The sequence below is a fragment of the Phaseolus vulgaris genome, chromosome 8 (assembly GCF_051622355.1).
Source record: "Phaseolus vulgaris cultivar YP4 chromosome 8, ASM5162235v1, whole genome shotgun sequence".
Classification (NCBI taxonomy): domain Eukaryota; kingdom Viridiplantae; phylum Streptophyta; class Magnoliopsida; order Fabales; family Fabaceae; genus Phaseolus; species Phaseolus vulgaris.
Window position 1 is genome coordinate 19,883,244 of NC_143505.1, and position 72,089 is coordinate 19,955,332.

A 72,089-nucleotide genomic window follows, 5' to 3' on the forward strand; every position below is an offset into this window, starting at 1 on the left:
GGAGCAACCCTACGCGCTTGGGGTGGAGGGTTTTGCAACGAAGAAGGAGGGTTCGCAGTGGATTTTGTGTGAGCCATCGCAGGAACTGCAAAGGAAAATGAAAGGGATGAAACAAAGCCAACAGAATGAATCGATTGAGAACGAAGAAGACAGAGCGAACGAACAAGAGTTCGCTCGGATGAACGTGACGAAGAACGAAGCCCTAAGCTACGAGAGAAGGAGAAAAGGAAAAAACAGCCCACAACGTATGCTTCAGACAGATAATGGATGATGCGAATCGGTTAAAATGCATCAAATATCAACAGAAGAAGTAAAAGGGGTACCTTTTTGTGATCGGATGAGCGTTGAAGAGAGTTGGAGATTGAGAGAGTTGAGAAGTGCAAGGGGTTTAAGGGTTTTTCGAACATTTTCGGAAGGGCAAACGACGGCTAAAGATGACCGTTGATGAAGCCACGTGTCGAGCGATTAGAAAAAGGGGTTTGGTGGAGCGTCAGGAAAGCAGAGGGTACGGACGTTCGGAATTCCGTGCCAACGCCACCTAGATCGACGGTGATGTGACCTCTTAGTGTTTTCGCTGGACAAGTCTTCGCTTAAGACTGGGGGGCTTATGTACCAACCCGGTAGTCGGGAGTGATGACGTGGCAGCAAGCAAAAATATAGGCGTGTTGAACGGAACACCTGGCTGACAGAAGGGAAGGACATCGGGAAGTCTGTGTAGTCGCCAATCGTTAAGTTGGCGTGCTCCGATCTCTAGCATATCTAAACCGGCGGTCACCAGGCTTGTGTCGTAGTCGTCGTATGCGAGCTTAGACGACCAAGTGGTCAGAGATCGTCGAGAGGGGGACATCGCCGAAAGATCAGGAAAGCTTGTTCAAAGCTTTTAAAGGGCACGAGTACGAAGGATGAAGTTATCAGATGATCATTCCCTAGCCAGAGGTTGAGGCCAGGGAACAGTTTACCAGAACATGCACGATGAGCAAGTAATGCAGATCGTGATAGCAGCAGGCGAGACCACAGAGAAGGTGTGCATGGTGACACCCCGTGCTCGCCATTAGAAGAGATCGCGCTCCAAGGCAGCTATGCACCGAGTTGCTCCTCACCTGAGTAACTTAGTCGAACAGCCTGAAGAGTAGAAGTGGCGCTCAAGTAGAAGACGTTCCAGATGGTGACACGTCTACAGCTGGATGCGAGCCACGTATCCAGAGGTGTAACCGTCAGGAGAGAGAAAATGCACAGGTATATGAGGAACCCTTAACAGATTCTGAGGTACGCGCGTTTAGAACACTTCTTTACGCATTGAGAACACTTGAGTACGCTGAGAGAGATTTTGCACGGTTCCTTGAGTTTTAGGTTTTCTCTCTTAGAGTTTTGGTGATTCTGTCACTGACTTGAGTGTCGAAGCGTGATCGGCCGCAGTGGCGCCACTCTGTCTTTTTCAGGTTCTTGAGGAGAATCGAGGTGTGAAGGACGGAAGCTAGCGTGGTGCAAAGCTGATCCAGAGGGAGATACCTTTGACGTGGCAAGATTCTCGCGTTTTGGTCAACGGCAGGATCAGTAAGTGTTAAGGGTACCCATGTGTTACCCTTTGTATAAATTGCTTCTTTATCAACACACAGTAATATACATCAGTTTATATCAGAACCTTTTATTTCCTCTCTCTCATCATAGTAACATGGTATCATGAGCTAGAGAGTTTTTTTTTTTCGTTTTTCTTTCATGGCTTCCGCTCCTTCTTCTTCTTCTTCTTCTTCTTCTTCTACATCATCATCTTCGTCCACCGAGGTTCTCTCCACCAAGAGTTCCTCCTCTGTCTCTCTACATCACCTTACTACTCCTATTCCGCTCAAATTGGATGACGAAAATTTCATGTTGTGGAAACAACAGGTTCTGGCCATTGTTGATGGGTTGCTGCTTTCCTCGTTTCTTGACGGAACTAACGTTCCTCTGTGTTGTTTATCTGCTGTCAACGGCACCCTCAACCCCAATCTTGCATTCATCTCTTACAAGCAACAAGATAATTTGTTGGTTGCATGGCTTTTGGCGTCCATGACCACTCCGATTTTAACCCAAATGGTGGGTCTTACCTCTGCAGCACAGATCTGGCAGACGCTAAACACGTATTTTTCTTCTCATACTCGAGCCCAGATCAAAAAATTGAAACTCCTTTTAAAGAATCCAAAGAAATATCGTTCTATCTCCGCATATGTTTTGGATATCAAACGCACGGTGGATGCGCTGGCTGCACTTGGTGCCCCAATATCTGTTGAAGATCACATCGAAACCATTCTTGATGGTCTTCCTCTTGATTTTGATCCCTTTGTTGCTTCCATTCTGTCTAGAACTGATCCTTACAAAGTTGCAGAGATTGAAGCTCTATTTCTGGTACAAGACGAACGTCTTGAACGCCATCATCAACTCGATCCTCTCAGTTTTCCTGCAATTGTCGCTCTGACAACTTGGACGTCTTCGAATCCCACCAATGACAAAGTCAATCTCAAGTTCCATAGCAATCGTGGTGCTCGTGGGTTTTCTCGCTCCCAAAATTTCGCACGTGGTTCTCGCATCTCCCGTTCTCAAGCTCGTGGTTCTTGGACCTCTTCCAAACTAATGTGTCAAGTTTGTGGCAAATATGGTCATGTTGTTCTCCAATGATGGCAATGGTATGACCACAAACCCAATCCACCTCCTCGTGCTAATTTTTCTCAATTTTCGATCTCAGACACTGAACCCAGTGATGCATCTCTTCTGGGCATTCATTCCACTATTGAGGATGCACTTTGTACCTAGACAGTGGTGCTACATATCATGTAACGAAAGATCCCACTGTCTACTCAACCAAGCAACCTTACTAAGGCATTGAAACTGTTAAAATGGGTAATGGCTCAGGTTTGTTTATTGCTAATACTAGATCTGCAATTTTTCGTTCTTCTTTCACGGATAAACCCTTATTGTTGCGCAATCTATTACATGTTCCGCTGATAACCAAGAACTTACTTAGTGTTTCTCAGTTTGCTCGTGACAATCATGTGTATTTTCAATTCCATGCTAACCATTGTTGTTTTGTTGATCAGGCTACGAACAAAGTTCTTATTCGCGGCATTCTTAAGGATGGTCTCTACACTTTTCCAAAGGGAACAAAAACGCGTCAGAATATATATTTCGAAGGAGAATTGTGGTGGTTCTAAATGACACATTTTGAAGGAGAATTTTGACTGTTATTAAGTTGTCGTATGATATAGATAATTGTGATAGTTTTTAATAACCGTCATATTAAAACTGCCACCACATACACTTTTTTTTTGTAATGATTGAAATTTAAATGTTTAACAACAAAATATAGATTAAAAACATTTTTAAAGAATATAAATATATAGCTTTACCTAGATATAGTTAATTGAAATTTAAATGTTTGATTGTTTCTCAAGAATATTAGAATGTGGAAACTAATATTAGAATTTAAGTATGGGTCATAGAGGAGTTTAGATAAAGGTGAAAGAACTAGAGGTGAGTCAGTATGGTGGATAGACTTAAGGAAAATATATGGAGAGAATCAACAAGGAAATTTGTTTAACAGTACTCTTAGGTGGAAAATTGAAAATGGGAACGGAGTTAGATTGTCGGACGATACATGAATTATAAAGGTACCACTTAAAATCATATTTCCTAAATTGTATGCAATTTCATAAGGTAAGGAGAAAATAATTGCAGAATTAGGGAGATGGGGTGATGAAACATGAGAGTGGAATTTAGGCTAATGATGCAGGATTTTTGAATGGGAAATGCAACTAGAATTAAATCTAATGTAAAATTTAAGGGGGATGATTATCAAAAAGGAAGAAAAGCATTCATGGGAGGAGGGAGGGTGGAAGGGGGGACGTGGTGAGACTGTGGAGAATTTACTATCAAATTTGCTTATTACTGTTAGCAGCAAAATTCTGCAGCACAAAGAGTAAGGGGTTATTATATATTTTGGTGTACAAAGGTGTCTCCTACTACTCTACATGTGGCATGGCGTTTGTTGAAAGGTAGAGTTCAAACAAAAATACAAATATTACTTAGGGAGATAAGGTTAACAAACACTAGCTATGAATTTTGTCTTCTTGAATAGGAAACACTTACACATATCTTGTTAGGCTGTAAAAAATATACACCATCTGATACATATGCAGTACTTGGGTTTGGATTCATTCAATACATCATAAGGAGTAAATGGAAAACTTTAATCATTTTCATCTATTTGAACAGAATGATAAACAAAATAAAATATGGAAAGGATGTCACTACAAAAAATCGTGTATAAAGTGACGGTTTTAATATGATTGTTATTAATAACTAGCATAAGTTTCCGTATAATATGATGTCTTCATAACCGTCACAATTATCCTTCAATGGTATTTTGAACTGCAACAATTATTCTTCAGGATAAAAAGCCTTGTTTTGGTGCTTCTGGAATCTTAAAGACATATTGTGGGATTTGTTAATGGCCAGAACTCTTTTTCGTTTTCCATTGTCAGGCCTTGAACCCTAAAAATATAGTCGGATTCTTTAGTGTTAACATTAAATTTTCATGCAATGTTTTATAAAGTTACCAATGCGGGGTTCTATTGCACTCGTGCTGCTGACAAAATGCAGGTTCTGGCGAAAGTACTCGATGAATGGATCACGACTATGTTTGGTTGTAGGCCAAACCTCTCTATGGAAAGCAGAGCACACCTCTCTCAGGGGGCACGCTCGTCGTGATTTTGTTCGTAGAACACATCCCAATTCTTATGATTATACAACGTTTTTCTTCTCCAACTTCCCAAATGATTATGGTGAGATGGACATGTTCAAAATCTTCCAAAAATGGGCTAGGGTGAAAGAAATCTTCATTTCATGTAGGCTAAACAAGTGGGACAAAAGATTTGGGTTTGTGAGATTTTTTGAAGTAAGAAATGCGGGAAATATGGAGAGGGAGCTTGACCAAATATACGTAGGGAATAGAAAGCTCTACGTGAATATCCCAAAGTACCGTCGCCATCTTGTGGAACCAAACAGAGTGGAGAGAAAGGAAGATAGGATCGTGAACAAGGTGAGGACTTTGGACTATGGGAAGAAAAAGGTGGAGGAAGCGGAGTTAAATGTGCTCAAGAAAGGTAAAGAAAGGGGAATAAAACCTATGTTGATGTTGTTAAAAGTCATGCAAGAGGGGAATGAAAGGGTCAAGATTCTGAAACTCTTCAACAGTCCTTGCCGTGGATGAAAAAAAGTGTAGTAGGACAATATGTTGATGGGCTGGACTTTGAAAAGCTAAGTGAAGAATTTGTAAAAGGGGGCATGAACATGATAAGAGTAAGATCTATGAGGGACAACCTAGCTCTCCTAACACCAAGAGAAGGGGAGAATATGGAGGAGTTGATAAAGTTAAACAGAGATTGGTTCGATAGCTTGTTCGTTAGTTTAAAGCCTTGGTTGAAAATGATGGTAGCGAGCCACAAAGTAGTATGTGTTCCGTCCGGTTGACTGGGACGTCTTCGTGCGCGACCTCAGCCGTCAGCTAGGGACTCCTTCCCACTGGTTACCTGTGGATTCCTGCAAAAAAGAGGACAAAGAGGTGCCCTAGCGGCCGTGTGCACTCCGACGCTCAAGTCAGCCAGCAAGAAACACCAAAAACTGTCCACCCACATCTCTGAGCACCGCGTATGGCACCCTGAAGGTGGTAAAAGAACTGTGAATATGTGTGTGTTGTCTCTTTTCAGGCAAAAATACTTCCCAGTCACTTGTACGTAACCTTCAAACACGAACAAGCAACTAAAGAGTTTTCTCGTAGATTCGCCAAAAGTTTCAACCCTTTTTCCAACATTCTCCGCGCTATTTAAACTACCCCAGCATTTAAAGCGCCTTAAAGCGCTTTTAATCTCAAACGTAACGCACTCATTAAAGCGCTTAATTACAAAACGTAGCGCATTTAAGACGTTGAAACACTCGGGAGCCATCATAGTACCTGAATGCTCAAAAGGGAAACTGTATTGAATATCTTTAATTACCTGGCACCTGACTAGAGGGTGTTTCTATTCCGGCATGGCTGTCGTACACGTGGAGGGCCTCACGACGCCATGACCCCATCTGGGGGCGCTTCGGCCCGCCTGGGGACGTTTCTACGTGTGAGTCCTCCTACTGAAAGTGCTACTGCGCTAGGGGTGACTTTTTGGGTGCCAACTCATGCCCCCAAGTATCTAGTCACTTACTCTGAGAGCGTATCTGCCTTCCTTTCGTACTCCGCACCCGGTTGCCCTGGGCTTGATTTTCCTCTTGAGTCGTATCTGCCCCACAGGCGTCTCTGGGGCGGCAGGAGCACCTCACGAGTCAGGCTGCCCTTCACTGATACTATTACTATGGCCTTGAAGCCACCTTTTCCTTCTCTTTATCACTTTCCCGAGATATCGGGATCTAAGGCCTTCCCACGGCGTCGCTCCCTCCATGGTCTTTCCTACCCATGGGTATCGGGGAACCACGCCGTGATTGCCTTGCTTTAGAACTGTTTGATCTGGCGACGCCCTGGTTGGGCGATGTCTTCACCTAGGCGACGCCTTGTCTTGGCGACGCTTTCACCTGGGCGACGCCTGGCATTGGCGACGCTTCCTCTTGGCGCCTCTACACCTAGGCGACGCCTTGTGTTGACTTTTGACTATCCAATCGTTGACTTTGACCTTGACTTAGTCAACGCCCGGATACGGGACAGTACAGTATGGGTGAAGTGTTATGGCCTCCCCATCTCTCTTTGGAACGAAGAATGCTTTATAAGAGTGATTGGTGAAGCGGCCATGTTGATTTCAATTGATATATCCACGTTGATGTGGGAAAACCTTGAATTTGCTCGTCTACAAGTTCGTCTCGAGAATCATCGGTATGTAAGGTTGGTAAAAAAGATGAGGATTAATGAACATATGTTAAGTATCCTCCTTGAAGAGGACCATTTAGTTTCCACTATTGATTACTGCAAAGGCCACTTCTACAACCATGATTCTTCAGACAGTGTATCATCTTCAAAAACTTACGTGGAAAAATCCTCCTTCTCCGAGAGAAGTGGTCAGGAGGAGAGCAACCACTAAGATGGGGAAGAACTCCAGTCAAAGGGAAAAGAGGTGGGAGGAAGAGAGGAGGAAGGTGGGGCATGGTCGGCACAAACGTCAAAGGCCCGTTTTGGGGCTTCTTCCTCAGAAAACAGAGCATGTCAGTGGAAAGGTGAAAAGTCACACACGAATGAAAGAATGCAGAGGCAGAATGTATTTGAAGAAACTATTTTTGTCAACCAAGCTAACAAAGTATATGGGGTTACTCTTAATAGCCCTACCACTTATGCTATTTTGGCTGAAAAAGAGAAAAACGTAGAAGGTAGTCTTAGCCAGATGGAAACCAAAGTGGTGTTGGGCCAAGAAGGGAAGATGGAGGCCCAAATAAAGGATGGGCAGGCGTTAACGGGTGAAGATGGATCCGGGTCTGGGCCAAATTAGATGGGGCTCGGGCTGGAGTTAAACGAAGGAAAAACCCATGAAGCTCGGGCTCGGGCTGGAGTTAAACGAAGGAAAAACCCATGAAGCTCGGGCTCGGGCTGGAGTTAACGCTGCAAATGAGTCAAACACAACCGCTTCCTCTGGTTCGGCAAGTGAGTCAAACACAGCGAAGAAGGCCTGGAAGAAAGATGGGCAGTAGTATTGTCGTAAACAACTTGAAGGATGTGAAGTCTTATCAGAAGAAGGGCCCCTTGCACAGGTTCCGGCGTTCCACCCTACTCGGAAGATGACGGAACGACCGGGGAAAGCGTACCCAAACCCCCCCCCCCCCCCCCCCCACGTCGCTGTAAAACCAAAGGTCTAGCGGAGCTGGGAGTATCCAATTCACTACCGAGGAGATCAGCAAGATTAAGTTCACGACTGTCACAAGCTAGAAATACCTCTCCCTGTAAACAAGGTACGACGTCAGTCTCAATATTAGATGGGGATATTGCTAATTCTAATGTGCAGTGGAGGGATTCTGAAATGCTAGTGGAATCGTCTATGTTGTGGGAGATCAGTAGACAAGCAGGGATTACATGCTGTGGGGATGAGCAGAAGGTAGTCAAAGAATATATATGTTTGGAAGAGAGAGACTTAGAGATAATGAAGAGTGCTGAGAAGGGTAAAAAGGATGGTCTCTTATAATAATTGTCAATCTAAACATAAGAGGCTTGGGGGGAGGAACCAAAGTTAGGTACTTGAGGCATATAATAGGGCGTGAAGAAGCAGAATTTGTTTGTCTGCAAGAAACGAAAACAATTGAGCTTTCGGATGCTAGAAGCTACACGCTTTGGGGGGATAACAAAGTTGGTTGGATTCATAATAAAGGTGATAATGGGAGTGGTAATCTCTTGTCTTTGTGGCATACAGAATCCTTTAGCTACGAAAGACACATGATGGGAAAAGGCTTTATTGTTATCTTTGGACAACACCTAAAAACTTCATCTAGGTGTGTTGTGGCCAATAGTACTCTCCATGCTCTTTGAATGGTAAGAAGACTCTGCGGGAAGATCTCTCCAATGTCAAATCAACCTCTCAAGATCTAGTATGGTGTTTGTATGGTGATTTTAATGTTGTAAGAAGCATAAGTGAAAGGAAAGGGGTCAAGGAAAGGGGTGTGAAAGTAAGCGAGTTGAATGGCTTCAATTCTTTCATTGAATCTAACATGTTGATAGTGTTACCTATTGTAGGAAAGAATTTTACGTGGTTCAAACACGATGGCTCGACAAAGAGTAGAATTGATATAGTTTTTGTCTCTGAAGACTGGCTACAGTTATGGCCTATAAGTAAACAATATGTTTTAAGGAGGGAATTGTCAGACCATTGTGCGCTTGTGGTAAAGTCGGTGGAGAAGGACTGGGGTCGCAAACCCTTCGGAACCATTGATGCTTGGTACTTGGAAAGGGGCTTTAATAGGATGGTAAAGGATAAATGGCAGTCCTACTCAGTCCATGGGAACGAGTTAATAAAGCTCAAAGAAAAGTTGAAACATCTCAAGTTTGATCTCAAATCATGGAATAAGGAAGTGTTTGGTAACCTTGATATTGCAAAGAGGAAGATTTTCCAGGAAATAGAGGCTCTTGACTGCATAGATTGTGAAGGGGGCTTAGTGGAATCTGAGAGGTGGAAAAGGATGGAGCTGGCAAGTCGTCTAAAGGAGAATGATATCAAACTTGAGTCCCTTATCTATCAAAAGGATAGAGCAAACTAGTTCAAGTTTGGGGACTCGTGCACTAGGTTCTTTCACTCATCTGTGAGGTGGAGAAGAATCAGGAACGGAGTGAAGGGTGTTCAAGTGGGGGGGACCAATGGTGTGAGGAACCAAGTACAGTGCGACTAGATGCGAAGAACTTGTTCGATGCTAGATTTAAAGCAACGAAGGATTTAGGGGTAAGACTGGATGGAATTGAGTTTAAGTCTATTAACATGTCTGATAATGAAAGCCTTCTAGCTGTTTTCTCCGAGAAAGAGATTAGGGACGCTGTGTGGCAATGTGAAGGTTCAAAGAGCCCAGGGCCAGATGGGTTCAACTTCAACTTTCTTAAGCAAAGTTGGGAGATTATAAAAGACGATATTGTGGCAGCGCTGTCATTCTTCCATGAGTCTGGGAGTCTCCCAAAGGGTTGTAATGCGTCCTTCATAGCTCTTGTTCCAAAGGTTAGGGACCCTATAAAGCTTGAGTAGTATCGACCCATACAAAATCATTTCGAAGGTGTTGGCAGGTAGATTGAAGAAGGTGTTGCCCTCTGTTATTGACGAAAGCCAATCAGCTTTCTTAAAGGGCAGAAGGATTCTTGACAGTGTGCTTATGGCTAATGAAGTGATAAAGGACCTTAAGAGGAAGGGGAGAAGTGGGTTATATCTAAAGCTGGACTTTAAGAAAGCTTATGACACACTCCTTAGGATGGGTTTTAACAACAAGTGGATATCTTGGATCTAAGGATGCTTGGAATCCGCCTCAGTGTCTATGCTAGTCAATGGGTGTCCGACGAAGGAATTTAAGCCTTCAAGGGGGTTTTGACAAGGTGACCCCCTAGCACCATTGCTTTTCCTCGTGGTTGTAGAAGGCATGTCTGGGTTAGTAAGACAAGCCTTGAAGAACAACCTCTTGTCAGGCCTCAAGATAGGCAAGAATGAGTTAGAGGTGTGCATCCTTCAGTTCGCAGATGATACTATTTTTCTGTGTGAGAACACCTTTAGTAATGTGGTAACCCTGAAGGCTATCTTGAGGGGTTTTGAGTTAGCATCAGGTCTGAAAATAAACTTCCACAAGTCAAAACTAGCAGGCATTAATGTGCCAAGTAATGCAGTGGTATGCTACTCTAAGACTTTGAATTGTACTCAGATGGGGGTACCTTTTAAGTATCTCGGTCTTGAAGTTAGAGGAAACCCAAGGAAGAAACACTTTTGGGAGCCTTTCTTAAACAAGTTAAAAGCAAGACTCAGTGTGTTGAAAGGGAGATTCTTATCCATGGCGGGGAGAATATGTCTAATTAATTCCGTCATATATGCCATTCCCTTGTACTATCTATCCCTCTTCAGAGCGCCGGAATCAGTTTGTAATAGCATCATTAGTATTCAACGAAGATTCTTATGGGAATGGGGGAAAGTGAACAAGCCAATCGTTTAGGTAAGATGGAAGGACGTATGCAGACCTAGAGAGGAGGGAGGTTTGGGAATTAGAGACATACGTATGTTCAACCATGCCCTCCTAGCTAAATGGAAATGGAGGTGTTTATCAGAAGAGAGTGGTAGGTGGAAGGAACTTTTGGGTTCAAAATATGGATTAGAGTTTGACAGCCCCCAAACACCTGTCAAGCTTTAGTCTTGGTGGTGGAGAGACCTCTCAAAGGTGTGTGGGGAGGGAGGAGGAAAATGATGGTTCCAAGAAGAAATAAGATGGGAATTAGGATGTGGAGATAAAGCAAAATTCTAGGAAGATGTTTGGGTAGGAAATTTTGACCTCAAATCATTGTTTCCTAGATTGTACTCTCTGTCTTTAAACCAGGGTCAAACAGTGGGAGAGGTTGGTGATTGGGTGGAGTCGGAATGGAAGTGGTCTCTTAGGTGGAGGAGAACCAGGTTTGAATGGGAATCTTCTGTGGAAGCAGGTCTCACCATGATGTTATCCAGGGCTGTATTGAAGAAGAATAACAAGGACGTACAGGTATGGGGGAAGGAGGTATCGGGGACGTTCTCTGTGAAATCTACTTAAGAATGCCTAGCAAAGCCTGACATAGGCTCTCGACAGGATGTGTTTAAATATCTTTGGAAGGCAAAGGCATTTCCAAATGCAACGACAACTGCTTGGAGAGTATTGCTTGGCAGAATTCCAACAAGACAATGCTTGAGTAGGAGAGGGGTTCTGATAAGCACTATGATATGTACCTTTTGTCACGTAAATGAGGAATCATGCCAACATATGTTCCTGGAGTGTAAACATGCACAACGTGTATGGTCTTTGTGCTTCAAATGGATTGGAATCTCTTTCGTCCAACATAATGATATAAAGATGCACTTCGAAAGTTTCTTTTTGAACCAAGCTAGTTCTAAGCAAAACCTGGTCTGAAAATGAGTCTGGATAAATGTAATAAGAGGCATATGGGATCAAAGGAAGCTGATTGTCTTCAAGCAAGGTGTAGTAGAGCGAAAGAGGTTCTTCAGAGGGCTCAACTCAAGTCTTAGCTTTGGAAGAAGCATAAGGTGCATTCCTTTAATTACTCATATGTAGACTGGATTCTTAACCCTTTGATTTGCATTAATAGTTATAAGTAAGGCCAACAGACGGAAGAGATAACCTACGGTGAAGTATGTTGGGTTGGGAGGTGACAATAGAAGTTGCATCAGTTTAAATCCAGAGTTGTAACCGTAAAGGTTAAGGTGTAGGGGTAAGAAAGTGGTTATTCTGAAGGGATAGGCATTAGGTTCAACGCTGTTTTGGTTCTGAATGCAATAGAAAACTGGAACTAGATTCTGGAATAAAGTGCTGGTTTAGAAAGTTGGCAAACTGGTTTTTAAGGAGTGGAATAGGAGCCTTGGGTTGGAGTGCTAGAGTTAGCTACTTTTGGAAATGGAGTACTATAATCTGAAGGCATAAGGATTGCTAGGATTTTGAAGGATGTTGATGATGTTGTTTTATACATCAAGCCATCTAGTTCTTTCTGTTTTCTTCCCCTAGGCACTGTCAACAAGATGGTTTGTTGTTGTTGCCAGTTATGAGTGGGTTTTAAACCTTTTTTGGTGCATCGGATGCAGAGCAGATTTGTAGCGGTCCGCTAGCCTTTAAACCGAGCCTGGTTGGTGTTGTGAAGCCAAAGATGGGTTGGGAAAGAGTTCTGGATGATGCCTCCAAGGTGAGTTATTCTCCAAGGTCAACTCATGCTGTTATGAAGGTATCCTGAGTGGAATCTGCTAAACGAGGATTGGAAAGGCTATTCTAGGTGCTACCAGAGCTAGGAAGGTCTACCACACATCCAAGGAGGACTGTCCATGGTAAGTATGGATATGGTTATATATCAGCCTGCTAGGGTGCTCGCAGGACCTTCAAGTAATGGTGTTACTGTATGGGCTGTTTTACTCTGCTGCTACTGGATGGAGTTTACGCTGTTATGTGGGCTGGAATATGGTTGTTGGATGGTACTCTGGCTGATTGGTTGCAGCTGGTGCATCTGCTGGAGGAGATCTATTTAAGGTAGAACTAAACTTGGTATGGTGGTGTAGGGGAGTGGGGTAAGTGCTGGCGCACGCTTGTGGTCATGAGAAGGTATCCTTGCTACAGGCTTTGGGTCTAACCTTGAGTTTTTGACCATGATGGGGTTATTTTTTTTTGCTTTTTACTAAAAAGGGGGGTCCGTTTAAAAAAAATTACAAATTTAGGCAAGTCGTGCCAATTCGGCACGACTTCATATGCACAAATCGTTCCAATTTGACACGACTCTGCCACGTCATTTTTAAAAAAAAAAATTATTGTTTATATATTGGGTAGTAAGTTATGTAATGTTAAAAATTAATTTGATACATAACTTTCTAAGAGTGTTAGTTTTAAGGAACAAAAAATTGGATAATCGTGTATGCATCATGTCCGACACCATTAAATATCAAAATATCAAAAAATTTGCATACATGAGACATTAAATATCAAAATATACTTTTTGTCTAGTGGGAAACCATGTCCGACGACAATGTCCTCAGGAGTTAATGACTCAAAGTTTGAATAAGCTGATTATCCAAACATGATCCATACACGATTATCCAATTTTTTGTTCCTTAAAACTAACACTCTTCAGTATGACATGGCAGAAGTCGTGTCTAATTGGGACGATTTGTGCATATGAAGTCGTGCCGAATTGACACGACTTGCCTAAACTTGTAAGTTTCTTTAAACGGACCCCATTTTGGTAAAAAGCAAAAAAAATAATACCATCATGGTCAAAATTCCCCTAACCTTATGTGCTATCATGGCATCTGATAGGTTATAGCTACTGTGCTTGCTAAGAAAGATGTTAACTCTGAATATTCTACTCTAGGGTTAAGAAACTTTTCTCATGTCTTTTATTTACGATTCTCATCACCTAAATAGGAGATGATGTGGGCTGATACAAGTCATTGGGCCCTAAAGTTCTATAGCCAAAATTAGACATGACAATACTAATAATCTATTAAATAACATAGTTTTTCATCCATGCGGGCTTCTTCTTCTGTCTGATGGGCTTACTATCTTGGGGGCCCAATACTCTATCATTTCCATCCGCTTGTGGAGACGCTTTGTCCTCAAAGTGGGTAGGGAAATCATTTTGGGTTGGGCTTGAAATTTGTGGGTTGGTGGTACTGCTATTAGGGTTACAGGGGAGGGTAAAAGGAGTGTTCTGGAGTGTTGAATGGGGGAGGGGCCCGAGGTTAATATCCACGTGGCTAGGTAATGGTGGGTTGGTGGGATTGACATTATTAGGTGAGAGAATGAGTGGAGCATGCTGGATTGGTGAGTGGGAGAGTGGCTCGAGGTTAATATCCACGTGGCTAGGTAATGGTGGGTTGGTTGGATTGACATTATTAGGTGAGAGAATGAGTGGAGCATGCTGGATTGGTGAGTGGAAGAGTGGCTCGAGGTTCTTTTCCCTTTCCACATGCAATTTTTGACGTGGCGGCTGGTCATTGGGTAAGAGGGGTGGTGTGGTTAGAGAATTAGGTGAAAGGGGGGGTGTGGTAACGTTAATTTTGGTGGGCCGAGTAGGGTTGGCTATTGAATTAGGTGAAAGGGGGGGTGAGGTAACATTGATTGTTGTGGGCAGGGTTGGTGCGGCTACTGAAGTAGGTGAGAGGGAGTTTGAATTAGAGTTATGTTCAGTGGGCAGAGAGATGCGACTTGAGTTTGAGTTTGAAAAGTGCAAGGGTGGGGGTCCTTTGTAGCATCGAAGTAACGAAACGTGGAAGACGGGGTGGATCTTCGAAGTGGCTGGCAGTCGGAGTTCATATGCCACCGCGCTGATACGGCGGAGGATTTCAAACGGTCCAGAGTAGCGCGACGCGAGCATGTGTGAAACGCGACGTTCCACGGATTGCTGTCGATACGGTTGGAGGCGGAGCCATACCCATTCGCCGACGTTGAAGGACACGTCCGAGCGGTATCGGTCAGCGTTGTCCCGCATGCGTTGGCATGTGCACTGGAGATGCTTCTTCAATTCGTGTAAGATGACGGTGTGTTGGTGGAGGAGCTCGGTCACGGTGGTCCCGGAGCGTGGGGTATGGAGCAAATCCAAAGTGGATGGTGGTGGACGGTCGTAAAGCGCCGTGAAGGGTGATGTGCCTATGGCTAAATGATGAGATGTGTTGTACCACAGTTCCGCAAGGTGAAGGAAGCGATACCACGAGGTCGGGTGGTCACTGGTAAAACAACGAAGGTATGCTTCTAAGCCTCTGTTTATCACTTCTGTTTGGCCATCTATCTGGGGGTGGTATGATGAACTGAACTTGAGGGTTGTGCCTTGTGCTTGAAACAGGGTTTTCCAGAAGCTGCTAATGAAAATGGGGTCTCGGTCAGACACAATGGATTTGGGAATTCCATGAAGGCGGCATATTTCGCTTGAGAATCGTCGTGCAATACTCTCCACTGTGTAGTGGGTTGGAAGCGCAAGAAAGTGGGCGTATTTTGTGAGTCGGTCACAGATGACCCAAATAACGGTGTGACCCGCGGATGAAGGTAGGTGTGTAATAAAATCCATGGATAAGTCTTCCCACACTTGATCTGGTATTGGGAGAGGTTGTATTAACCCCTGAATTTTCTTTGGCAGGTACTTGTTGCGTTGACATGGAGAGCACTATTGTATGAAGGTTTTAACGTCCCTCGTCCATCCTGGCCAGTAGAAGGACGCGGCCACTCGTGCCAATGTGGGTGTTAAACCTGAGTGACCTGCAGTGGGAGATTCATGGCATTCTCGGAGAACCTGTTGGCGAAAATTGTCGGCCTCTGGAAGAAAAATTTTGTTGCGAAAAAATAACAGGCCTTTGCGTGTGTGGAATAGGGATGGTGAAGGTTGGTTGTGAGTGTAGTGTTGTATTACTTGGAGGCCGTCACTGGTGGCGAAGTAATGTTGGAGGGTTTGGAAGATGGTCGGCATGGGAGAAGAGATGGACAAAAACACTGATTTGGGTGTCGATTCTTGGCGGGAAAGGGCATCAGCTACGGCATTTGTTTTTCCAGGTTTGTATACTATCTTAAAATCATATCCTTGTAGCTTGGCAGTCCACTTTTGTTGTTCTGGGGTTTGGATTGTTTGGGATAACAGGGTGTTGAGGCTTTTTTGGTCAGTGAAAATGGTGAAATGTGTACCAAGTAAATACTGACGTCACTTTTTAATTGCTTCTGTAATTGCATGCATTTCTCGGACATAAACTGATGCGGATTGGAGGCGGGGACACATTTTTTTGCTGAAGAAAGCTATGGGATGGTTGGCTTGGCTGAGGTTGGCCCCTACAGCTACAGCAGAGGCATCTGTTTCCACTGTGAAGGGTTGTTGGAAGTCTGGCAGGCGTAGTGTAGGAATTTTTGCCATGTGTGCTTGTAATATTTGAAAGGCCTCTTGTGCCGCTGATGTCCATGTAAACTGTTTGTGTTGTAATAAATCGGTGAGCAGAGAGGCGAGAGTGGCGTAGTGGTGAACGAATTTTCTATAAAAACCCGTGAGGCCGAGGAAAGCACGTAAATCCGTGAGTGAACGTGGTTGTGGCCAACTTGTGATTGCTTGAATTTTGTCTGGATCTGGTGCGACACCTATAGATGAAATAAGGTGACCCAAATAGCTAACTTGGGTGGTAGCGAAACTGTATTTAGATAGCTTAGCAAAGAAACGATGTTGTGCCAATAATTACAAAATAAGCTCTAAATGAGTTAGGTGGTCCTGAAGTGTGGGACTATAGACCAAAATATCATCAAAAAAGACAAGAACAAACCGTCTGAGATAAGGCCTAAGTAGATCATTCATTGTTGCTTGAAAAGTTGATGGTGCATTTGTCAAGCCGAAAGGCATCACTAGGAATTCATAGTGACCATCCATTGTTCTGAAAGCTGTTTTGTGAGTATCTGTGGGGGTGAGGCGAATTTGGTGGTATCCAGAGTATAAGTCAATCTTAGTGAAAACAGTAGCCGAACCCAATTCATCTAGCAATTCATCAATGGTGGGAATGGGGAAACGGTCACGGATTGTGGCTGCATTTAAGGCTCTATAGTCTATACAAAAACGCCATGTACCATCTTTTTTTTTAATCAAAAGAACTGGGGAAGAGAAGGGGCTAGTGCTTGGTTTGATAATGCCTTCGTGAAGCATTGTTTGAATAAGGGTAGAGATGGTGGATTTTTGTGAGTGAGGGTAGCGATAAGGTTTAACATTAATGGGTGATGTGTGAGGGAGGAGTGGTATGTGGTGATCATGGGGTCGTGGAGGTGGGAGACCGCGAGGAATTTGAAAAATGGTTTGATGTTGAAGAAGGATGGGTTGTATTGAAAATGGCAGAGAGAATAACGGAGAGGATGGTGTTTGTATGCTGATTTCTAGAGGGAGGGTGGAATCTGATGGTGTGTCAATGGATAAAAGATGGATGGATGCCATGGCTTTTGTGGAAAGGAGTTGGCAGAACTGATGATAGGTAGCTGGGGTTGGTGTGGAGGGTGTGCTGGCCTTTAGAGTGATTTGTTGGTTGAGATGGGTGAAGGCTATGCTGGGGATAGAGAAATCAGCTGTAATTGGGCCTAAAGTGCGCAACCAATCGATCCCTAAAACGACATCTGCTCCTTCTATGGGAAGGAGGTAAAGAGGAATTGTGAAGGTAGTGTTTTGGAGAGCGATTTTAACTGAGGGACAAATGCCCTGACACGTGATAAAAACTCCATTTCCAACCATGACGGTAAATGGGGGACTGGGTGAGATGGGTAGGTGAAGGTGATGGGCAATGCGAGGCTGTAAAATATTGTGGGAGCTACCAGAGTCTATTAGGACTGTGACTGGGAGGTTGTTGATGAGACCCGTGAATTTAAGGGTTTGTGGTGAGAGGGTACCGTTTAGAGCATGTGGTGAAAGGTGGAAATGGATCATGTCATCTGTTGGTGTGAGTTCTAGGGTTTCTTCCATGGAGGTCGAGGGGCAGTCAAGGCTGTCTAGGAGTAAAAGAAATCTGGAGCTAGAACATTTGTGGCCTGGGTAAAAATTTTCATCACAGTTATAGCATAAACCTAATGCTCTCCTTTCCTGAAGTTGTGCAGCTGTGAGACGTTTAATAGGTAAGGTAGGGGTGGGTGGTAGGTTATGGGGTACAGCAGGGTGATTGAGATTGGTTTGGGTAGTCGTGGGTGTTGGAGGAAGGTGTGGGTAACGTGAGTTGTTGGTGGTGTGGTGCTGCACATTTGTAAGGTTTGGGGAATGAAAGGGTTTAGGTTTAGAGTCTCTGATTTTATCTTCGATGAGTTTGGCAAGGCCAATAGCCTGGGAAATGGAAGTATAGCAAGTTCCCTTCGGATTTCGGGATGGAGGCCTGAAGTGAAACAATTCAGAATGGTTTCTGGGGACAAACCTTGGACACAGTTACATATTTTTTCAAAGCATGCCTGGTATTCTGAAACCGAAGAATGTTGGTGTAGTTTGAATAGTTCAGCTTGGTGGTTGGTATAGGAAGAGGGGCCAAAACGTAGTTCTAAGGCACGGGTAAAAGAGGGCCAATCTGCAAGAAGGTTGTTCTGATGCATCCACTTAAACCAGCTAAGGGCATCCCCTTTCATGTGAAAGGGAACCATGGATAATCTTTGATCTGGGGGAATTTGGTAGAAGGTAAAATACTGTTCAACTTGGAATAACCAATCCAAGGGGTCTGGTCCTTCAAAGAAGGCTAATTGTAGTTTTGGTGGTCGTATGGTGGGTGGAATATGTGGCTGGTCTTGTGTGGACATGTGTGGGGAAAAAGTAGGAGGGAGATTAGAGGAAACCTGGTTTACGAAGGAGGTGAGTGTGGTTTGAAGGAACTCGTTGATGGCCTCTATGTTGGTCTGCCTGGCTTCTGTGGTTTCCATTTGTGTTTGTATGGCTGAAAGACGTTCTTGGATGGTGAGGAGAATGTCCTCAAGGTCCTTAGTTTGGCGTGAGGGAGGCATGGTGGAGAGCAATGAAAGCACCAATGATAGGTTATAGCTACTGTGCTTGCTAAGAAAGATGTTAACTCTGAATATTCTACTCTAGGGTTAAGAAACTTTTCTCATGTCTTTTATTTACGATTCTCATCACCTAAATAGGAGATGATGTGGGCTGATACAAGTCATTGGGCCCTAAAGTTCTATAGCCAAAATTAGACATGACAATACTAATAATCTATTAAATAACATAGTCTTTCATCCATGCAGGCTTCTTCTTCTGTCTGATGGGCTTGCTGTCTTGGGGGCCCAATACTCTATCAGCATCTTAGATAATGAGGTGGCCTACGTGTAAAGTTTCCAATTTATGAATACACCATAATGATGCGGAAGCACGAAGCAAATTTTGCTTGGGTATAATAGTTGTTGGTCTTCTGGAGGACCTGGGTGCCCTTCGAGGGTGCAGGTGCAGTCATGAAGTTGTTTGTGGTCCCTAAAGTTGTTTGGCTTAATCCATAGCTTTTTGTTGTAGGTTTGTCGTCTGTCTGCAGTAAAATAGAGTTGTAATGTTTTTTGGAGTTTTAGGATAGCTTTGTACATCCAAAGTTATTTTTTGAATTTACGGGTTAGGATACCTAAATCTTAAACCCTAAACTCTGAACCTTGAACCTTGAAGTATCTTTTTAATTTATATTAATTCAAAAGAAAGGGTATTGTTGATGCCTTCTACTTTTATATTGTATAGATTATATTGAATACGTTGACTATTTTGTTTTTATTTTTGGAAGCTTTTGTTAGTTTGTTACTTCTAAAAAATGGAGTTAATAAAACTATAAAATTAACTATTGATTTTTAGGAAGTTTCAAATTTTAGAAAGTACAACACCACGTGGCAGTCGTAAGGTATTTTTTATGATTAAATTAGTTTACAAATATTTTAACAAAAATACATGAATAAAAAATTACTATATAATGTTAAAGAAATTTGATAGCAATTTTTCAAATAAATTATATTCCTTTTTCTGGAATGACTGTTATATATGTAGTTAAACACATGAAATTGCTATCTTACTCAGCCATTGCTCGCCAATTATACAGTTATGGTCCGTGCGAGAATTGAAGTTTCTGTCCTCAATTTTCTCTAAATATTAAATGCATCTAACCCTGCCATCTCAAATTTTCCTTTGGTACGATTTCGATTAATCAAAAGCTATAATGTCCCTGTTTCACTTTAACAAACTTTTAAACACTGGTTTACCTTGTTTTAGTCACTGTGTTATCTTATTCTTAGCTTATTTGCTATCAGAAAACAAACATGAATTTATTTCAAATTTTAGCTTAATAATCCTAAGAAACAAACAGATTCAGAGAAAATATAGCAATAGTCGAGTCATTCATGGCCAGTTGACGGAACTGTCACGTGTTTTTCTGATGAGACCTATTGCAGCAAAGGCCTTCGTTAGGGGTACCGATTGCATATGCAGTTTTTTCATTTTTCTTATTCTTTTCTTTCCAATTTTTTGTGCTTTTGGGATATAAATTTAATCTTTGACTTGCAGTGTGGAAGGCGATGGAGATCTGCTATCAGATATTGCTTCACAAAAAGCGTGTCATGCAGAGGGAGCTCTTCTGCAAGCTGCTTTGTCTTTCGCCAGACCTGTTTGCTTCTCAAACGCATCTTAACACGACAATCCAAGGTTATTACTACTTTGTCGTTTCCTTTTGGATAATCATTTATAAGAAAAAATAAAATGAAACTAATTTTTCGTTAATACATAAATTAGTTTATAAATTTCTCATTTAGTTTATCTAAATCTAATTTTAATTCATGCTTATGTTAGTTCTAACTAATGAGTAAATATTATTTTGTTCATATTGTTTTCTTTTCTTCATGCATCCATCATGTATTAATATATTTAAATATTTATTGGTGTTTTTATTTTATAATTATAAACATTCAAAATCATTAACTTCAAATTATTTATTTCAGATATCGGATACTGGAAGTGGTACTCCATCACCTAATCAAATAATAGGATTAAGTGTTGGAAACAAAACTTATTATGGGTGAACAATATATGTTTTAATTTTAAATTATGTATCAACTTTTGAACAATTATGAGTGGCATTGGCACTTAAGCAGGAGAAGGGAAAGATTCCATTGGAATCCATTTTAGAGGATGAATTATCAGAAGTTTTAGCTAGGGGCGGTATGCACAAGGATGCCAAGGATTTTATATCTTGGAATGGCGATCCAAAAGGTTTGTTTTCGGTAAAATCAGCATATGACCTTTTAGCTAACCAAGGAACCAGACCAAGTAATGACGTTTTTAGGATGTTATGGAAGACTAAAGTTTTCCCAAAAGCTCTTGTAACAGCTTGGAGAATCCTCCTGGACAGAATCCCAACTTGTCAGAATCTCATGGTACGAGGGATTATGGTGAATTCTCCTTTGTGCGTTTTATGTAATCAGTCAGTAGAAACTGCCCAACATTTGTTCCTGGATTGCACCTTTGCTTATCGTGTCTGGACGTCATGCTCTATATGGATAGGTGTTCTGGGTGCATTCAAAAAGGATATATGCAACCATTTTCTGAATTTTCATCTTTCTAACTTGTCCGAAAAGCAGAACCAGGTCTGGAAGGGAGTGTGGGTGACCATTCTACGTTGTATATGGGAGCACAGGAACAAGGTGATCTTCAGACAAGGGATCCCTGACCATGAGGAAGCCTTTCAAGCAGCTCAACTTATGTCCTGGCTGTGGCTGAAACATAGGGAATGGTCTTTTTCCTATGCTTTCTCTGATTGGATCTTAAATCCAATACAATGCATGTTGTGTGTACACTGATTATCCTTGGTAGAAGAGGTTGTTTACGAAGGTCTGCTCATGTCAAAAGTAAAACAAGCAGGGTCTCCATGTGGTTTATTGCTAGAGAGACGTCATAACTGAATTGGGCTCGTTGGTGACGTGGGGTTTCCTATCTGAGCTTCGATGCTGCAAGTACGGTGCTATCACTGGGACAAGCAGGGGAATATGGGCAGGCTGCTCTTTATCAGTTTCAATTGGCTACATCAATTTTATTTGGTTCAAGAACATGCTACAGAGAACTAAGAAATGGGTTTGGTTGGACGAGTAACTATCTAGAAATCTTATGCTGGTTTGACTCTGTTTAGTAGGTGTCTTTGGAGGTTAAACTGCTTGGTCTCCAAGAGTTGAGTCTGTCGTAGGTAACAGGCCTTTTGGTGGAGCTGGACTTTTTCTGGATGTTGATAGTGGTTGGAGGAGGTATGAAATAGAGCATGCTTGGCAATGTTGTGATTGGCACTGTTACGAACGAGAAGACCTAAGTTGTGAATGGCACTGTTGGAACCCCTGATCAGGCACTGTTAATGCAGTTTTCATATGATGCTGTCTTAAAGGATAGGATCAACTGTTTGTTATCTTGAGCAAATGTGGGTGGTGCCTGAGAAGGATGGAATGTAAAAGTTGTTTGTTGAGCTGTTCACGTGAGCTAATTATGCTTTGCAGGGACCAATCTTTTTTATGCTTTGAGGAGGAAATGGACCATGCATCACGTATTCTGCTATAAACCCAAACTTATTGAATAGATTAGGCATGCAGTATCTTTATTTTATTTAATTTCCTATTGTAATTGTTGTTTAGACTTATTGTTGCTGGTTCTGTATAAGGGTTGGGACACCCCTGAAGTGTCCTCTTTAATTTATTTAATTCTTTGCTGATAAAAAAAAAAAAAAAACTTTTGAACAATTATGTTTGTTTTAATTTTAAATTATGCATCAACTTTTGGACAATTATTTGTGTTTTATTTTTCAATTATGTATATCAACTTTTGAAAAATATTATGTGTGTTTTAATTTTCAATGCAATGAATGAATGTTTATAACTTTATATATTATTTCATTTTATTAGTATTTTATTTTTCTAATGAAAATATATTATGTTTGGTTTAATTGTGCAAACCAGATTATAAGAAACTGGTGGCTAAATTCCATTTATTTAGAATTAAAATTACGTCAATTAAAACCGACATATTATTTTTACAATTTTATTATAATACTGACAGTTAAAAATGTCACATTATACCCTATATAATGACGTTTAAACGTTTTTCGATGAATTAAATTGTGATAGTTATGACTCACGCTACTGACATATAAAAATTGTCACTTTAAACAAAGTGTTAAAATGACGGGTGTTGCGACGGTTAGCGTAAGACCGCCACTTACACTTTGTGGCGGCCACTTTTGTGACGGTTTGGGAAACCGTGACACGCGTATATTGTGGCATTTATAAACGTCAGTTTATACGAAAATAACCGTCACCATATACAATATTTTTTATAGTGTGTGGATAACGATAATTTGAATGATATGGAATCATATCAAATAAGGGAAGATAAATGTACAAGAAGTTTTTTTGTATAACACAACTAAATGTTTGGGTACGAATAACACATCATATACCTACAACCAGGTTCTCTTATTCAGACTGAGTACAATGTCTAAAATTATCTCTAAAATGTCTGTCGTGAATATTCTGCTTAATATAAATGTGATATATTATGTGTTGGTTAAGTAACCATTTGCTTGTCTAAACTTACAATAATTTTGTATCCCTCACACTATATGCAAATGTCTACCATTCTCTATCATTCTATTTAAGATTTGGTTTCAACAATCAAGTTTAAACATCCATAGTGGAGGATATAATAGGCAATTCAAGCAGGCATGAGAAAATTGTAATACAAGAGCGATTATTTGTTTTCGTTTCCATACTTTTCGTTAAACATCATTGTCTATTATTCATCTTATAAGAGATAAAAATGAAATATTTTTTTATACGAGTTAGAATATCTTTTAAATACTCTATATTTAATATTATTTATTGTTTATAATAAAAAAAAATCTATTTTTTTAACATATAAGTTGGTTATCTATCATTCCATGTGATAAAAAAAATTAATAAATGAATATTTAACAAGTTAATTAAATGTCTAAAAACACATAAAAAAATAGAAAAATAATATTTTGACATCTTTAGAGTTGTATATAATTTTTTATTTAATAGTTTTAGAATTAAATGATATAAAATTAAAATAATATTATTATTAGTATTAAGAGAAAAAAAACACCAAACTCATTTGAGGGACATGGTGAGGGAAGCAGAGCACACGCTGCGGTGAGGCGTATTGGCCATGGTTTAGGTCGTAAACCACCTGTTAAGTCTAATGACTTTACAACATTTTTCTTTTCCAACTTTCCTCGAGGCTTCGGAGAAATGGATATGTTAAAAAAATTTCAAAGATGTTCTAGGGTGAAAGAAGTCTTCATATCGTGTAGACTCAACAGGTGAGGTAGAAGATTCGGGTTTGTCAGGTTTTTTTTACGTGAGAAATGTGGGAAGTTGGAGAGGGAGCTTGATCAGATTTACGTAGGGAATACAAAACTCAACGTGAACATTCTGAAATACCATCGTCAACAAGAGGAGCGCTACAAGGTGGAGAGAAAGGATGCTCGACAACTGAACACGGTGAGGCCTAAATATGAGAAGATGAAGTCAGATGATACCTTTGGAAACTTGACCAAGAAAGGGAAGGAGGTCTGGGTGGAAAAAAGGGAGAAAAAAATCTTATGCGGAAGCTATTAAAGGGTATGCACGAAGGGACTAGAAGGAAACAGGCTTTAAAACACAGATTCTTACCTTGCCATGGATGGAGAGTAGTGCAGTAGATCTATATAAGGCTGGTCTAAACTTCGAATAGTTGGGAGAAGAAATCGTGAGAGGAGAAATGAACATGGTAAGAGTGAGATTTGTGGGGGACAACCTAGCACTCCTAACACCTAGAGAATGAGAAACCATGGTGGAATTGATAAAGTTGAATAAAGATTGGTTTGATAGCATTTTTGTAAGTATCAAGCCATGGTCAGTGGCACGGGTAGCGAGCCACAAAGAAGTCTGGGTGAGGTGATATGGCTTACCGATCTCTCTATGGAACAAAGACTGCTTTGCAAGAGTGGTGGGGGAAACAACCTCTCTTATCTCTATTGACAATGCCACGCTGTTGTGGGAAAATCTTCAGTACACTCATCTGAAAATTCTCCTAGAGATTGATCGCTATGTAAGGGTGGCAAAGAAGATGAAGATTAATGACCATCTGCTAAGTATCTTTATTATTGAGGAGTTTCCAGTGTTCACTTTTGATCAGTGCAATGGTTCTCATAATAACTATGAGTCTTCTCATAGTATTTCATCATCAGAAACTTATGTTCAAGAATCTGTCTTCTCTGTGGGAAGCAGTGAGGAGGAGCGCAGCTGCAGGGTTGAGGAGGAATTCCGGTTAACCGGAAAGGAGGTCAGAGAAGGGAAGGGGTAGGTGAAAAGAAGAATAAGTCAAAGGTTCTAATTGAGGAGAGCTCTTCAAATAGCAGAGCGTGTCAGAGAAAAGGTGATTGCTTCTAATATACCCTGTACACATGTTGACCTGGCAAAAGTTGTGGTGGACATAGAAAGCATGAGTTCCTTCAGAGTAAACGAAGTGGGTTTGGGCCAAAATAAGAAGATGGAGGCCCATGAATGTGAGGGTCAGGCGATAGCGAGATTTGGCGGATCCGGGTCAGGGCCAACTCAGGAAGATTACGGTTCGGAGAGTGAGGAAGGAAGTGGGTCGGACGGAAATGGTGGTTCACAAGGAGGTCAGAAGGTGAACACCCTCCAAGACGAGCAGAATGCCACGATGGAGACAAGAAACAATGGCAACATCGGATTGGAGAATGGGACGGAGAAGAAGGAGATGGCACAAGTGGAGCTGTAGAACTTTGGCAACCCTTGTGAAGTCAAGGAAATTGCAATCGGGCCAGGGGTGTTATGCGAAGGTGGAGGTCTCTCGTCAAGCCCAGAAGAAGTTGAAGCAACAATGGGAAAGCTATCAAAAACCTTACAACGTCAACGCAAGAAAAAAGGTCTACTGGAATTGGGAGTGTCAAACTCTCACCCTAGGTGTTCTGCAAGATTAATCACAAAATCCTCTCAGGCTGGAATTTTTTCTCAATCCAGACAAGGTATGTCCTTAGTATATCTCTTGATGGGGATATTGACAATTGTAATTAACGGTTGTTGGATCCGAACCGGTGGCGGAACCGTCCAAACTTTGGGAGATCAGTAGACGTGTAAGGATCACGTGTCGTTTGGATGAATAAGAGGTAGTCTAGGAATATTCGTGCCTGGAAGCAAGAGATATGGAGCTTATGAAAAGCGTTGAGGAGGGTAAGGAGGATGGGTTTGCATGATTATAGTAAAATTAAACATAAGAGGTTTGGGGGGAGGTACCAAAGCAAGGTATATGAGACAAATTATAGGAAGGGAGGGAGCAGATTTTGTTTGCGTGCAAGAAACAAAATCTAAAGAGCTCTCGGATGCAAGATTTTTTTCTCTTTAGGGGGGATAACAAAGTTGGGTGGATTCATAACAAAGGAGACGATGGAAGCGGAAGCTTACTGTCTATGTGGCATAAAGAAGTATTTGATTATGAAAGTCATCTGATGGGAACAGGCTTTATTATCATCTACGACCAATACATCAAAACTTCCTCTAGATGTGCGGTTGTAAATGTCTACTCTCCATGCTCGTTGAATGGGAAGAAGACTTTATGGGAGGACCTTTTTAAAGCAAAATTGGCATCTCACGAATCAGCTTGGTGCTTCTGTGGTGATTTCATCGCGGTAAGAAATAGAAGTGAAAGGAAAGGCATCAATGGTAGGGGAGAGCAGTCAAGTGAGTTATTGGCTTTAATAGTTTCATTGACACCATCTTTTTATTAGAGTTACCTCTAGTAGGTAAGAAGTATACGTGGTTTAAACCTGATGTAACGACAAAGAGAAGAATAGATAGATTGCTTGTAGATGAAGATTGGTTACAGCTCTGGCCCATGAGTAAACAATATGTCCTACGAAGGGAAGTGTCAGACCACTGTGCTCTGGTGGTTAAGTCTGTGGAGAAGGACTGGGGTCCCAAACCTTTCAGAACCATTGATGTTTGGTTCTTGAAGAAAGGTTTCAACAGGATGGTGCAGGATAAATGGCAGTCCTACTCGGTGCAGGGGTATGGCATGACGAAGTTTAAAGAAAAGCTGAAACTCCTCAAATCAGATATGAAGTTTTGGAATAGGGATGTTTTTGGTAACCTTGACACTGATAAGAGGAGGATTCTACAGGATCTGGAGGCTTTAGACTGCTAAGATTGCTCTGGGCTTAGTGGAAAATGACAGGTTGAAAAGATTGGAGTTGGTAAGCCGCCTGAAAGAGAATGATAAGAAAATTGAATCCCTCAGCTGTCAAAAGGCGAGAGCAAGCTAGTTTAAGAATGGGGATTCCTGTACCAGATTCTTTCACTCATTTGTGAGGTGGAGAAGGCTAAAAAATGAAGTGAAGGGTGTCCAGGTGGGGGACCAATGGTGTGAGGAACCAAGTATTGTCCGTTTAGAAGCTAAAAAGCTTTTCGAAGCTAGATTCCGAGCAACGAAAGATTTAGGGGTAAGGTTGGATGAAGTTGAGTTTAAGTCGCTATCCCCGATTGATAATGAGGGCCTCCTAGCTGTGGTCTCTGAGAAAGAGATTAGGGATGCAGTGTGGCAGTGTGAAGGATCAAAGAGCCCTGAACCAAAGGGCTTCAACTTTAACTTCGTTAAGAAGAGCTGGGAGTTCTTAAAAGATGATATCATGGCAGCACTGACCCTGTTTCATGAGACGGGGAGTATCCCGAAGGGTTGTAATGCTTCCTTCATAGCTTTGGTTCCTATAGTTAGGGATCCTCTAAGCTAGAGCAATATAGACCTATCTCATTAGTTGGAGCCCTATACAAAATTATTTTTAAGGTGTTAGCTATTAGAATGAAGAAGGTGTTGCCCGCTTTGATAGATGAATGTCAATCAGCTTTTGTAAAAGGAAGAGGGATCTTAGACAGTGTGCTTATGGAAAATGAAGTAGTAGAGGACCTAAGGAGAAATGAAGTAGTGTGCCTAAAGGTGGACTTCGAAAAAGCATATGACTTGCTTAGATGGGAATTCTTATATGATATGCTATCCAGGATGGGGTTCCACAACCTATGGATTGCTAGGATTAAAGGATGTCTGGAATCCTCCTCTGTGTGTGTGTTAGTCAACAAGAGCCCTACAGAGGAGCTCAAGCCAATAAGAGGGTTGAGGAAGGGAGACCCCCTAGCACCCTTTCTGTTCCTAGTTGTAGTTGAAGGCCTTGCTGGGTTAGTTAGAAGAGCTAGCAAAATTGACTTGCTGACAGATTGGAAGGAAGGAGATAGAGGTGTGCATCCTCCAATTTGAGGATGATACTCTCTTCCTATGTGAAGATTCCCTTAATAACGTGGTAACCTTGAAGGCCATCCTAAGGGGTTATGAATTAGCCTTAGGGTTGAAGATTAACTTCCACAAGTCAAAGCTAACGAGCATCAATGTTCAAAGTAATGTTGTAGCATGTTACACAAAGACCTTGAACTATACCCAGATGGGGTGCCGTTTAAATACCTAGGCCTTGAAGTGGGAGGTAACCCCAGGAAGAAGCAGTTTTGGGAACCGGTCATTAATAAGTTAAAAACAAGGCTCAACATGTGGAAAGGGAGATTCTTAACCATGGCAGGGAGAATTTGCCTTATTAACTCTGTTATAACCGCTATACCTCTGTATTATCTCTCTCTATTCAAAGTACCAGACCCAGTCTGTAAGAGGATTACTAGTATCCAAAGGAGATTCTTATGGGGTTGGGGGAAAGTAAGCCAATTTGTTGGGTAAGTTGGAAAGATGTATGCAGACCTAAAGAGCAGGGAGGACTGGGTTTAAGAGAAATATGTAAGTTTAATCATGCCCTCCTAGCTAAATGGAGATGGCGCTGTATTTCTCAAGAGGAAGGGAGGTGGAGAGATTTTAGTCTGTAAGAGGATTACTACTATCCAAAGGAGATTCTTATGGGGTTGGGGGAAAGTAAGCCAATTTGTTGGGTAAGTTGGAAAGATGTATGCAGACCTAGAGAGCAGGGAGGACTGGGTTTAAGAGAAATATGTAAGTTTAATCATGCCCTCCTAGCTAAATGGAGATGGCGCTGTATTTCTCAAGAGGAAGGGAGGTGGAAAGAGATTTTAGTCTCAAAGTATGGGCTGGAGCCTGGAAATGCCCAAACACCTGTTAAACTCCAATCTTGGTGGTGGAGAGATCTTTCCAAAGTGTGCAAGGAGAGAGGAGGAAAAGGACGGTTCCAAGAAGAATTAAGTTGGGAACTAGGTTGTGGAGACAAAGTAAAGTTCTGGGAGGAGGTGTGGGTTGGCAGTAATGATCTCAAATCCATGTTCCCCAGATTGTATTCCCTGTCCTTAAATCAGGGCCAAACAGTGGGTGAAGTTGGTACGTGGATTAATTCGGAATGAAGATCGAGTCTGGGGTGGAGGCGTGCTAGATTAAAGTGGGAATCCTCAATGGAAGCTGATCTCTCTACGCTGTTATCTGGGGCACCCATGAAAAAAGAATGTCATGGATGTGTTGTTGTGGGGGAAGGAAGTACCAGGGTTATTTTCAGTGAACTCCGCTTATGAGCGCCTAGATAAGCAATCTAGAGGTACCCAATCTGAAGTGTTTAATCTCCTTTGGAAGGAAAAGGCATTTCCAAATGTGGTAACCACAACTTGGAGAGTGTTGTTGGATAGAATTCCGACAAGGGTGTGCTTGAGCAGGAGAGGGGTGATGATGGATACGACGCTATGTGCAATGTGCCAGGCCAAGGAGGAGTCATGCCAACATCTCTTTCTGGAGTGTAAATACGCTCAAAGGATTTGGTCCCTGTGCTTCAAATGGAGAGGTATTTCTTTTGTTCAACAAAATGACTTAAACTCGCACTTCCTAAGTTTCTATCTGAGCAAAACCAGTAATAAGCAAAATCTGGTATGGAAAGGTGTTTGGGCATCTATTATTAGATGTATCTAGGATCAAAGGAACCTGATTGTATTCAAACAAGGGCTAGTAGATGTGGAGGAGGTGTTTCAGAAGGCTCAACTAAAATCCTGACTCTAGATGAAGCATAAGGTGCATTCCTTTATCTATTCCTTCGTAGATTGGGTTCTTAACCCAATGTTATGTATTAGAAGCTATAATTAGGATCTTAGGTGCCAAGAATAGTTAAGTTTATGGTGCAGTAGTTGGATTGGGAAGAGGATTGCACTATTGTATTATGGATTATTAAGCTGTAAGTGCAGGGGTACTAGTGTTTAATATTTGGCCTATGCTTGAATTTGTATCTGGTTTGAGGTATAGGAGCCAGGTAGTGGAGCTGATGTTAGATGGAAGAGGGAATAATCCCAAGTTACCCCTGCTACTGTGATGCTTGTGATGTTCATTTGGTTTATCTGGTTTAAGGCTTTTGCATCGTATGAGAACCTTGTGATTGGTTATCTATGAAGCCAGAGATGGTTGTTCGATGATGCAATGGGCATGTAGGTGTGCCCAGGGACTGTGGAAGCTGCTCTAGAAGGTCATGCCAGGGCTGCTATGTCACTGCTTTCTGCACGCAGTGAGAGATGGAGGGCTTTCAGGTTTTGCTAACACATTCTCACCTAGTTGGTTTGCTTTGTAATGGAAGGAAGAAAACAGCTGGAGGAGTTAACTGTGATGTCCAGAAGTTGAGGGTGCGGTGTGGTGTACTAACTTGAAACCGTGGTAGCGAACACGGTCACAGTTATGTTAGTCAAAGGAGGGGCTTGATGGAGCTATAGGGGTTTAAGCCTAAGCAAGGAGGTTTAGGAGGAAAAGGCTTGGAAGTGATTTGAAGAATGTTCAGGAGACTTTAACTTCTGATATAGTCATCTCAGGATAGAACGATCTAAGCTGTGAAGTTATGTGGGATCCAAGTTAAAGAATCAACATCCAATCAATTTGAGAACGAGATTGGTTCTGGCAACTAGGAAGAAGAGGGTGGAATGTAGATAAAAGTGTGCTGGTCTTGCTGCTAGACATGCTGGAAGGTATTTAAAGACAAGCTGAATTTCACGTTGGAATTAAAGGCCTTAACAGCTGGCTCTCTAGTGAGTCTAATGGTAGAAATAGGGTGAAACTTATGTTCAAATTGGCGTAACTGTTGTTGGCAGGGGATTCCAGCAAGGGTCCAACAGTGGAAGGGTTGCCTTTTTAGCTTATGTTGGATGATTCTGGTATGGAGAAAACACAACCGTGTATTTGTGGTGATAAGGAAGGTGAGTGCATTGATCTTTCTTGAAATGAATTGAAGCTAAAGGAATATCAATGACAAGATGGAGGTTTCTTTACTTTTGATGAGTTTTGGTGGTTTAGAAGTTGCAGATTATAACTATTGAAGCAGAGGCAGGGTGCTTTTGTTTCTTAGTTTATGCAACAAACAACACTTTTCTAATGCTTTTCGTGTCTTTGTTTGGAGACCTCTTATATGTTGTCTTTGTGTAAAAAAGTTGGAATATCCTATTCTTTACCGATAAAAAAAATATTAAAAGAAAAAGGGTTGGAAGTAAATCTATATATCTAAGATCCTAGAAAATAAAACCGCGCCATTTTTCATCCCTCAATTCATCCTGATAAAAGAGTACTTCAGTTTCAAAAAGCACTGCATCTCTGATAAAATCATTAACCATATTTTGGAGGGATAAATAAGTGTAACTTTTTAACGTGAAAACTTTTTTACGTGAGTTTCACAAAAGTAAACTTCAACGTATTATATCAAAATAATAAAAGGCCTTATAGATTTTTTTATAAATTAAAATTAACTGTTAAAAATAAAAATAAAAAATTGAAGAAATTATATGCAAAAGAGTTTTTTTTTTCAAATGAGTTTATCCATAAAGTAATTTTAAATTTTTTTAAAAAACTAGAATTCAAATTTTGCTGATTTTTCTTTTCTATATAATTCATGGAAAAACTGATCTAAACAATTCCTAGCCAAGAAAGAAAAAAAAGAAAAGAGATAATGAAATCTGTAACCAATGTCAGATAATACCAACCTTTAACAAACTGTAATGGTTTTCATGTTCATCATGATGACATGATTGATACACACAGTATCTTATTGTAAGGATTGTAAAGTCAAGTTCTTTGTGCTTCGAGAAAGAGAAATGATAGAAAGCATAATCGAAAGTTTTCATGGTTTCATAGTTTCATAGTATATGTATTATTCCTTCAATAAATGATAGTTTAGGTAAGAAACTCATCATTTAGAACCAGCGCCGGACAACACTTCATTTAAGTTCCACTTCTTCCTCTTATAAGCTATGACCTGAAAACAAAGAGAAAAATGTGAACAGTGAAAACCATTAATATTCGTAAAATAAATGGTAGTTTTTTTTTTTTGCACTAAAATAGTGTATATTTTATAGAAAAAGTATGGGTAAATTTTTTTTTATATAAAAATAATAAATCATACTATATAGACACAATTTTAGATTGGAAGTTTATGACTTATTTATTTTCATAAAAAAATTATTTAAAAATGTAATTTCCAAAAAGAAAATACTAGTTTAGTGTGAAAAAACCAGCCATGGTTTCTTTGTTTTAAGTAACATGTTGAAACTTTAAAGAGAAAATTTATACCAGATGGCCAAAGCTGAGATTGTTTGTTTTGAGTTCAGACAAAGTTTGATCCTCTCTCTCAAGAAATTGAGTCTCATATTTGTCTGGATCAAGCTTTCCCTCACCACTTACAAACTCGGGCTCACACTCTTTCACCACGTACAATTCAATTTCTTCAGTTTGCAGCAAGGTTTCACTGGCAACATACTGCATGCGGATAGTACAACAACCTTAGCACCAAAAAGAGATATACTAAAATCAAAGGTTTCAGAAAATGGGAAGAGAAAAACCTGGCACAGTTGGTTGATTAACAATGTAGGTCTGCAGTTAAGGTATGGCCTTGCCAAATTGGGCACTCTTTCCTCCTCAAAAGAGACAAGTTTGATACAGATGTCCAACTGAAATTAGGTTAAAAAATCATTAATTCTTGTAGTAAAATAAACTATAATCAGAATAGAGTAACAAATATAGTGAAAATAGAAGACATTTTGTTGTAATCAGGGTGAACAAATAACGAATAGGGAGAAGAGAAGATGATAACATGCTTTTGACCTACCCTTCAATAGAAGGCTTATATCCACATAAATAGTAAATAGTTAAATAATATGTATTATAAGATGTTAATTTATTTACTTTATATACCTAAATTATAAGGAGATTTTTAAACAGAAAACAACCAATTACCATTCAAACCCTTGTCCAAATTCATACACCTAAATGCTAAATAGCTAAAGGTCTTCTCTGCTCATGCTTTTATAAGGATTTCCTTGTTCAACCCTACCATTATCATTGAAATAATAAAATGATAATAAATAGTGGAAAAAGCTTTTGCTCCAAGTTCTTCAAAATATAAAATCCTTTTACTAAGTTTGTACATATATCGCTTTATATTAATCAGCAATTAGAGTTAAGTATAGGTTTGAAGAAAAAAGGTACCTCATCATCATTTTGATTGGAGTTTTGCAGATGATCAATGAATCTCCCCAAGCGATTGCTCCTCGAAGAAGCAGCATGCCTAGCATTGGTGTGACTCCTCAGGCCAAATCGCCCCCATACAAGTTTATCAGATGAGCTAATGAGATCTTGCAATTGACATGTTACACCTGCAACTATGCTTGCAGTAGTCTCATGTTGAGAACTTTGTCCCTCTATCACAAACTCATTTATGTCACTGTCGGCTATGACTTGTGTCTCTCTCTCTTCAGCAACAGGAGGCAATGTCATGTCTCTGCTAGAACCAGATTCGGAAAATGCAGTTGCATTTCGTGAACTTCTTCTCAACGGTTGATTTGCACTCCTTGAGTATCTATCTTTTGACCTAGTTGTTGCAGCAGCAGCCTTCTTTCCCAGTGCATCACTTTGTCGTTCAAGAGTCTTGCCATACGCTTCTTGCATTGACTTCCAAATCACAAAAGACACCCCAATTGTTATAATTACAAAAACAAGCAAAAAGTCTTGTGGACAATGATAATATGTGGTTCATAGTTATTATGTTGTCCACACAACAAATCAAAGCTTTAAGGACAATATATAACTTTGTTGGAGCACTCTCAATCAACATACACATAACACTTCTTCTGATGCAATTATTCTGATACATAATTGCAGTGATTTTTTTGGAAGGTTAACACCCTCTTCCATGACACATGACAGCACTTCATAAGTAGGGATAAATGCTGCAAATAGTGAATTTGGCTAACCAATCATAGCTTTAATAACTGTAATTATAGGTTATGTGTGTAAGATTAGCAGTAGTGATGTACAATATTTTTGTAATGCTCACGGATAGATATGCCTCAAATATTTTTTTATATAGGTTGAGGCATAATATTGCTCCAATTTTTTAGATAAAAAAAATATATAACTGGAATTATATATAGAGAAGAGTACTTTTTTTATGGATTACAATAATGGTGTACTTCATTTTAATTTATGCAACTGAAAGAATGCAATTATTCTAAATCACTAGTCCTTAATTAGTTTTTAAATTGGCAAAATATTGAAGGAATTATGGGTAGTGCAACGAAAGGCTTTCTAAGGGTTTGAGTGAATAAGTGGTAATGTGGGGCATAAGGATTTTTTACTTGAAGGAGAGATAATGCCAAATCAAATGATACATTGTTTACTATCTTCTTCCTAACTTACTGATATTGGTTAAAGTTTATCAGAAATTATAAAATTATAAGTTAGACTTATTAAATAGTAAGAGTCATTGAAGTTGCCTAGTTAAAGTTTTTGACTTCAATATACATATCCACATAACTAAATATAGTCTAGTTCTGCCTTAACTAAAGCACTTCAGTGGACTAATTTATGAGAAAGAAAATTTAGTAACGTATCAATCTCACCTTTATATTATTCTTTGCATCATCCGAAAAAGCCATTTCCTGCGTCAAAACATTCTAATGAGGTTTTTCCATTTTAAAAATGAAAAACAAGGCAATGTTCATAACATATATATGGATATTACCTTTTCCTCGTATTCATCAATGTTGGGAAAAAGGAGATTAATCAACTCATCAAATTCGGTGTCTTCCCTTAGTGATCGTCGGCTTGAACAATGCGTACGACAAGCAGGACATTCATTGTTACTGCAATAAAACCATTCCATAGTATTCAAAATTATAAATGGAAAAAAACACCCAATTTGTATGTAAACAAAAAATGGTGGTAGTTTGAGGATAAACCCAAGGCGAAAGGATTTCTCTATGCACTCCTTGCAAAAGCGATGCAAGCACTCCATAACAATCCTTGTATTTCGAATGATCCCTACACAAATAAGACCATCATCAAAATAGTGAACAAAATAACAAGTTAGATATTATAAATCTATGTATCCCTATCACCCTTTAAGAAATTGTAATTTAAGAAATTCATAGTTGTTAAGTATCTCTTCTTATGTATTTCATATATGCATAAATATTTTTGATGGAGTTCTACAAATCTTGTGTACTGAAACTGAGCCAAGAAATCAAATTCAAGGTGAGTGTTGTCATTATTATGCTTTAGAGATTTTACTAAATAAATAAGAGATTTTACATAAGTTATTTGAATTATATTCAGAGATTAACATGGGTTTAGAACTTGAATTTTACACCAGTTTGGTTAGAACAGATATATGCTTCAACTTATACATCTTCTAATTTTCACGTAATATTTCCTTTCTCATAGTAGGATAAGTTTTAATCACCGAAACCCCAATCAAAGTGTAGATTTGTGAGCTCAAATCCTGATGAGTTAGCTCAAATATGTTGAATAAACTTTAAATGCTATTTTTGTGGGTTTTAAATTTAGAAGTTAGTAGAAAATAGAAGAATGAGAGTTTTGATAGGTGAAAGATCAAAAGTTGTGAGTGAGATTTTATTATGTTGTTAGTGGGGTTTTAAGGCCATAATGAGATTTTATTATTTTCTATTCTAGAAGAGCTTGATAATGTCTATAAATAGGTTGCTCTCAATTGTAAGATGCACCACATAAAGATATACGACGGAGAATGAAAGTTTTAATAGGTGAAAGGCCAAAAGTTGTGAGTGAGATTTTATTATGTTGTTAGTGGGGTTTTAAGGCCATAATGAGATTTTATTATTTTCTGTTCTAGAAGAGCTTGATAATGCCTATAAATAGGTTGCTCTCAATTGTAAGATGCACCACAAAAAGATATACAACAGAGAAAAAGAAGAAGAGTGATTTTGTAGAGAAAGAGAGTGTGTGTGTGTTAACTTTGGCCAAATTGATTGTTTTTACAATTTGGTATCAAGAGCCAATGGCAAATGTGACGGGTCAAATGCCGCTACAACGATTAACGAAGGCGACCAGATATGATAACTGGAGCATTCAAATGAAAGCCTTTCTTGGTTCTGAAGATGCATGGGAGGTGGTCGAAGAACCAACATATATCATGGGTTATACGACGACTCAAACCAAGGTGTTGAAAGAGACGTGATCAAAGGATAAAACGACATTATACATGTTGTTCTGAGCCATTGATGAGTCGGGCTTTGAGAAGATTGTCAGTGCAACTACTTCAAAAGAAGCGTGGGACATCTTAAAAAAGGTGTTCAAAGGAGCCGGTCGAGTTAAGCAAATGTGTTCACAAACTTTTCGTGGTGAATTGGAGAGCCTGATGATGATGGAGTCGGAAAGTGTATTTGACTACATCATGCGTGTACAGACTGTGGTGAATCAACTAAACCAAAACGGTGAAACGTTAATCGATGCACGAGTTGTGGAGAAGATTTTGAAAACATTAACCGACAACGCTCACAGTTGAAGAGCTCTTCGGTTCTATCGAGGCACATGAGCAACGAAAGAAGAAGGAGGAGGAGGAAACACTCGAGCAAGCACTTCAAATTAAGGGTCAATCATAGAAGAAAAGGTACTCTATCATCAAAATTCTCAAAGTAGAGGGTGTGGTCGTGGAAGTCATGGAAATGGTCGTGATGGTAAAGGCAACAATCATGAAGGGTACTATAAGGAGAAGGAACTGTCGAGCCAAACAAATTGGCATGGAAGAGGACGTGGTTGAGAAAGAGGAGGTCGATCGAATTATTCCAACATCGAGTGCTACAAATGTCACAAATATGGTCACTATGCGAAGGATTGCAATTCCAACAAATGTTATAATTTTGGTAAAGTGGGGCATTTTGCAAAAGATTGTCGAGCCGATATAAAGATAGAAGCCAACCTAGCCTTGGAAGACGAAACGAATGAAGGTGTTCCCTTGATGGCTCAAAATGAAGTCAATATTAACAATGACACTTTGTGGTACCTCGACTCGGGGGCAAACAACCATATGTGCGGTCACGGGTACCTATTCAAAGAGATGCAAAAGATTGAAGATGGTCATGTGTCATTTGGAGATGCATCAAAGGTGGAGGTCAAAGGTCGAGGTACAGTTTTCTACTTACAAAAAAATGGCTTAATTGGGTCACTCCAAGATGTTTATTACGTACCATACCTCAAAACCAACATTTTGAGTACGGAGCAACTCACAAAGATAGGTTACTCGATATTTTTAAAAGATCGGCTACTACACTTGAAGAACAAGCAAGGGTGTTTGGTTGCTTGAATTGAGATGACAAGAAATTGGATATACAAGATGAATTTGAGAAGCATACGAGAAAAATGTTTGCATATCGACATATAAGATAAGGCATCGTTGTGGCATCTCCATTTTGGTCACCTACATCATGGTGTCCTAAAAGAGTTAGTGAAGAAGAATATGGTGCACGAGCTACCCTAAATGGACTACGAGGAAATTTTTTGTGAAGAATGTGTGCTCAACAAGCAAGTGAGAACCTCGTTTCAAAAGAAGGCTGAATATTAGGCTGAACAAAATCTCGAATTGATTCATACTGACATACGTGGACCAATTACTCTCGAATCCTTCAACGGTAAAAGGTAATTCATTACCTTTATTGATGATTTCTCAAAAAAAACTTGGGTTTATTTTCTGAAAGAAAAATCCAAGGCATTCGAGGTGTTCAAAAAGTTCAAAGTGATGGTGAAGAAAGCAACTGATAGACACATCAAAGTTGTACGATCCGATAGAGGTGGTCAGTATACCTCGACGACTTTCATGGAGTATTATGAGGAGAAAGGCATAAGGCGATTTCTAACCGTACCGTACACTCCTCAACAAAATGGTGTGGCCGAGAGGGAGAATCAGACCATTCTCATCATGGTTCGGTCAATGCTTAAAAGCAAAAAGATGGCAAAGTATTTTGGGCAGAAGTCGTGCAATGTGCCATCTATGTGCAAAATCGTTGTCCACATGTGAAGTTAGATGATCAAACACCACAAGAGGCATGGAGCAGACAAAAGCCGACAGTTTCTCTCCTCAAAGTGTTTGGTAGTGTGGCTTATGCACACATACCAGATCAACAAAGAGCGAAGCTCGAAGAAAAACCAAAAGGTATATCTTTATTGGGTATGATGAGAAGACAAAAAGGGTACAAGCTACTTGACCCGATAAGCAAGAAGGTGATGGTGAGTCATGATGTGCAAATAAATGAAGCAAGCGTGTGAGATTGGAACAATTCAGAGGTTATCATTGAAGTTGGAGAATCATCAATCGTTGCATCATCAAGTATACAAAAAAATCTGAAACTACCAATGATGAAGATGAACCACGACAACCCAAAATGTGAAGTTTGCAAGATTTGTATGATTTGAAAAATGAGGTACACCTTGTATATCTTTTTGCAGATGCATAAAAATATTAACTTTGAAGAGGAGGTGCGAGATAAGAAGTGGCAAACTGCCATGGATGAGGAGATTAAAGCGATTGACCGCAACAACACGTGAGAGCTAACAAAATTGACAGAGGGAAGTCAACCCATTGGTGTGAAGTGGATATTCAAGAAATAGATGAATGCTCAAGGCGAGATAGAGCGGTACAAGGCACGACTCGTTGCGAAGGGATACAAATAAAAGGAGGGAATCAACTACGATGAGGTGTTTGCCTCCGTTTTAAGAATGGAGACAATTCAATTGCTCATTTCCCAAGCAACTAATTTAAATGGTCAATATTTCAAATGGATGTCAAGTCAGCATTCTTGAATGGTGTGCTTGAAGAAGAAGTCTACATCGAACAACCACCAGGGACATGAAAATCGGAGAAGAGAAAAAAGTGCTAAAATTGAATAAGGCACTTTACAGGTTGTAGCAATGTCCTTACGAGCATGCTCTTTACGCAAAGAATAGTGGAGGTAACATGATATGTGTTGCTCTTTATGTCAATGATCTCATTTTTATGGGTAACAATGATGAGATGATAGAAGAGTTAAAAGGTACAATGACATGAGAATTTGAGATGACAAATTTGGGATTGATGAAGTTTTTCCTTGGTTTGGAGGTTAGACAAGAAAAGACGGGTATTTTTGTATCATAGGAGACATATGCAAAAGGGATTTTCAAGAAGTACAAGATGGAAAATTGCAACCCAATATCAATACCAATTGAGCCAGGTGCAAAACTCTCGAAGTTCGATGGAGGAGAACATGTCGATGCGAGTATATACCGGAGTTTGGTAGGAAGCCTTCACTATCTCACATGCACAAGGCCTGATCTTTCATGAAATGTCGACATTATAAGTTGATTCATGGAGGAGTCGGTTTACTCACATTGGAAGACGTTGAAGCAAGTCCTACGGTACATCCAAGGTACTGCATCACTCGGATTGTTCTACTCGAAAGCAGAAGATTACTGGTTGATTGGTTACTTTGACAATGATTGGTGCAGAGACATAAATGATTAGAAAAGTACATTGGGACATGTATTCTTTATAGGCAACACAACATTTTCTTGGCTTTCAAAGAAGCGATTGATCGTGACGCTCTCGACATGTGAAGTTGAACATGTGGCAGCATCTTGGTGTGTATGTCATGCGATATGGCTTAGAAACTTGTTGAGCAAGATGGAGCTAAAGCAAATAGGTGCAACCGTGATTCATGTTGATAATAAATTAACAATTGAGTTAGCAAAGAATCCAGTGAACCATGAAAGAAGCAAACACATTGACGTTGGTTTTCACTTTATCTGTGATTATGGGAAGAAGGAAAATGTGGAATTGGTGCATGTGGCAAGTCAGAAACAAGTTGCGGATATCTTCACAAAACCGCTACCGAAAGTACTTTTCGTCAAATACAAGAAGATGATTAGTATGATGGATGGTAGAAACATTTAAGTTTATGGAGGAGTTTTGTTGAATAAACTTTAAGTGTTCTTTTTGTGGGTTTTAAATTTAGAAGTTAGTGGAAAATAAAAGAATGAGAGTTTTGATAGGTGAAAGGCCAAGAGTTGTGAGCGGGGTTTTAAGGCCATAATGAGATTTTATTATTTTCTGTTTTAGAAGAGTTTGATAATGCCTATAAATAGGTTGCTCTCTCAATTGTAAGATGTACCAGAAAAAGATATACAACAGAGAACTAGAAGAAGAGTGATTTTTTAGATAAATAGAGTGTGCATGTTAACTTTGGCCAAATTGGTTGTTTTTTCAAAATAGAGATCCATGTGTGATTATGCGGAGGAATCATATGAATTGCTATGAAAATTAAGTCACTACAAATTGCAAATTTTTTTGCATTGAGAGTATTGGGGAATTGCAATGGTTTTTTTTATTACTGTCAGGTTATTTTTTCTTGTACAAAAGCTTAAAGATGTAGGGTTTTGGTGGATGAAAGGCCAAACTGGTTTGAGGTGTTTTTGGGACTACAACATATAACTTTTTTATATTTGTAATAGAGTTGAAACATCCCTTAAATATTCTAAATTATTTATTTATTTTTGCTCATAAATAAATTGATAATAAAAATGTGTAGTCTCAATTATAAAAAAAAAAATATTTCTTTTTTATCAGCAAATTAATATATTCAATGCCATACGCTGTACAAAAGAAGAAAACTGAAAAAAAAAATCAAGAATCATGAAAACATCTCCTAGGTTCCCATCCTTATACTTGATTGTATTTTCCATGGATATCCCACCACAAAAATGCTCTCTTCACTAATTGATATCCTATTACTTGAAAACAAATATGTCACACTCATACTCAAAATTATCCTAATATGGTTAATGTTAGTTGATGTTGTCTTATTACTTGAAAACTCATACTCAAAATTATCCTAATCTAGTTAATTATCCTAATCTGGTTAATGTTGTATGTCATAAGGAATTGAGCTTAAGTGATTAAGGTTTGAATTAGAGCAAGATTTTTACATGAGCTTAAGTGATTAAGGTTTGAATTAGAGCAAGATTTTTACATGAGCTTAAGTGATTAAGGTTTGAATTAGTGTAATATTGCTACATGTAACAATAAATGCCATTACCTTAAACTAATGGCATTACCTTAAACTATAATGATCTGGATCATTTGGTTGCCTTAAAACTAATGGCAATAAGGTAGACTGAAACCTATATAAAATGACTGAGAAGCTTGGTTTAGGTTATAAATAGCCTTGTTGATCCTACATACTAATGTTTTGTCATGTGACTCAACTTGAAGCATGAAAAATTCTTCAATAGGAACATTAAGAAAGTCATTATATTGACATTAAGTTAGTTGATAGGCTAATGGCATAAGAGGAATAAAGTGGAGTAAATCAAAGAATGGCTAGTGAGAATGTTTCAATATAGTGATGACCAAAATGTTAATGAAATATTTTGAGCACAAATTCTTTACTAGACTATTTGGATGTTACATCACAGGAAATACCCATTTCCACCAAATGGGTTTTCCATCATTGGCAAAACAAGCAAGGGTGTAAGCATTTCATAGTAGAGTGAATTGTATATATCGCATGGCAATAAAGCCAAATTAGATTAATCATCAGGCCCAATAAGTGTGTCATAGTAAAAAGTAGACTTTGAAAAGGTATGACATGGTGAGATGAGATTACTTGGAGTATATGATGTTTAGATTAGACTTTTGTAGTACATGGATTAGGTGATCATGCCATGTTTAATAGAGAACTTTAAAAATACAAAGTTAGGTGGAATGAGGCTGCAGAGTTATGAGTTGGTTAGATTATCTTGATTGTTAAATTGTGCACCTATGAACATGCCTTTCAAATACCTTGGGCTATGGGTTGGGGTCAACCAATCAAGACATTATTTTTGGGAAACCAGTGATAATTGAATACGGGATAAGTTCGCAATTTGGAAATGAAAATTTCTATCCTTTATTTTTGTTGGAAGGGTATGTCTGGTTAAGTTTGTTCTTACTACCATTTCCCTCTTTTTCTTTTCTTTTTTCAAAATGTTCATTGTTGTAAGACAAATTAGGAAAATTCAATTGAATTTTAAGTGGGATGGGGTTTTGAAAAGAGAAAAATATCATGGGTTAAATGGGCGGACATATATAAAAGCAAAGGAACAGGGGTCTTCAGTGTAAGGGATATTAAAAGAATAAATCTTGCTGTTTTAGGTAAGTGGATGTGAAGATTGGGGACTGTGTCTAAAGGAAAATGGAGAAAGGTTATTGAATTATGGGGGTGGAGGTCTACACAAGAGAGAAATGGTTGTAAGGAATCTAGATGGTGGAGATATTAAAACAATTGGGACGAAATATGTGGGGAATTGGTTTTAGGACAATAAATCATGGGAAGTAGTAGATGGACAAGATATTTTCTTTTGGAAGGATAGGTGGGTTGGGGAGAAACCCTTAACGAAAAGTTGGACTAAAATATTTTCTAATACAAAAGACAAAGTTATAGGACTGTCCAAAGCTAGCTTATGGGTAGAAGGTAAATGAGAACGGAAGTTAGAGTGGAGAAAACCTTAATTTGAGTGGGAAAAATGATGGTAGATAGTTTTTTAAGTGGCTTAGAAACTATCAAGCCTAAATGGGAAAACAGAAACATGGAAATGGAATAAAACAGAAAATTGCATTTATTCAGTAAATCTGCATATGAATGTATTCAGTTGGGGGTTATAATGGACTGTGTAAACAACTTTTCTTATATGTGGAAAGTCAAAGCCCTACCTTCTGCGAAATTCTTTGGATGGAGACTTCTCAAACATAGGATACCAACCAAGTTGAGTGTAGAGTATAAAGGACTTAATCTATCTTCCTAGAATGTCCGATTTGTTCTTAAGCCTAGAATCAATTGAACATTTTAGTGTAGGATAGCCAAAAAAAGTTTGACAAATGTGTGAAAGATGGGTAGACATAACTAATGTGATTCATAATAACTTTACTAAAAATTTCAATCTTTTTTATCTATGGAAGCAAAGGAACCACTCAGTACATCCTAATGCTGAGGAATTTTATGCACTGCTCAGAGAAGTGTGAGGGACCGGATAAGAACCTATTGTCCAAAAGCATCCTTCTTGTATTCATATTGGTATATCAATCCCATACTATGCATAAAGCTAGTGTTATAGGTGCTTAATTGTTATCTGCAAGGGGCCTAGGTTCTGGTTTTTCGCTACATAGCAATAACAAAGCCTTTTTCAATTTGGCTAAGTTTATTTGCAGTTGACCGTATCTGCTGCTTAGGAAGATAAAATTTTAAATGTTGTTTTGGTTTCTTGCAGAGTTGGAAGAATGAGTATCTGTCAAAAAGAAGTATGTCACTGGATGAGGGCAGTCTGGCCAAGATCTCAAACCGAATAATGCAATGAAGATATGGCCAATGGCTTTTGGAAGGAGCGGGGGAGGCCAATGGAGGGTTGTAGGTCGTCAAGAGGTGGATGAGAGGTTTAGGAAGGAGCGGGGGAGAGGCCAGTGAAGGGTTGTAGGTCGTCAAGAGGTGCTACCACGTTTTTCTTTTCCAACTTTCCAGCTACACATGGGGAATACAATATGTTTAGGGTTTTTTAAAAATGGGCAAGAGTGAAAGAGGTTTTCATCTCGCGTAGACCAAATAGGTGGGGAAGGAGGCATGGGTTTGTGAGTTTCTTTGATGTAGTCAGAAGCTCTCTGTCCCAACCAGTCCTCGCTCATCGATTCCAGAGACTGACCTCAGACATCGCACACCGGTGCCTGATAGTGGAAGTGGGCCACGTAAGGGGGGCCCTAGACGCACCTATCAGGAGATTGGTCAGTCTTCGGACATCGGTACCACAGACATCGACGTCAAAAGGAGAGATCGGACGTCAACGGTCTGAATGTTATAGTGGGCCACGTAAGGTGGACCCTAGAATTATACTAACTTATCAGTTAAAACGTCAGACAAGAGGGAAGCCTAAGTCACGATGGATTCATGCACGTGGTGTGTATAGCGCATTCAGGCGCGACACGAGTAAGTAATCCTTGGAGGCTCTAAGGCCCACTAGGGTTAGGGTTTTCAAGGAAGTTGCATGCATGACACGTGAATACTTAGGGCACCCGCAGAAACAGATGGCGCCATAGGTGCACAAGTTGGTACCTAGGTGGCCACTCTGTTAGTCGTTGCACTCCAGTTAAGGGAAGTTCTATGTGCCAGATACGCTAAGATTATGTAAATAGCGGCGCAAGGACGTTCCCCAAGGAACCCTAGACAAGGGTAACATAACAAAGGTAAACTCTAGTTTCAACCTATATAAAGGGTGCCAAAAATCCTAGCAAGGTACACAATTTCTAAGACAGAAACTACTTTATACACTTAGTGTTTCTTTGCCCTAATACTGACTTGAGCGTCGGAGTGCAAACGACCGTAAAGGCGCCCTTTGTCTTTGCAGGTGAGAGATTCTTTGATCAAGGAAGTACGATTCTCAGGCGGATATAGGAGGGCCAAAGACTGTCCTTCGAGTCAACTGGCGGGAACACTCTCCAAATGTGAAATGGAAAAGAACTTATTTTAGTACCAAGCCGCAAGTTCTACCGTGGATGGCTAGCAGTGTGGTGGGTAAAAGGTTGCCAGATCTCAAATTCAATTAACTCCAAGAAGAATTCTTCAAAGGCGAGATTAGTATGGTTAGGGTGAGATATATGAAGGATAATCTAATTTTACTAACACCTAGAGAGGGAGAACGTATCAACAATATTATCAAACTTAAGAAGGATTGGTTCGATAGTGTGTTTAGAGACTTTAAGTCATGGTCTGACTCCCTTGCTGCCAGTCATAGATTGATATGGGTTAGATGTTATGGTTTTCCCTTAAGTCTGTGGAATAAGGATTGCCTTTCAAAGGTGGTTGGGGAAGTGGCTACCTTGGTATCCATTGATGATGGTACAGTTTTGTGGGAAAATCTTGAATATGCTAGAATCCAAGTGAGGACCAGGAAGTCCAGTAGCGCTTCCTTGACAAAAAAATTGTGAATTAATGGAAAAGCATACTGTGTACGTATTGTAGAGGAGATCTTTAACCAAGTTGGGGAATCATGCGAGTGCATGAGGTTTTGTTATGCTTCTTCAGACAGTGTGTCTTTAAGGGATTCTTTTGTCCAAGAAACCATCTTTTCCGGGAGGAAGAGCGACGAAGGGGAAGGAGAGTAGTTAAGGCAAGAGATCACATGCAAGAGGGACAGTTAGGATTTCTCAACGACTAATACAAACAAAAGTTTAGTTGAAGAATGGATCTCAGGCAGTGGGAAAGAAGTGCAGAAACAAGGTATGTTTCCTTTCATAAAAGAAGATTTGCATGTGTAGATGGGATCAACAGGATGTATCAGTGCTGGAACAAGTAAACAGTGTGAGTCAAACTTTTCAAAAAGTCATTTTTAATAATGGAAAATGCTGAGGCCCATCTACAAGGCAGTGAAGACCAACTCGTTACGAGAAGCGTAGAGGGTGCGTTGGAAGGTCCATAATCAAAGTGTGTGGGGGGTTGCGGGGGACGACGTCGAAGTAAGGTGCAGTAAGGAAGGTGGCTTCAGTAGTGAGGGGGAGAAAGGGGAACCAAAACATACTCCGAAAGCGGAAGAAACATTGATAACGACGGAGGCACATAAGCGGGTTCATCTGCGGGTAACGTTGGGGTTGTGTTTGAACACTATGAATCTAGTGAGGGTCCGTAAACAAGTCTTATCAATCGGACCTATGAAGCAACCATGTGCGACAGTGGTAGTGCGACAACAGCAGGTGCAAACCTGTTTAACGGGCACAAGCAGAGCGAAATACAGAGTCCGTCAATGGAGGATAATTTCAATACCCCTTTGCATGTGTGTAGGCAGAGGGAATTGTGGGAGAAGGGGGAAACCAGTGCGAGACAAAGGTAGATATCCAAGGGGGGAGCAGGATCCCTACACTATGGGAATAACTCATCTTCCAGGTTCAGTTTTAATTCTAGTTATGCTTCTTAAAGTGACATTTTTCTATGTAATAGTAGATTGAGGAAGGAGGGTAACCCAGACGACCCATGGGAGGTGGGTAAACTCTTAGGAACGTCATGTTGCAAGAATGAGTAGGAGATAATTGAGGAATTTAGAAGGATCGAAGATAGAGATAAGGAGCTTAGGGAGAAGTCAGAGGAGGGAACCCAACATGACTTATCATGATTATTGTCAACCTTAATATAAGAGAGTTAGGAGGGGGGATAAAAGCTAAATATATTAGGCAAATTATTGCTAAGGAGGGTGCGGATTTATTGTGTCTTCAAGAGGTTAAAGCATCTACTTCTTTAGATTCTAGATGCTTTTCACTATGGGAAGATAATAAGGTAGATTGGATCCACAATGAAGGCGAAAGTGGAGCAGGGAGTTTGCTAACTATGTGGCATAAAGATGTGTTTGGCTATGAGAGGCATATGGAGGGAAAGGGTTATATAGCTATCTTTGGGCAACATATTGCATCGAAGTGTCTTTGTGCAGTGATAAATATTTATGCCTCATGCAACTTGGTTGAAAATGAGGCTCTTTGGGCGGAGCTGTCGAATATCAGGGGTGCTCATCAGAACTTGCCCTGGTGTTTCTGTGGTGAATTTAATGCAGTTAGGAATGAAAGCGAAAGAAGAGGGTCTAGCGTTAGGGGTAACAAAAAAAACAAGATCAGGGGTTTTAATAGCTTTATTGAGAGGAATTATATGGTGGAATTACCAGTTGTAGGAAAGAAATACACTTAGTTCAAAGTTAGCGGTTCAGTGAAGAGCATACTTGATAGGGTGATGGTGTCGGGGGAATGGATCCCAAGATGGCCCGGGTGTAAACAGTATGTTCAACCGAGAGTGGTTTCAGATCACTGTGCCATTGTGGTGAAATCTCTAGTCAGAGACTGGGGTCCAAAAACCATTCAGATCCATTGATGCTTAGTTGTTGGAGCCTGGGTTTAAGAAGATGCTAGAGGTTAAATGGAGGTCATACTGTGTTCAAGGTAATAGCATAACTAGGTTCAAAGAGAAGCTGAAATTGCTAAAGGTTGACTTAAAGGTTTGGAATCGAGATGTGTTTGGAAGTATGGGTACAAGTAAGAAGAGGATTGTGAAGGAAATAGAGGATATCGACAACCAAGATGATACCAATTCAATTGGAGAAGAGGCAATGTTGAGAAGAATGGAGCTTATAAGCCAGTTGAGGTTTCTTGATTCAAAGATGGAATCCCTTTGTAGGCAAAAAGCGAGAGCCAAGTAATACAAGGTACTAATACTCTATGCTAAGGTGGAGATGTTTAAGAAATGAAGTGAAAGGTGTGGAGGTAAATAATTTGTGGAGTGAGGAACCCGAAGTAGTACACAGGGAAGCCAAAAATATGTTTCAAACTAGATTTCAGGCAACACAAGATTTTAGGGTTAGACTTGAAGGAATTGAGTTTAAGATTTTATCTCTAGAGACTAGTGTTAGTTTGATTGCTGACTTCACAGAGGAGGAAATAAAGGAAACAGCTTGGCAATGTGACGGTTCAAAAAGCCTTGGTCCGAACGGGTTCAACTTTAATTTAATAAGGGATAATTGGCATGTTCTTAAACAGGACATTATAGAAGTTGTGAAGTCGTTTAAGGAATCAGGGTGCATTCTAAAGGGGTGTAATACTTCATTTATAACATTAATACCTAAAGTGACAGATCCCTCTTCTTTAGACCAGTATAGGCCTATCTCCCTTGTGGGAACCCTATATAAAATTATTACCAAGGTGTTGTCATGTTGGGTAAAGGAGGTTCTTCCGTTGGTAATTGATGCTAGTCAATCGGATTTTTTGAAGGGAAGAGTCATGTTAGACAGCGTGGTTGTGACCAATGAGGTAGTAGAGAAGTTAAGAAGGAATGGTAGGAGAGGTTTGTGTTTAAAGGTGGACTACGAAAAGACATATGACTCAGTCAGGTGGGAATTCCTTTTTTACATGTTACAGAGGTTGGGCTTCCATAGTAAATGGTTAAAGTGGGTAAAATGGTGTTTGGAGTCTGCATCGGTATCTGTGTTGGTCAATGGAAGCCCTACGAGGGAATTTAGACCAACAAGAGGGTTGAGACTGAGAGATCTCTTAGCCCCGTTTCTCTTTCTCATTGTTGTAGAAGGGTTAGCAGGGCATGTAAGACAAGCTCTCAAAACAAGACTCATTAAAGATGTCAAGGTGGGGAGGAATGAGGTTGAAGTTTGTATGTTGTAATTTGCTGACGACACCCTGTTCATGTGCGAAGATTCTTATAATAGTGTTTTTACTATAAAGCAATCCTAAGGTGTTATGAGATTCCCTTTGGGTTAAAAATCAACTTTCACAAATCCAAATTGGCTAGAATAAATGTTGAAAGGAATGTTCTACGGTTCTATGCGAGTACCCTAATTTGTGCTATTATGGGGGTTCCATTTAAATACCTGAGAATTGTTGTTGGAGGCAACCCAAGAAAGACGTCCTTCTGGGAGCATATCCTTAATAAGCTAAGTGATAGACTGAGTACTTGGAAAGGGAGGTTCTTGTCTCTGGCAGAGAGGATTTTCTTAGTAAAATCGGTTCCTACGGCTTTGCCCTTGTTCTACTTATCCTTTTCTAAAGCTCCGGGCGTCGGTGTATAACAGAATCATTAGTATCCAAAGAAGCTTTCTTTGGGCGTGGTGAAGAGAAAAGAGGTCAATCGCCTAGGTAAGTTGGGACAAAGTGTGCAAACCGATGGAGAAAAGGGGTTGGGGATCAAAGATATTAGTCGATTCAATAGTTTTCTTTTGGCTAAGTGGAAGTGGGGGCTAGTAAGTGAAGAACAAGGAAAGTGGAAAGAAGTCTTGGTGTCAAAATATGATATGAACGATCGTGTGTAGAAGCGTCTAGGTCCTCTCGTAAGAGATTTCGAAGAACGATTAGGCTTTGGACAAAGGGAACCTTTAGGTGGCTTCCGATTATACCAAGAACAAGAACAATGATAGAGAATTGAGAAAAGGAAACAAACTGCATATATTATTCATGTATCAAATAATAGTTCAATACTCTATTTATAGAGTACTAAAGATTATAAAATCTTAATAAAATCCTAACTAATTAAATAAATGATAAAATCCTAATAAAATCTTAACTAATTAAATAAGTGATAAAATCCTAATAAAATCCTAACTAATTAAATAAATGATTAAATCCTAATAAAATCCTAACTAATTAAATCTTAACAACCCAACAATAATATTAATCAAATCCCAAAACTTTAGGATATAACAAAATATTTTATGGAAATAGATCGAAGACCAGGCAAAACTTCAATCGTGGTGGTGGAGAGACTTCACTAAGGTTTGCGGTGAGGAGGTAGAAGAAGGGTGGTTCCAATCAGTTATACAATGGAAAGTTGGATCGGGAGATAAGATTAGATTTTGGGAGGATGTATGGTTGGGGAGTAATAAACTTTCTAATCTTTTCCCTAGGTTGTTCTCTTTGTCTATGGATCAAGGGAGTAAAGTGGGAGAGGTTGGAGGTTGGGAAGGGTCGGTATGGAGGTGACGGTTAAGGTGGAGAAGGGAGAGGTTTGTGTGTGAATCATTACAAGAGGAAGAATTGTATAGGATTATCTCTACGGGCTCTATCAAGAGGGAGGAAAATGATATGAAAATTTGGAAAGACGATATTATAGGGGATTTTCGGTGAAACCAGCCTATGATTGCTTAGGTAACTATGGAGCAGGGCAAGTTAAAGGTATTTTTTATCAATTTTGGAAAATTAAAGCTTTTCCCAATGTTTTAACCACTGCTTAGAGGATTCTAGTAGATAAGATACCAACATGCAGTAACCTTAGTAGGAGAGGAGTGATAGTGACAGTGACATATTCTGGGTGTGTGATGTGTAGGGGCACAAAGAAGACAACTCAACATTTGTTCTTTGATTGTGATGTTGCTCAGCGGGTTTGGTCCGTTTGTTTTAGGTGAATAAGTACTTTGGGTGTTCAACATAAGGATTTGAAGGTTCATTTTGAAAGTTTTTTTTTGGTCCATTTGAACTCTAAGCAAAATTTGGTGTGGAAGGGTACGTAGATGACAATAGTTAGGGGTATTTGGAAATAGACGAACACAGTCATTTTTAAGCTAAGGTGTATTGGATGTGGAGTTTTTTCTAGATGGCTCAACTTAGATTGTGCCTTTGGTTGAAACATAGGGTTAAAACCTTTAACCATTTTTTTTGGATTGGCACTTAATCTTGTGCATTAAAAAGCTGCAGGTAAATTGGCTTTCTTTTTGGAGAAGAAGGGATCACGAGTATATGCATGGAGTTCTTAGATGCTGGTCCCCTAGTTGTTTTCTAGATGTTGTTATCTATGCAGGCAACGACCCTGGTGTTGGTGTCGTAGCTCAACACCCAGTTCAACAGAGGCAATATTCCTCTGAATCTGTATTCTGGTTTTTGTTTTATGGGTTTGCAGGAAGATGCGGGGTTCCGCAGGTTTTGTTTATGAAGGACCAAATATTAAATGTAGAATGTTGCACATGTGTTTATGTTGAAGTTAAATTCTGTTTTGTCTTTTGATCTGGGTATATGTAGGGTTAGGTAGGTAGGAGTATGGTTCATGCTGCTGTCTTCATTTTTTGACAGTCAATGGAAGGGGCTTTTCCAGGCTCTTCCTGTTGCTCTCTTTTGTGGGGCATATATATATGTGAAGGGAGATTTAAAGATCCTTGATGTTTTGGTTTAGTCTAGTGTTTTTTTAGAGAAAGAAGTGGTTAGGATGGTATCGGGATACCTATGAAGAGTCATGTTTTAATTCAATTAATTTTTTGTTGATAAAAAAATAAAGGGAATAGAAAATAAAAATGTTGATTAAGAGAAGAAAAGAAAGTTCGAAGATGGTGAAAACAAAACTAACCAAGGGGTGGTATGATTAAAAACATTATATAAATGTGAGTATAGTCAAGGGGTGGTATGACCATGAGCTAAATATAAGACACTAGAGCACAAGAAGATGCAAAACTAAGCAAAGAATGAGAGATAAATGTTGGGATTTTTATAGAAGCACATACATGAAAAGAAGTATGTTCATGCACACACATATGCTTTGAATTTATTTGTTTATGTCCAAATTGACAGAGAATAACCTCTGCTGATAAAGTTTATTAAGTAAAACAAAAATTGAAAAGGTTTGCTTGCCGGTATACACTTTATAAGCAACAATACAAATAAAACTTAATTCCAAAGTTAATCAGAACATGACATTTTATAACTTAATTTTGAGTTAGCTTCGTCAAAAACCACCTAAGACTTTTAGTTAAGTTTTGATATCAAAATTTGTTGTTCACTAAAAAGATAGCATGAATTTATCATCATATAACATTTTATCACAATTATCTTGACAATTAAAAAAAGTACAGTAATCATTGTCTTATTTTACTAAAACAATTATGTTTCAACAAAACCCTGCTTCGATTATATTTTAGTTCTCTAAAATAAAGTATATACATACCAAGACAGATTGGGCATTCAACATCCTTTCGCATCTCCTCCAAGTTTAAAGCAAACAACCTAAAAAATCAAACGTTAGGATATTGTGAAAACTCAAAGTTGTCAAACTTAAACTTTTTGGTTGAATTATATAGTTTTTCTAGCTTGACAATATATATTAAATTCATTAAAACGATAAAATTAAACAAACAAGAGGCCCAGTACACAATAGATAATAACAATTTAATAATATTATATTGTTTTCTATTACACTTTTAACTGAGGTAAGTTTGTTCCTTTATTTCTTTATGTTTAAAATGTTTCAATTTGGTTTATCTAAAATTGACACGTTTAGTCTCAAATTTTAGAAAAAATACTTATACCAAAACCTTTAGTAAGGTGTATGAGACATGATTGTATACTATATTAAACAAGTATATATTACAGTAAATTTGTAGTGATGTGATTTTCAATGTGGTTTTGGTGGTTAGTTAGATAGATATAAGAATGAGATACCTTCCAGTACTTTTTTTTAATTATTAATTTATTATCTACTGATAAAAAAAAATATATCACAATAAACTTATCAAGAAATTATTCTAAAAAAATGAAAAAAAAACACTTTATAATAAACTAAAAACACAAGTTAAAAAAAGAATTTAATTTTTTCTTTTGTCTTATCTTTCTTTTTCGTGTTTATGACAATTTTGTCCAAACAAACCCTATATCATAAAACTATATGAGGATTTTATATATATATATATATATATATATATATATATATATATATATAATATCTAAAAGTAAGCACCGTTGTTGATCGGACATTTCGATTACATTCGGGAGGGAATTATATTATATTGAGGCAATCTAATTTCAAATAGTCTAAGCATATTGGGATGACCTTAGTTAGGTATTTTAATGCTTAAAAAAAACAAAACACGTTAGGTATTTTAATAAATAAGATTAGTTTTAAAATACTCAAAGTCCATTAAGATATATTCATCTAATTAAACTAAAATATTTAGGGATGGCAAAGCGGGGCGGGCCGTGCAGACCGGCCCGCGGTCCGCTGCTAAAAAACGCGGGGCGAATTAACCTTTTCAACCCGCTAACTCGCATTGGCCCGCCCCGCATTAGCCCACAACTCGCGCGGGCAAGCAGCGGGGTGGGGCGGGCGGGCCCGCTAACCCGCAAGAAAAAAAAATTGGCACTTAGCAGCAGCAAGACAACATAATTAAGTTTTCACAAAATTTCAAAGAAAGAAACACAACACAATCGCGTCAATAATGTTTATGTTTAATGTTTTGGAATTAGGTATTTTTAATGTTTTGAAAGTGGGAGAATAGTGATATTAGATATTTATCTTAACGTTTAATGTTTTGATGTTTGACTATGTTTGGAAAGGAAGAAAAATAATTTAGGTTTGATAGTAACAAATATACAGGTTTAATTTGACAATTTTTTAAGAACAAAATGTAAAAAAAAAATATATTTAATTTTTTTTAAAAAATGCGAGCTGGCCCGCAAACCCGCGGGCCAACTCTTATGTGGGGCGGGTTGAAAATTCTAGCCCGCAATAACTTTGCAGGGTGGGCTAACCTGACCCGCATTTTTGTGGGCCAAGCGCAGGACGGACTGACCCGCTTTGCCACCCCTAAAAATACTAATAGAACCTTAGCTAAACAGAGCCTTTATCCTAAAAATAACTTATTTATATCCATAATTTTTTTTTATTGTATATTAAGATTTCACAACGTGATGACAAACATATTTTCCTAGAGATATAAATGAATAAAATTAATAAAAATATTTTTACAGAATTACAAATTAAATCCAATATTGATTGCACTATAAAATATCTTTAATTTCAACTCATTAACCACCCTTTCACTCATTTGAAAGTAATATTTCGCATACGAAAGGAAAGATATTATCTATATTCCATATGATATCCTATGTATTTTTATAATATGTATTTTTATAACAAATATTGTCAAAAAAAAAGAAATTATCAAAGCACATTGCACAAAATCAAAACTATTTGTAATCTCTATAAAAATGACAAGAAGATTTTCTTCAAAGCTTATAAAAGACTGAAAATCATGAACACAAAGAACAAAAATTATTATATTATTAAATCCTTATTACATATGGAATCATAAACTATCAAACCATCTAGTTTATGATGTATCTATTATTAAATGAAGAGGTATTATCATCAAAGATGCATTAGTATATCTTTGAGTTTTTTTCTACCATTTTTATTAAAATTTCTATTTAGTCAAAAGTAGCAGATTAAATAATATTTGTGAAAGTTGAAAACAACTAAGAATATATGATGTTTTTTTTTTATTTTAGAAAGACGAATTAAGAGTTTTTTAAGAGTAACATTGCACACTCATGTAAGTCAAAAAGTGATAGGAAAAAATAGTTATTACAACTAAGATTAGTTATAATAAAAATCTTCTAGAATTTGTTGAAAGAAAACTAGATACAACTGAATCAATAACAAAACTATATGTTCTTCTTATACTTGTATGTTCTCTACTCTATTAAACCTTTGAATTCAAGTTTAAAAAAAAACTGTTTTTATCAAAATTCATCTATTAGATTGTCTACCAGTTGCTTTTTGTTTTCCAAATAATTACAAAATATTCTTAAACATTCAATCCACTTAGAGTTAACTTGATACTTAAATTAGCATTATAGTATTAGAGTATCATTATTTGAATTGTGTCTTATTGACAAGATGAATGAGAGACACCCTTCAGTATCATTGGACTTTCCAATAGATTTCAGAACAAAAGAAGAAAGAATACACCACAGAATGAAGGACATCATAGCAATAGACATAGAGCCTAACAATACCATCTAAAGAGGATGAAGATTGAATGTGCTTTACAACACCAACCACTACAACAAACAAATATGTTGATTTAAAGGACACTTAACCTCTAGTTGTTAGACAACACTCACGAAGAGTTTACACCATAAAAACTACTATTTAGTAAGTAAGGAAAGGTTAAGGACCAATCCTTATGAGTGATGATAAGTAACTTCTTAATCAACCTTCTACCCATCAACCTTTTGCCTCATAACCATACTTTTAGTTACACCAAACTAAACTATTAAACCATACATGCCCATAAAAAGAGTTTAATAGGGTATTGTTCAAAAGTTGGAAGTCTGATATAAATATCATTTGTGTAAGTGGTGAGTAGAGTAGGAAGGAGGAAACATCATGATAGTATCTATTTCCGTTTTGTTAGCTTATGATGTGCAGGAGATACATATCAACAATGTAAAAAAACATGTGGCTGGTGAAATGCAAAAACATATGCAGCTGAATCTCAATAACACTCTTGCAAAATTCACAATGAGATGGAGGTTGCATCAGATATACAAGAAGAAAAAAATCTCAATAACAAGTTGTTTCAAAATCAAAACATTTGTGTTTTTGGTCAAATTCATAATCCCGAAGGAGAAAACAAAAATTAAAGATAGACATTGTTATAATTTAGGTATAAAGGATCAAGAGGTTATGCAGTATTCATACAATAATTCTAGGAATCTTTATGTAATGTGCCTCCATAATTTTTTTATGTTTAAAGGTATATTTTACAGGAGGTGTTATAAAGATGATACATCATGTTTATGGGTTGGAGCACCCCAAGGTCAAGACAAATGTTATCACAACTAATTAAGAGCGTATATATGAAGGAAACTTTCAAATCTTCAATATCATAAATAAACATTTTGTCACATCTTTCACTTATTGAAGTTAAGTATTTGTTAAGAAGATTGTGCATTTGTATATATTATTTGATGTTATTAATGTCTTGAGATTAAGGAATTTTCTAGGAATGATTTGTTTACTAATATAGAATACTTTTTGTAATTAAGATTAATCTAGTATTAAAAGTCTTTTTAAAAGTATAAATGCTTGTACATTACACCATCTACCAGTTATTATGAATTATCCAGATAATTGCAAAACCCTTTAAACTTTATATTTAAATTTTAAAGCTAACATTATTTCAAATTATTTGTAGAATATTCTGTAAATATTAAATTGAGTAAATCACTATTCTGTATAATTGTTTACTTTGAAAAAAGAAACTAAAATTCAAGTAAAAAACAATAAAAAAATATTTATAATAAAAAGATAAGAACATATGTTTTTTTAATAAAACTCATATTATCAGTACAATCACATTGAAAAAAACATAAAACTAAAAAAAACAAAAGTATATAAGAACACTATACCAAAAGAGAGAACAAAGGTTTGCACATTTTTTAATTAATAAAAGCCTAAACAACATTTTGGAACAACCCCTCCAAATGAATATGTCTATATTGTTAACATGTGACTATTCTAGTCATTTGGATTGAATAAAGTTAAACCAATTTAAATAGAAACTCTTCACTGAACTTTTCCCTTTCATAATGAAACTTGTCAGAATTGGTATAAATTTTGCAAAAATAAGTTAATGAATAAATATAGCTGAAAATTAATTTGCATACACTAATTGACTAGAAAAAAAGTTTTTCTTTTATGAAGACAACAAAATAGTAGAATCAATAACATTATCTTAAAAAATATTTTTTGATGCTTGAGAAAGATGCCAATTTTTTGTTGGAAGGCATTGAAGACTCAATTTACAAAATTAGAATTCAAGAAACTAAAATTGCAACAAAAGGCACAAATTTCAATTAACAAAAATATTATTTAATGATCATTACTTCAATTATAATTAAAAAAATAACCATTAATAAGATTATGGTGCACAAATTGAAAAAAAATTAACACAATTAATTATGTTAGAATTAACTAATATAAGAAAATTCACAGAGCAACAAATTAAAAATAAAGTCTAATTAAAAATAAAGTCAGGAAAAAATAAAAAGGGAAATTAAATTTAATAAAACAAAAAATAGGTAAATAAAAATTGGGCTAACATACACTTTATCATCGTCGTCAATCGCCGGTTGACTTGTAGGACCTAAGAAAACATGTAAGAGAAGAGAAGGTAAACAACAACAATAAAAAATAATCCAACAACAATAACAGTACAACATCAAGAAAAAATAGTTGTAAAGATAAAGCAAAAAAATAATTGTAAAGATAAAAGCAGGATCGTGAGCAATGAATGTCAAAGACTAAAAAATTCCACATATATAGAAGAGAATTCTAAATGATTTGGAAAATTGATCACAAAATTTAATGTTTTAAATTGCAATCATGATTTAAACTTCACCATGTTCCTTAACATTGCAAGAAATTGAGAACACACATAACCAATGCAAATACAATTATGATGCATCTGGATAAATAAAAAATTTGGGAATCATGACTGTAATCTCAATAACCAGTATCGAAAACATTGATAGTAATTAATTAACAAAACTAACCTTGAGGTACATTTTGGCGAAGCTTTTGCTTTTGCTTGCTTCTCTTATTATGCATAGGGTTAACCTTGGTGTTTCAAGTGTGTTCTACACTAGCTATTCTCTAATATATTTGAAGAAAGAAAAGAATAGGTGGAAGCAGCAAAAGAAAGGTGACAAAGAAAGAGTAAGGTTGAGACTTCTTTTTATACACGATTGCGCCTCATTAACATGCCTTGTTAGGGTTTGTGTTATGAACTCAAGTTCTCTTAACCAATGAAAGTTTGACACAGAAGTTCGATCATCATAGTTGCGGTCCAATCACTATGAAGGGACTTTCGTTGGGTCCACCTGATGGATTTGATATTACCACCAATCTTACATTTATTTACCATTTTATTTCATCTGTCATTTTCATTAATTTTAGTTTTATTTAATTACTTCAATATTTATTAACATTGTCAAAAGAAAGGTAACAAAGAAAGAGTAAGGTTGAGACTTTTGTTTTATACATGGTTGCCCCTCATTAACATGTCTTGTTAGGGTTTGTGCGTTGTGCACTCTAGTTCTCTTAATCAATGAAACTTTGATACAGAAGTTCGACCATCATAGTTACGGTCCAATCACTATGAAGGGACTTTCGTTGGGTCCACCTGATGGATTTGATATTACCACCAATCTTACATTTATTTACTATTTTATTTCATCTGTCATTTTCATTAATTTTAGTTTTATTTAATTACTTAAATATTTATTAACATTTTTTCAAAAGGAAGGTAACAAAGAAAGAGTAACGTTGAGACTTTTATTTTATATATGATTGCCCCTCATTAACATGCCTTGTTAGGGTTTGTGTGTTGTGCACTCAAGTTCTCTTAACCAATGAAACTTTGATATAGAAGTTCGACCATCATAGTTACGGTCCAATCACTATGAAGAGACCTTTGTTGGGTCCACCTAATGCATTTGACATTACCACCAATCTTACATTTATTTACATTTTTATTTCATCTGTCATTTTCATTAATTTTAGTTTTATTTAATTACTTAAATATTTATTAACATTGTCTGTTTTAAAGATTGTTATCCTCAAGTAACATATCTTATTAGGATTAGTGTCGTGTGCACTCAAGTTATCTTAACCAATGAAACTTACATAAATATATTATTCATCACAATGAAGATATAATCACACTGTGAAGGAGTTTTCGTTAGGTTCATTGATAGATTTAATATTACCATCAATCTTATATTTATTTACATTTTCATTTTATTTTTTTTCTTCACTAATTTTATTTTTATTTAATTACTTAAATATTTATTGACATTTTAATTTATTCATTATTACCATCAAGTAATGTACTATGTGTTAGGGTTAGTATTTTGTTCACTCAAGTTATCTAATGAAACTTTAACACAAAAATTTGTTCATCATTGTTACGGTCCAATCACCACGAATGAGTTTTTGTTGGGTCCACCTCGAAATTGATATTACCACAAATCTTATATTTACATTCTCATTTTATTTTATTTTTTCATTAATTTTATTTTTATTTAATTACATAAATATTTATTGATATTGTTGTTATATACATTATTATCCTAAAGTAATGTATGTTGTTAAGGTTAGTGTGTTGCACGCTTAAGTTGTCTCATCCCACAAAACTTTGTTCATCATGGTTATGGTTCACTCATCATGAAGGGTTTTCATTGGGTCACGTGATGGAATATTAGACATTACCATCAATCTTATATTTATTTAAATTTTTATTTTATTTATCAATTTTATTTTTATTTTTTAATTTAATTACGTCAATATTTATTAACATTTTTGTGTTATACATTGTTGCTCTCAAGTAACATACCTTGTTAGGATTAGTGTGTTGTGCACTCAAGTTACCTTAACCAATGAAACTTTTGACACAACGTTTTCATCATGATTGCGGTCCAATCACGATGAAAGGGTTTCCATTGAGTCCACCTCATAGATTTGATATTGCCAGCAATCTTATATTTATTTACAACTTTATTTTATTTGTCATTTTCATTATTTTTACTTTTATTTAATTACTTAGATATGTGTTGACATTGTTGTTTCATACATTAATAGCCTCGAGTAATATACATTGTTAAGGCTAGTGTGTTTTGTAGTCAAATTATCTTAACCAATGAAACTTTGACACAAATTTGGTCCTCATGGTCAAGGTCCAATCATCATGAAGGGTTTTTGGTTGGGGACCACCTGATGGGTTCGATATTACCACCAATCTTGTATTCATTTACATTTTTATTGCATTTGTCCTTTTCATTAATTTTATTTTTATTTCATTACTTAAATATTGATTAACATCGTCGTTTTATATATTATTATCCTAGAGTAACGTACCTTTTGAAGGATAGTACGTTGCCCACTCAAGTAATCTTAATCAATGAAACTTTGAGACAACATTTGTTCATCATGCTTATAGTCCAATCATCGTGAATGAGTTTCGATTAGGTCCACTTGATGGATTTGATTTATATTTATTTAAATTTTTATTTCATTTTTCATTTTCAATATTTTTATTTTTATTTTCTTACATAAATATTTATTAACATTGTTGTTTTATACATTATTTCCTTTGAAAACATACCTTGTTAGGGTTAGTGTGTTGTGGACTCAAGATCTTAGCTAAGAAATTTTTACACAAAACTATGTCCCTACAACATTTTTTTACTTTAGGCAACGCTAAAATAGACCACACATATAAAAGTGTTGTCTAAACATAGTAGAGGTCATGGTTTAAGAGAAAATTTGGAGAACAATTATTCTGATGAGACTTTGTTTGACTACATGGACCAAGAGGGGGACGATTAATGCTGATAAGATGTCAAATTGTTTAATATGAGAATTCTTGGACTTTAAGTTGTAGAAGTATAATTTTAGTTTATCTATACTTATTATTATTTTCAGTCCACTTAATTTGTATTCTTAATTGTTTGTTAAATTGTTATATTATCTTTTTTTCCTTTTATAGCATGTCTTCTTGCATTCAATACTTTAAAATATGCATTAGCAATTAAATTTTACTTTATGGTTGTTATATTCTATAACTACCTTCTCGTGTCTTTTAATTGTAAATATGCATGCAAAGATAAACCAGCTGTTGGAACAAAGTTTGAAACCAGAGGAGATTGCCCATACTAAAGATAAAGTGTTTGCCTTTTAGTTAGTACAAGTTTGAAATGAATTTTTTTTGTTTCCTTGTTTCATATCTACCTTTGTAGTTGCCTAGCTAGCCAAGTAAAGAGGATGAAAACTTAGTCAATAAGGTATAGTGATTTTAATTTATATTATGACCTTGTTGCAGGAATAACAATAATAATATAAGGTCTATAGAGAAAATGTAAAATGGTTGGACCAATGTTATAGTATATAACTAACATTTCCTTTCAATCTTCATTCCTTGCACTGAATTAATTAGTGGAATATTTGTCAGAAATTAAGACGACCATTCCTTATAGAAAATATATGAAGTGGATATGTTTTTTGTGTTGTTTAATGATTAATGACTGAGAAAAAAAAAGGTTATACATGCATGTAGTATATATTGTTGAGAATATGATAACCTACCATTCAAATTGTATCGTACACATCTCTCATTTTTGTCATAAGTTTGGACGTTCCTACTACACCCAAGTTTGATTATCCTTCTTATAGCATGTTAGTAACATGATTAACTATGTTTTTTTTAACTTTCATGTTGGTATATCAAATTGTTAGATAATGAGATAGGAAGCAAACTTAAAACGATAGATGAAAAATCAAGACAAGATTCAAATGAGTGCTGCAAATTTGGAACTTCCTCAAGTAAAATCAAGCAAAGAATTGTTGAGGAAAAGGAAAGTCAAATGTAAAAAATTGACAATAAATGAATGTACTACTGCACCTAGTATATTCTAGTGATTGCAATTTCAAGACAACAATTGCAAGTAATTAGTCAAAGGAAAAACTATAAGCACTTGAAAGAGCATTGACTCAACTTAGTAATTCTAGTGTCAATGAAATCAATACAAGTTAAAGCTTGTTAGAATTAATGGCCTAAACAAGATGGGGGGTCAATTGTTTGACAAAATATTTTCGCAAAAATTGGATAAGAATGAAGCTTTATCAACAATCACAGAAGAAGTAATCAAGTAAGCCCATAAAACAAGGTAATTGAAATTGTTTGCAGAATTTCAATCAGTTGAAACTTCGTTTTGACCGGTTGTTTATGGCAGCAACAATAACAAAATCGAATCAAACAGTTTATAAGGAGAGAGAGAGGGAGAGATTACACTGCCAATTTATACTGGTTCACTCAATCCTGAGCTACATCCAGTCCCTAGAACAACCACTGGGTTTCCACTAGTAACCAATCACAGATTACAATACACAACACCACAAAGAGGTGATCTTGATACCACAATAACCATTCACCCTCTTTGCCTTCACACAACCTTAGTCAGAACACCCTCTGACCTTATAGGTTTACACATTTCACAATTACAAAAAAAAGAAACTAATACAAGAATCAGAAAGGAACATATTACACCTGGATTTACAGGAATCACATAGCTCCTAAGATCAGACCTTGAACCAATGCACAACTACTTAGCAATCTTGCAAAACTTTGATTTGAATCTCTTCTCAAAAACATTTTCAATCTCACTTTCTGTGTACTTGTTGTTTTTGAAATTCAAATAGAAACCATATTTATAGCTCTTAAAACTAGTCGTTCTAGGCAGTCAACATGAGGCAAAACAATTTTAATCCAACTAAAAATTGATTTAACATATTTTTGAAAAGCTGTTATGAAATGCGACAATCAACCGGTTGAAATTTTGTTTTAACCGGTTGAATTGGTTATGACAGTTAGTCAACCAAGTCAAAAACAGTTTCGAAAACCTTCAACCAAGCTAAGTGACTAACAATCGATTATATCGTGGTTTCAACCGGATGTTTTTCTCTTTGCTTGGAAAAACACTTTTCTCTTTTAAAATAGATTGAACCAACTTGTGCAAAGGACTAGGTATGATCTTTACAAGAATTCTAAACACCCTAGATTAAGCTTTTAACCAAAAGCAGCACATGCATCAACCTTCAACACAAATTTGGATCATCAAAGCTTCCATGTTCTACAATCTCCCCTTATTTGATGGAGACAAATCCTTGGGATGCTTTTTGGAATGTTCTGTTTTAGAATCTTATTTAACCTACATTCACAGAAAAACATAGAAATACAGGATAATCTATTCCAGTTAAGCAGGCACCACAAACTAGTTTCCACTAGTTGATTTCCAATGAAGAACATCAGCCAAATCAATGTGAGAAACCAGTCAAACATGCATAGGTGCATAATAGAAAAACAATCGGTTATTTCGCAGGAATAACCGATTAAAATTTGTATCAGAGTTTTATATTTTTATATCAAATCAAAAACAGTTATAGTAATGTTCAATAAAAAGTGCAAAACAAAAATAGATGCGGATATTATAACATTACAACCCAAAGCTCACTTCTCCCCCTATATGTTTTCACAAATAGAAAGGTAGAAGGATTAAAAAAACAGCATAAAAGAGGAAAAACAAGGGTTCAGAAAAGTAGACCAGAAATTTAAATGAAGGCCTCAAACTTGCTTTCGTCATTCCTTCCATATTACAGATCAAGAAGTTGGTTCTGAACCTCTTCAATCTATTCATCCAAGGTCTGGAACCTTGAATCCATATGCTGAAATCTTGATTCACACAGCTCATGAATATTTCTCTAGTTCTCAACAAAGTTATCCATTTGGTTTACCATGAGCCTCTCAAAAGGAGACATTGAAGTCATCATTTCTCCCATGTGATAAGTACTTGGAACAACTCCATGAGTCTCAACAGCCGGTTCTTCTAGATTTGTTGCAGCTTCAGTCTCTTCTTTATCATGAGTCCCACTTGAGCCAGTTTGGTCACCATCCTTGCTTACCCACCTTCCACCAATCTTGGTAAACCCCATTTTTCTTAGTGAACCACTATTGATCTCACTTGAAGGCTTTACAATCTCAGCCAGTTCTTCTTCAATATCTACTTCAAAATAATGTAGAAATTTAAAAATCAAAATAGCATAGGGATAATGGAAGGCACTTAACCTTATAGCCTTTTGCATATGGTCTTTGAAGATGTGAATCCAGTTAGGCTTCACTTTGTTCATGATGTAGTAGATTAACAGCAATTCGTCTTCAGAGAGAGTAGAATGATTGCTCCCCCTTGGTGTGACAATCCAGGACACAATGAAGGCAAATCCTCCTACAAAAAAATTCTCACCTTTGAGAGAGGATTCTTGAGACAGTTCTTGTAGACTTTCATTTTATTGAATTCTTTTATCACTCCAAGATTTCCTTTGTTGATTCTTAATCTAAAAAACTTTAGCCCAATTATAACAGTCCACACATCATTGGTGATTACAATATCCACCCTCTTCACATGAGAGTTGAGAGTGTCACCATTGAATTGAAGGTTTGCAGAATACCTTCACCAAATCTGGGTAGATGTTTCCAGAAAACTCAAGGAATCTCTTCATCCTTTGCTCTTTTAGAAGACTCCTTACTACGGTCAGAGTTTGTTGCTTCATCAAGGTGAAAGAGACAAGCTTTGGAGTGTTAACAATCTTCCTACTAGTTTCATGTATGTATTTTTCTATCAGTTCTGATTCTCCTGAGAACCAACATTCTATTTTTCCACCACTCCTTACTTCCCTTGTCTTCATTCTTTTAAATGATGCAGGAGTTGATGTCATGGTTTAGAGAGAAAAGATGAGAGCACACTGCAGAAAAAAATTTAGTGCAGAGAGAAGAAAAATAGACTGTTCTTGGTGAATAATAGCAACTAATGGCCTCACATATATAACCAGAACAGTCAGTCAAAGTTGGCATTTAATGGGTTGTATTCAAAACTAAAAAAGGAGTCAAATCAGAACCATAAGGCAGTTCTGTCAAACATAACAGAAAGCACATAAAACACATGTTGATTTGACCAAACTTAAAAGCAGTTTTAATTTCCAATGCTTAGAGGAATCTATTTAATGAAGAACAGTTATTGTAGAGAAAATTCGTATTTAAAGCTTTAATTAAAGAATTGTTGACCACAAACGTCACTGGGTTTGAACAGAATAGCAATAAAGCACAAAGATTTAGAACAGATTTGACCAGTGCTGACAGGGCTAAAACAATCGGTTGTTTCATAGAAATAATCGGTTGAATTTCTGCAACAGCTTAGAGAAGTTTGAAAAACCAAATGCTTTTAAAAGACTTGAACATACATGGATCCAGATTAAAGCACATTTGTTATTTTTGTATTGAAACAGAAGGAATACAAAACAAACATAAAAAAAAAAAATCAGAATTTTATTTAGAATGAAATGATCAACTATAGAAAGAACAAAGAGTTATTCTTCAAGATTTTAAAGTACACATATGAAGCAGTACACAATATCAAAACAAGGCATTCTCTTGCTTATTTGCATTCATGAGATCCTGATTCTACAGATCCTTCACGTGGAGGCAAAAATCTGCAAAAGAAAGCTTATCAAATCACAAGATTGATCCCTTAAAGAACTTGGGACCTTTCATGTTAGATTTATCTTTAGAACCATCAAAATTTCTTGGAATCCATTTAAAGGTACCTTTAGGAACAAGAAATTTACGAAATCTGCAGAATCTAACAGAATGACCTCTCTTCATACAGTAAAAGCATGTAACAACCGGTTGTTTCGTTCTTTTAATCGGTTGATTTTGTGACACTGATGAAAAAGGTTTTGAAATCCCATTATCTTTGCTTTGAGGATAAAATCCTAAGCCAGCTTTTCCAAAGACACAATTTTGAGATGCAAGAACATTCTCAAAGTTGGAGTTTTCCAGTTGTAAGCTTATCAACAGTTTTCACAAGATAGTGAACCTTCTTTTCAAGAGATTCACAGTTTTCACAAAAACTAGAGTCACACATGCAAGCAAAATTTTTGTAAATCAAATCCAAGTTTTCAAAATCAACTTTAGATTTTCTAACTCTTCTTCCAGTGTTTTAACTTTGTTTTCAAGCCAGTTGTTCAATCCTTTCAACCGGTTGTTCAAGAGAGCCAATCTATTAGCTTTTTCATGTGTTTCATTGAAAGCTTCAAGTTATTGGTAATAATTGTTACCTTTGATTGATGAGGATGAGCTTACATGCTTGATGTTGATGCTTTCAAGCATAAATTTTCTTCTTCATCTTCTGAAGAGCTGGAGGAGGATATCTCATTATCATCCCAAGCTATGTATGCCTTCTTAGTTTTTTCTCTTCTTTCTCCTTTGAAATCAACATTTTCCTTGCTCTCATTGTTAGGACATTCAACTTTGATATGTCTCTATTCACCATAGTTATAACAAGTATATTTGTTAGAATTAAAGTCATTTAGCTTCTTAGAATTGTACCTCTTTGAAGATTGGCCTTTATTCTTTTTCAAGAATTTGCTAAACTTCCTTAACAGCAAGCTCATAGTGTTTTCATCACTATCATTAGAGTCTTGTTGTCTTTTCTGGTTGGCAGCTTTAAGTGCAATACCCTTGTTGTGTTTGTCCTCACTTTCTTGAACAACCAACCTATTGATCTCAAGCTCATGCTCCCTTAGCTTACCAAACAAAGAAGTTGTTGTCATGGATGTTAAATCCTTTGACTCAGAAATAACAGTGACCTTTGGCTGCCAAGATCTATCAAGAGACTTCAAGATCTTTATGTTCAGCTCCTCTTTGTCAGAGTTCTTTCCAAGGCTCATCAAATGGTTCACAATGTGGGAAAACCGTTTCTGCACATCAGAGATTGTCTCCTCTTTCTGCATTCTGAATAACTCATACTCTTGGATGAGAGCATGCTTTCTTGCCCTTTTTACATCATTAGTTCCTTCATGTGTGACTTCAAGGATGTCCCACATCTCCTTCGTTGAATTACATTGTGATACCCTGAAAAACTCATCACAACTTAAAGTAGAGGTTATAATAGTTTTAACAATCCAATCAAAATTTGATTTCTTGCTATCAGCCTCAGTCCATTCAGATGGAGGCTTATCAGCTAAGACATCATCTTTTTTAACTTGAGGAATAAAAGGACCATTTTCAATTGCTTCCTAGATACCTTTATCTGTGGAATGCATAAAAATCTTCATCCTAACTTTCCAAAACTGGTAATTTACACCACAAAACAGTGGTGGTTTGTTTATAGAAGCACCTTCCCCTAAAGGTAGTTTATCAGCCATTAAAGCAGTTTAAAAAAAAATAGAACTTGAATATTTTTCAAGAACCTAGCTCTTGATGACAATTGTTAGAATTAATGGCCTAAACAAGAGGGGAGGTGAATTGTTTGACAAAATATTTTCACAAAGATTGAATAAGAATGAAGCTTTATCAACAATCACAGAAGAAGTAATCAAGGAAGCCAATCAAACAAGGTAATTGAAACTGTTTGCAGAATTTCAATCGGCTGAAACTTCATTTTAACCAGTTGTTTATGGTAACAAAAATAAGAAAAACAAATCAAACAGTTTATAAGGAGTGAGAGAGAGAGAGAGAAAGAGAGAGATAGATTACACAACCAATTTATACTGGTTCACTCAACCCTGAGGTACATCCAGTCCCCAGAACAACCACTGGGTTTCCACTAGTAACCAATCACAGATTACAATACATAACACCACAAAGAGGTGATCTTGATACCACAAGAACCACTCACCCTTTTTGCCTTTCTCACAACCTTAGTTAGAACACCCTTTGACCTTACAAGTTTACACATTTCACAATTACAGAAAAAGAAACTAATACAAGAATCAGAAAGGAACATATTACACCTGGATTTACAGGAATCACAGATCTCCTAAGATCAGACATTGAACCAATGCACAGATACTTAGCAATCTTGCAAAACTTTGATTTGAATGTCTTCTCAAAAACAGTTTCAATCTCACTTTCTGTGTATACTTGTTGTTTTTTAAATTCAAATAGAAACCATATTTATAGCTCTTAAAACTAGTCGTTCTAGGCAGTCAATCATGAGCCAAAACAGTTTTAATCCAACTAAAAACTGATTTAACATGTTTTTGAAAAGTTGTTATGAAATGTGACAATCAACCGGTTGAAATGTCGTTTTAACCAGTTGAATTTGTTATGACAGTTAGTCAACCAAGTCAAAAACAGTTTTGAAAACTTTCAGTCAAGCTAAGTGACTAACAATCGATTATATCGTGGTTTCAACCGTCTGTTTTTCTCTTTGCTTAGAAAAACACTTTTCTCTTTTAAAATAGATTGAACCAGCTTGTGCAAAGGACTAGGATTGATCTTTACAAGAATTCTAAACATCCTAAACTAAGCTTTTAACCAAAAGCAGCACAACATCAACCTTCAACACAGATTTGGATCATCAAAGCTTCCATGTTCTACAAAGTTGATAGTTCAAAGGTAGAAGGTCAAGTTAGAATAAAGACAAGAATGATGGATGACAACTCAAAATCTAAGGAAGGAGTAGTGATTGAAGATGTTGAATTAACGACAAAAGAACAAGATGCTCCTAATAAGACACAAACAAATTTGTGTCCATCAATGTTAATAATAGTTCAATTTCTTAAAGAAGATGGAAACAATGAACATGAAGAATAAAATGGTCAAAGTGGAAGTGAGGCTGAATAACAATATGTTGGAGAAGAAAAGGCATACCAAGATGAAGATGGTGAAGTGAATATGATAGAAGGTAAATGTTTTATTATTACAAATCGACAACATTTTAAAATATTTATGTATTTTTTAAAATATTTCATTTTATGAGTTCAGTGTTAAAATAGGAGCAAATAAGAAAAAAAGCAGGAGGACAAATTCAATGCTTAGGAATACATGGAGGATCTACTGAAGAGCTTTTAGAGGTTATCTTGGACATTGATGGACAACCAATTAGCCCTGTGACAAGATTGTAATTGACTTAAGTTATTTCCATGGCACGATAGCTAGGAATTATTACTTTTGTCGCTTGATTTGCACAAATTTCAAAGTTTGGCTCAATCATAAAGACAACAAGGCTCGTATATGGCATATGTTACAGTATGAAAAATAAACTTATATTGATTTAATGATCATACATTTATGAAAATACAATAATTCGAATTTTTTATAAGAAAAGTTCATTATTAGTGATAAAGGAGAGAAAACAATATTTACTTGCATAAATAATGCATCTGATGGGAAAAACGCACGCAGAAACAACACACACAATCACGAATCAACTGTAGAAAAATAAACGACACAATATTTAACGTGGTTCAGTCACCAACTGCAACCTACATCCACACGAACAACTATTAGGTTTTCATTCTGTCATGTTGTACCCCAATTACAAGTACAATGATCTCTTTAAATAAAGATTATAAAAGGGACACAATGATTAAGCCCACTCACTAAACATGTGATGGAAACCAAGTAGAGGATGCTCAAGCCCATGAAACCCAAGCCCAACAAGGGGCCCAAGCCCAACGAATCACTAGGAGCATGGCAAGAGCTTTGGGACAAGAGTATAATAAGATGGCTCTTCTTATTTCTTTTATAGAATAGGGGTACGGATGTAATAAATAGGTGTAAGTAGTAAGGGAGGCTAGGGGTGAGTGTAGATAGGAGTTAGGAGGTGCCAAACTAGGAAGGAAAGTCACACTTCCTTCATGCACTAGTTGGCGCCGAATTTGAGTCTCATTTGAGGCACATTTGGCTTTGCATTTCAACACCTTATAGGCTATAAATAAAGGTGTTGCCCTTGTACAAATGAGATTTGGAATTTAAAGTAGAGAGACTATACTCAAATTTAGAGAGAAATTGTGAGTCTTGAGTCTTCTTCTTCCTTTGCCTTATCTTGTGAGCTATGGTGAGCTTCAAGTGGCGGCACTCCTTCACTTATCTTGGAACAAGGCTCCAAGTGGCGTGAATTGCTTCTCCAAGTCTCAAAATCCAGCAAGCTCCTTTCTATAAGTGTTTTTCTTTCATTTCTTCAATTTTCATTCGGTAGTTTCTTAGTTTCTAGTGTTTCCTTTCATGTGTACCGATTACAATTTGTGTTTCTAGCTTTGTTTCCATTTTTCTGTTCGGTGCAGTAGCTTTCCTTTTCATTTCTGTTCGGTTGTTTAATTCTGTTCTTCATTCTTTGTTGTTGATTCCATTTGACAATATATGGACTTTCATATGAGCTTTGCTTTGGTGCAAAGTCTTGGTGAGTTCTTGAATTAGAACATTGATCAAATTCCAAGTAAAGTGCCATTTCATGACCAACTCAAGTTGCTCCTAAGAATGTCAAAGAATCATGTATTCTTGTTGTTGCATTCACATCAACATGTGTCTAGTCAGCCCAACCCAATTGGTCTTGGCTTCATACCCAACAACATGGAAATGGTACAAGAGTTTTATCAATAAAATACAATTTTTAAAGTACTCCATATTAAAGGATCACCTAAAAATTTGTCCATTATTTATTTTTGAAGATCATTTCAAACAATTGATGAAATGTTGTAACACTAGCACTATCAGGGTAAGATTATTTAATACTTATTACTTTAAAATTGCATTACTATCTACCTTCATTGTCATTTTCTCTTGTTACAATGTAAAGCATTAGTGAGCAAAATGTTGCAATTAAAGCACAACAAAACTATATTCATTGTATGGGACCAACCAATTTTGCTAGAATTCATGTTGAATTAGTAAGATATTTCTAATTATGTCTCCATATTTTAAATCCAATACAAAAGCATCCTATTAATTTTTTGTTATTGCTTTTCAATATGTAATTGTTGTAGTGTGCCAAGAAAAAGGTAGGAGAAAAAGTTACCCAAGCTGAAATGTTTATTACAACTTGTCAACGTCGAGAAGACCAAAGAGGAAAAGAAATGGATGAAGAAACATATAATGTTATTGTAAGTTTACAAATATTTATAAAGTACATATTAAAATCTATTATTTTTAATAATTAAAATGCATTCTCTTTTATTATACTAAGCTTCAAGGTTTTATTGAAAACTCCAGTGAATCTTCGAAACAAGCATTTCAATCTATATTTGGGAAAGAGAAACTTGGGAGAGTACGTTATTATGGAAAGACTATGACACCATCAACATTTATAAAAAAGGAAGAAATTGTTGCTATAAGAAAAGAACATGCAAATGAAGTGAGTGGCATGGCGAAGAAAATTGAAGATCTAGAGGCAATTGTAAATTTATGGTAAAGCAGCAAAATCCAGATATAGAGGAGGATGACATAAATAATATGATGACATGTGTTGTAACTAAGGAGGATGACATGTGTTGGATCATGGAGATATAAACACATAGATAATCGTATTGGAATTTCAATCATGTTAATAAGTTTAGTGATACATATTGGAATATGTGGTACTCTTGATGTTGTTTTGTAAACACGTACATGAAATTGTCTAGTGTTACATGAAAGTGTAATTGATTTGATTAAGACATGTTATTGATTAATTAAAACACTTTTATTTATACAATTATATTTTGGTAGTTGCTATATTTATTTTGTTTCAATTAGACTTAATTAATATATATGTTTTTGTATTTTTTGTTGCTTAAAGGCAATGAAGACTATGAAGACAATCTTGAAGAAGAATGAACTTATTGATATGTAGTACAGAAACAATGTATTATGTTAGTTTAACTAAGCTTGTAATTTTAATTTTGAAGACTTGATCCTTATCATTCTACTAGAAGACAATTATTTTGATTAGGTAGTTTTAACACATCCATTGAAATATGTGAGATTCTTGTTAGGTCATTACTATTTCAATACACATTATCCTTCAATACTTATTTCCATCTTGAACTTTTGTATGTGTAATTCCTCTAAAATTAAAAAAAAATGTATTTTTGTTTTTGTCAATACTTTAAGCAATGCTTTTAAAATTGTGGTTGTTATAAAGATTTTAGGCAACGATTTTAAAATTGTTGTCTTTATAAAAACTATGGTTTATTATAAACAATCATGTTCACCTAGACCACGGCTAAAAAATAGTTTCCTAACTTTAGGTCATGGTTTTATGTTGTTGCCTAAAGTAATATTTGTTGTAGTGTGTTCATCATGGTTACAACCCAACCATCAATCATTGTGAAATGAATTTTCATTAGATCTACCTAATAGATTATATTACCACCAATCTTACATTTACTTACATTTTTACTTAATTACTTAAATATGTGTTTACATTGTTGTTTTATATAGTAATAGCCTCGAGTAATGTACATTTTTATGGCTAGTGTGTTACGTACTCAAGTTATCTTAACCAATGAAACTTTGACACAAAATTGTTTTTCATGGTTAAGGTCCAATAATCATGAAGGGTTTTTTGGTTGGGACCACCTGATCAATTCGATATTACATCAATCTTATATTCATTTACATTTTTATTACAATTTTCCTTTTCAATAATTTTATTTTTATTTCATTACTTAAATATTTATTAACATTGTTGTTTTATTCATTATTATTCTAGATTAACGTACCTTTTGAAGGGTAGTGTGTTTCCCACTCAAGTTATCTTAATTGAAACTTTAACACAAATATTTATTCATCATGCTTATAGTCCAATCATCGTGAATGAGTTTCGGTTAGGTCCACTTGATGGATTTGATTTATATTTATTTAAATTTTTATTTCATTTGTCATTTTCAATATTTTGTTTTTATTTTCTTACTTAAATATTTATTAATTTTTTTTTACATTTTATTCCTTGAAACATCCTTGTTAGGATTAGGGTGTCATCTTAACTAAGAAATTTTTACATAAAACTATATTCATCATGGTTACGGTCCAATCACCGATCGTTGTGAAATTGATTTTCATTAGATCTACCTAATAGATTATATTACCACCAATCTTACATTTACTTCCATTTTTATTTTATTTTTCATTTTTATCAATTTTATTTTTAGTTAGTTATTTAAATATTTATTAACATGGTTTTTTTATACATCCCTCGAGTAACGTACATTGTTAAGGTTAGTGGATTGTGAACTCAAGTTATCTTAATGAAACTTTGATGTAGAAAGCCCTACCCTCTATGCATTCTTGTTTCTTAAAGCCTCTATCTCTTAAGGGTTCTTCCTCTTTACAATTTCATATTACTTTAGGATTTAGAATAACAATGTTGCTTTGTTGATGTGATTTCATGTTATGTGATTTTCTTGGA

General features: G+C 37.1%; 2 protein-coding genes, 1 long non-coding RNA gene and 1 pseudogene across 3 annotated transcripts; 2 read left to right on the forward strand and 2 right to left on the reverse strand.

Annotated features, from left to right (window-relative positions):
• The first annotated feature begins 14,314 nt into the window (after positions 1 to 14,314).
• LOC150025495 (uncharacterized) lies at positions 14,315 to 16,332 on the forward strand. Its single transcript, XR_016514574.1, has 3 exons — positions 14,315 to 14,932; positions 15,032 to 15,231; positions 15,323 to 16,332. It is a non-coding gene; the product is annotated as an uncharacterized LOC150025495 (long non-coding RNA).
• Positions 16,333 to 16,396: 64 nt separating this feature from the next.
• Positions 16,397 to 18,669, reverse strand: LOC150025496 (uncharacterized; annotated as a pseudogene).
• An 8,881-nt stretch (positions 18,670 to 27,550) lies between these two features.
• LOC150025497 (secreted RxLR effector protein 78-like) lies at positions 27,551 to 28,000 on the forward strand. The gene has a single exon (XM_090294064.1). The coding sequence runs from the start codon at positions 27,551 to 27,553 to the stop codon at positions 27,998 to 28,000; it is 450 nt and encodes a 149-aa protein (XP_090150190.1).
• Positions 28,001 to 31,661: 3,661 nt separating this feature from the next.
• Positions 31,662 to 57,018, reverse strand: LOC137825749 (putative E3 ubiquitin-protein ligase RING1a). The gene is made up of 10 exons (XM_068631508.2): positions 56,865 to 57,018; positions 56,416 to 56,455; positions 51,472 to 51,530; positions 34,939 to 35,020; positions 34,722 to 34,842; positions 34,600 to 34,638; positions 33,188 to 33,649; positions 32,542 to 32,649; positions 32,273 to 32,458; positions 31,662 to 31,958 (listed from the first exon to the last, which is right to left on the reverse strand). The coding sequence occupies exons 1-10, from the start codon at positions 56,917 to 56,919 to the stop codon at positions 31,893 to 31,895; spliced, it is 1,218 nt and encodes a 405-aa protein (XP_068487609.2). The 5' UTR covers positions 56,920 to 57,018; the 3' UTR covers positions 31,662 to 31,892.
• Between the last annotated feature and the right edge of the window lie 15,071 nt (positions 57,019 to 72,089).

Bases quoted from the DNA above. Each gene is read 5' to 3' on its own strand.
- LOC150025497 (XM_090294064.1), top strand. From the start codon at position 27,551: ATGAAGAAGGTGTTGCCCGCTTTGATAGATGAATGTCAATCAGCTTTT.
- LOC137825749 (XM_068631508.2), bottom strand. From the start codon at position 56,919: ATGCATAATAAGAGAAGCAAGCAAAAGCAAAAGCTTCGCCAAAATGTA. The intron at 56,456-56,864 runs GTTAGTTTTGTT...ATGTTTTCTTAG, and splicing joins TCGCCAAAATGTACCTCAAG to GTCCTACAAGTCAACCGGCG. The intron at 35,021-51,471 runs GTATGTATATAC...TTATTTGTGTAG, and splicing joins TGAATGCCCAATCTGTCTTG to GGATCATTCGAAATACAAGG.